This window comes from Chlamydotis macqueenii, chromosome 1 (genome assembly GCF_036417535.1).
Source record: "Chlamydotis macqueenii isolate bChlMac1 chromosome 1, bChlMac1.mat, whole genome shotgun sequence".
NCBI classification, from domain to species: domain Eukaryota; kingdom Metazoa; phylum Chordata; class Aves; order Otidiformes; family Otididae; genus Chlamydotis; species Chlamydotis macqueenii.
In genome coordinates this window covers 21932460-21993224 of record NC_141556.1, presented here as the reverse complement: position 1 = coordinate 21993224, position 60765 = coordinate 21932460, and the positions used below count along the sequence as shown (strand labels likewise).

Sequence of the window (60765 nt, the reverse complement as noted above, 5' to 3'; positions counted from 1 at the left end):
TGTGCTTATGACATTCACATTTATTTATTACTGCATTTTTGGCTCAAGATACTTTTCATCATGTTCTTTTCCTTTTGCAGGAGGCTTAGCAGCACAGTTGAAACACCATTCTGTCCCTGCAAGTGGATCCAGTAAGGTTTCTCCAGTGCTTCCTGTATATTACACCCTTTTTAAAAAAAAGACAGTACTATTTTTCACTGAGTTTACACTGTACAGTATCTTGTTTGCTTCTAATTTATGATATGAAACATGGATTAATCTTCTTGCCCACAGAGCCCCCTATCATATAAAAAGCATTGCTTGCCTTTAAGCCATTTATTTTTCTGAGTTTGCTCAGTGGTACCATCTAAGCTTTATTAACGGAATTCCCCTGATGCTGCTTCCTGTCCAGCTTTTAATTATGACATTGTAGTACAATCAGCAGACTGCTGGTCAGCTCCTTAGTTGTTACATGTTTGGGAACTGCATTTCCTTTGTTCTTCATCCTGGCTTTTATCGTATTGACTATTTCTGTCTGGTATTTACATGTTTCCAGGGCATACTGTTCTGCTTCAAATGAGGTTAAAAAGCATTTGACACCCTAAATGTCAGGTCAGTTATTTCATGTTTAACTTGATCCAAATTATTGCAATACTGAGTCCTGAAACTCTTTTCTCTTTTCCAGAGCTGGTTGGCACAAATCTGTAAGCCATTGGGAACCTGAAATAAAACTTAATTCCACAAAGGTGAGGTCCTTAGATTATTTTGGTGATGGACACCTATATATGTGAGCATAGAAAGCATGATTGTGCAATTTATGAAGCAGTGTGTGCACACACCGGTATATCATTTGGCCCAGGCCCAGCCATTAGACATGACCAACCTGGAAGAAACAGAGATATCACCTTCCAGGGTTTCATAGAATCATAGAATCATAGAACGGTTAGGGTTGGGAAGGACCTTCAAAGGTCATCTAGTCCAACCCCCCTGCAAGGAGCAGGGACATCCCTGACTAGGTCAGGTTGCTCAGAGCCTCATCCAACCTGGCCTTGAATGTTTCCAGGGATGGGGCCTCCACCACCTCTCTGGGCAACCTGTTCCAGTGTTCTATAACTCGCATTGTAAAAAAATTTTTCCTAATATCTAATCTAAATCTACCCCCCTCTATTTTAAAACCATTACCTCTCGTCCTATTGCAACAGGCCCTACTAAACAGCCTTTCCCCATCTTTCTTGTAGGCCCCCTTGAGGTACTGGAAGACCGCTATCAGGTCTCCCCGGAGCCTCCTCTTCTCCAGGCTGAACAGCCCCACCTCTCTCAGCCTGTCCTTATAAGAGAGGTGCTCCAGCCCTTTTATCATCTTCGTGGCCCTGCTCTGGACCTTCTCCAACTGGTCCATGTCCTTCTTGTGTTGGGGGCTCCAGAACTGGACACAGTACTCCAGGTGTGTCCAACCTGGCCTGCCTTTTTTTTTGCAGTAGGGCCAGGTCAACAGCTAGAAATGAATCAATTTTACCAAGGATGGTGTTAATTCAGATTAAAACACAAGGAATCAGCTGCTGTTTGCTCTGTGTTTTCTTTGAGGGCATTCATCCTCCCAGAGCCTGGAAGGGTCATGTGGACCAGCCCAATGCAGTGAAGGGTGCATGGTCCAGGCAGCTGGCACTAACACATCAGATATCAGCCCCCAGAAAGTTTGCAGTGAGCCCTGTTATCAGTGGCTTGTGCACTGCTGATGGCAGAAGGGTCAGGCACTGCTTAATGAAACCACGAAGCCCATGTGAATCTGTAAACTTGGGTATGGGAATGGAGAAGATGTCATGGCTGCTGATACATGTGCCTACATAGCGTGCTATGGAAATCTCTCTGTGAGCTCTGTGCTCTCCTTGCTCGGACAGAAGCCTCATTATGGGAAGCAGCGTCTTTCTGTGGCATTTGCTGCCTGGCTCCATTAAGGTGCCTGCTTCTGGTCCGAGCGTAGACTGTGGCTGAAAGGAGGTTGTAGCGAGGTGGATGTTGGTCTCTTTTCCCAAGTAACAAGTGATAGGATGAGAGGAAACAGCCTTAAGTTGCACCAGGGGAGGCTTAGATTGAATATTAGGAACAATTTATTCACTGAAGGGGTTGTCAAGCTTTGGAAGAGGCTGTCCAGGGAAGTGGTGGAATCACCATCCCTGCAGGTATTTAAAAAACTTGTAGATGTGGTTTTTAGGGACATGGTTTAGTGGTGGACTTGGCAATGCTAGGTTTACAACTGAACTCAATGGTGTTAAAGGTCTTTTCCAACCTAAACAATTCTATGATTCTGTCATTACAGTCCAGGTGTTTATCAGAGGGTGGTTTCATTCAGTGCTTGAGTTCTCAGTAACTAACATAGCTTAGCACAAACTCCTCTGCAACGTATGCATCTGAAACAAATTCTTTTTGTGTTCTGTCCCAAAAGGAAAAAAAAACCTTATTGTTTAATACAGAATTTCAAATATTTATATCCAATCTGTTAGTAGCACTAGTTCCTGCAGTTTATGAGATGCATAGCAAGTCTTGTCCTTAGCTGTAGCACATCTCTCATCTGAGATAAGACAAGTTTGAATTTTTTTTTCAGTTTTGTTTCAGATTGAACTATCTATATAAAATATAGGTCTAAGGTTTACTCTGCCTTTGTTGCTCTTGTGGCAAAGGTGGTCAACCACATTCTGGGCTGTATTAACAAAACTGTAGCCAGCAGGACCAGAGGAAAGCTTAGTTTTCTATCTCTGGCACTCGTGAGGTTGTGTCTGGAGTACTGTGCCCGGTTTTGGGCAAGGAAGAGTTTACCATCTCACCGGACTGAAGGCCACCATCCCTATTTGGAAGCTGGATACATGAGGAGAGGCTGAGGGAGCTGGGTTTGTTCAGCCTGAAAAAAAAAAAAAACACGCTTGGTAGGGCATCAAATTGCTGTCTTCACCTGTCTCGTGGCATGATTTTAGGATGCCCAATATGCAGTTCTCTGGATATCAGAGCTGTCTACGTTTGCAGATCCTGCTGTCCTGTGTTCAGTCACACAGTGGTCACTCATAGGAACTGAGACATGAGAGTCACACTTTAGGTTTGAGGAAAAACTGAGGGGGAAATAACAACCGTTACATGAGCAAACGCAGAGTGTAGGAGATTGCCACCGAGCAGTCACTGTGTCGCACCTCCAGATCGATCCTGGCAATTTATCTTTGCTTGCAAAGAAGATGAATGCTTAATTTCAGTCCCACTATGTCAGAGGCAAGAAGCAGTGATTTTTTTTCACTACCATCCAGCCATTTCAGGACAACTCAGTTAATATTTACATCTGGAGATTTTGTACATCATTCATCATCTCCTATTCCTATTCTCAGGCTGAGCTGACTGATTTGAAGCTGTGCTGAGTGGAGGCACTTGGGATGAAGTGCTATGAGCTCCTATTGTGCAGTTGTCCTTCCCTCACCCACTCTTGTGGAGGTTTTCCACTTAGAAGGGACTGAAGAACCATGGCATAGCCAGGAGCAGAAACCCAGAGGAACCCAGGAGAGACATCCTAGCTGGTGAGTCCCTGTAGCTCAGCGGAGCACCATGTAAATCTGCCAGCCCCGGGTGGCCAAGCTTCCTGGCAGGTCTGTCCAGCTGGGGCAGAGCACGCGCTGGCGTAGCCAACCCTGCTTCTGGGGGCGGCAATGGCTCCCGCAGAGCTGACGGAAGCATCCCTGCATGCCGCTTCTGGGGTTTACTCACTGCGGTTACCGGCTTAGATGAGGCCGTACTCATTGTGTACACCAGTCAAACTGCTGGTTTGTAGAAAGATTGAATGAAACCTCTTGAAAAATGTGGCCAGATGTTGAACAATAGTCACTGAGTAGTAACAGATGTGACTAGACCAGTCAAGCGTTCTTGAGGCCTTGCCTTGGCGTGCAGCAACTTTCAGACTAGAATACGGCTAAACACAGTCCAGCATTTTTATTTTCTGTATCATGGGGATCTGTTACACACTCTGAAGAGGACAGGATAAATGCTGATTACAAGTGTGTTATAAATAGTAACCTGATCAGAGGAATTTGATCTTGAAAATATGCTACAATACTTTTTTTGGCACATTTCAGCTACATTTTGTTTACAATAATCTTCAGTAGAGTGGCTTCGCATCGTGGTACTACACTTACTAAACAGTATGCCTTGAGGTTACAGTTGGGTACTTTTATTCATGTGGGCGCCCTTTAGAAAGCAGGAGACCAAAGGTATCATCTCAGGAGGTACCCTTAGGAACTCTGCTGAAGTACCCTGCCTTCTGGGACAATGCTTTTTTGGAAATAGGAATTTTACAGGCACAGTGGGAAGGTTTCCTTTCAGTTAAGTCCTTTATGCAGCAGTAGGCTGCAAGCAAATTCAGGGGATAACGTTATGATTGAACACTGGCATTAAGCTTGCCTCTGTGAGGGTAAGTGTTGCTCTGAAGTGATTCCTACCTTTCATGTACATATTTGCATACACATGCAAAATAGGAGGCAATGATACAGTCACCTTTTCTCACATGCTCAGTGCTAGTCACTGTAGATGACTGTCAAATGCTCAGTAAAGATTACTGCCTTTACAGGAGAAGAAAATAAAAAAAAATCACTGATAGCCAGAATTGATTAGTAATTTATAAACCTGTTTTTGTCTGACAAAACAAAGTGCAATGTGAGAATGGCAGCCTGCACACTCTTAATCTTGCTGTTTGTCTGGTGAGGCAAGTGGCAGAGCTGTATCTCCAAGACAAATAAAATGAGATTAATATTTGAGGGCTTTGTAAATTGACAAATACTTGGAAAGACAGTAAGTATTAAGTTATCAGAACATTGTTGGCTAGCAATGTCTTAAATCCCTGTTGGGAAAAGGGATTGGTAATACGGACTCTTTTTACCCCACTCCCAGATCTGAGGCATAAAGTAGAATTAGAGGACACAGTGAGAGCAGTAAGAGACATTTTCTACATCAGAAATAGCAGAAGACTAGACACATGCTTGTGTCTCATGTAGACGCAATTGTGGACTGTCAGCTATTGTGGACTACAAAGAAGATGCTGAGAATGCAAGTGAGAACGGTTTGGCTGTTCTGGGCCACAGATCTTCTCCCTGGGAGCAATGAAGAGGTTACTGGAAATCAGTTGTTCTGATAGCCTTATTCTCAATGACAGCATGTCATCTGACACAGTGCTTGAAAACCCGAGATGCTAAAAAATCAAACCAGCTCAAAGTACAAGGCACCATATACCTAATTTCTTTACTGCCTGGCAGAGCCCTGTTTTGTTCACTGGGGGTGAGTAAAGCCAGATAATGAAATACAGTTAGCACTTTTTTTGGTAAGAAATAAGAAGTAGGAAAAGGCAAAATACTTTAGCTCACTATTTAAAGTTTGGAACAAATAGAGTAATTAAATGGGTTAGTGGAACAGCTCTCTGAAAACATGGTTATGGAACACTAGAGAAAACATCGGTATTGTGTCACTTAAGTTTATCTTATTAATGCCAAATCTTTTTCATAATGCCCTTATGTAATGATTTCCTGGTTTATTGCTTGTATTTTAAACAAACCTCTGCATTTAAAACATGCAATTACCAGCTTCAAAATCCATATTTTTAAAAATAGATACGGCACATAAAGCCCCTTATGTAAAGAACAGACAAGAACTCAGTTGTTCACCTTACTCCCAGGCTTCTCATTGCTGGGCAGATTATCTTATGCCTTTTATAAAGCTGACTGTAAGAAAATCTTTGCACTTTGACAGGGCAGGTATGTCACTACTATTAATGCCATTGCTGGCAACAAGAACTGTACTATGCAGTTTCATGCTGAGCTGTTTTAAGCCGTTTTTTCCCTTCTGCAAATCTCCAGCTTGTACCCCCTGGTGATACCGTGGATGTAACTGAAGGCTCCAAACTGCGATGCCTGGCAACGCTGCTTGTCATTCAGATTAAAATAGTGCATAGGCATGTTTTCAAAAGAGCCCTTTTCATGCAAAAAAAAAAAAAGTCAGTGCTTGACACAATTGTATGAGATGTTAGAAAGCTGACATGAATATTTTGCTTGGTGCAGACATCAGTCGTCTCCTCTAGATTTTTGTGTTTGAAAAGTAATTCTTGTCTCCCTTTTTAGAGACCAGCAGGCTGAGCAATTTTTAGTCACCAAGTAACTGCACAAATTTTGATATTTATTTAATAGGCAAGATTGGACTGTTGCAGCTTCATGCTGTTATATTGATTTTATGAAAATGTATTTATTAATGTTATTAAAAAGACAGAAGTGCCTATATTGCTGAAGACACTCTAGGAAGTTTTTAACAATGCAATGCACATAGTGAAATCCAAAAGGTAGTGGATATCTAGATAGGAAGTTGGTTTTCAAGGGTCAAATCAGGCAGCTGGATAGCATGATGTATCCTTTGGGAGTTTGGGGAAGCCCCTCCAAAGCCCTGTAGAACAGAGGCAGACCCTAGCTGTCTTATGTAGACCCTTGCTCAGTGCACCACCAAACCTAGATGGTTTCAGATTGAGGGGGCAGCAGAGTTGTGTGTCTCCAAGACCTCACAGGGAACAGTCTTGGACCCTGGAATGAAGGGAAGTATTGGAGAAGCTCCTCTGTGACTGCAGCTGTGGAACCAGGTGATTCCTCACAGGCTGGTCCCTCCCCACCGAGACTCGGATGACTGACATTCTTGCCAGAGCCTCGGCAGCAGCCAGATCCTTGCAGATACCCCAGTGCTGTTGTCTGACGCTTCCTATAAGCTGCCTTAATCACTGATGTTATAAGGTATCAGTTCCTTAAAGATTTTAGGATAGAGCACATCTATAGAATTATTTTTCTGTCCTTGTTCTGTATTTGTTCTCAGATGTGAAAAAACCCCTCAAACCACCACCACTTTTCTGTTTCATTGAGCTCAAGTTAGGCCCTTCCTGTTTGTGTATTTTTACTTCAGGTATTTCTTCCACCTGGAGATGAATATCTTTTCTTTCTTGCTAGGATTTTCCAGGCTGATCTGCCTTCGGGAAACTTGAGCTGTCCTGAGCAAATGCCAGAAAATGTCCTTTAATTTCATGGGTCACTTACACTTGTGTTCAGGCGTGACATGATCCAATATCCATCATTGCAGAGACTGACCTTGCCCATCAGAAAATATACAAGTAAAAAAAGTTTAATCCTTCTTGCAGCCAGAGACACAGGGATCTGAGGGAAGGACTGGCTCCAGCAGTAATGCGTTCGCTACGCACTGCGGGTACATCCTGTGCATGGGCTGAGCTGCCAGCTGCGCTCAGGTACCTGACCTGGAGCCATGTATGCCGGTTGTGAAACTGCTCTCATAGCACATTGGTTTGTACAAAATCAATATGTTCCAAAAAGGAGTTTAATTTTAGACTGATTCAGCAAAGACTGCCTAGAAAAAGCTGTTTAATTTCCCTGGGAACTGTTGAGAGCTGGGGCTGTTCAGCCTGGAGAAGAGAAGGCTCCAGGGAGACCTTATAGTGGCCTTCCAGTACCTAAAGGGGGCCTTAAAGGAAAGACGGGGAGAAACTTTTTAGCAAGGCCTGTTGCAAGGACAAGGAGTAATGGTTTTAAAACAGAAGGAAGGAGATTCAGTCTGGATATAAGGAAAAATTTTTTTACAATGAGGGTGGTGAAGCACTGGCACAGGTTGCCCAGAGAGGTGGTTGATGTCCCAGCCCTGGAAACATTCAAGGCTAGGTTGGATGGGGCTCTGAGCAACCTGATCTGGTTGGAGATGTCCCTGTTCCTTGTAGGGGGGTTGGACTAGATGACCTTTAAATGTCCCTTCCAACCCTAACTATCCTATGATTCTATATCAATAAGTGTACTTATTCAGATACTTTAGAGCACAAGACTGACAAACTGGACAGAGATGCTGAAACTCCTGAGGAAGCATGAGCTTGGGCTGATGAGTGCAAGCAGGGACCTGAGGGCCCACACAGAAATGGGCCTGGGCCCCAGAGTAGCCCAACCCACAGCTGCAGTATGGTGCCTCAGCAAGCAGTTACCCTGCTCGGCATTTTGGAGGTGGCTCACAGAGAGCCAGGCTCAGCCTCTGCGTTGTGGCTGCCCAAATCCCTTACACCATCTCTGCTCCTTCAGCAGATCTGCTCTTGTCTGCCTGTTCCACCTCATCTGCTTCTCTCCCCTGGTGGGAATTCTTTGCTGTCTTCAGTCCCTTAAGCATTCCTGTGGGACTTAAAAAGAGATGCTCTATTAGCCTTCAATCCTGGGTAATTTTCACGAGGTGTAATTACAGCCTGACTTCTCTCCATTCCCTCTGAAATTTTGCTTTGACATTGTCTGTCACTGCTTCCTATTAGAAAAGCCATTTCACTTCACTCGTGGTGATTGCACTTCAGACGTGAGTGAAGTGATTTCTAAATGCGGCTTGAAAATGCTTTCAGCTGAGGGTTACCCTGGCTTTTTTTTTTTTTTTTTTTTCAGGCAGACTGCAGTAAAATTGTTAGTTAACAAAAGAGATGGAAATGGAAGCTTTATGTGTACACATCAGAGAGGAGCCTGACTGATGAAGGGAAAGGTAAAGTAATTCCTTCTTCTTTGAAAGCTGACCTTTCCTCCGGCAAGGTAAATCCAATTACAAGAACTGCACTGATTTCATTGCAGTACCACTGGGAGCACTCTAAACTCATAAAATAAATTAGCATAAACACAAAGCACACATTGTACGTATATGCAAAACTGTTCCAAGTTCTTTCTGTGCAATATTAATGTGTTATTTATCAAAGCTGTGAGCGAAGGCTCACAAGTGAGGGATGAGTGTTTTCAGCTACATATGACTTGTGACAGCAAAAGAATAAACATTGCTGCTTGCTGCACTGAGGCTGTCTCTTTGCAGAAGGCTTGGTAAAAGAATTTCTGCTCCTTGTCCATCATTGAGATGAATTCAGATCCTATTACACAAGCTTTGTGGAAACATGTTTTCTCTATTTCTGTCATCTGCAGTTGCGATAGTGTTGCATTTGATGTTGCAAAAATTAATTTCTTAATTTGTTAAAAAAATTAATTTCTTCCTGACAAACTGATTATAAATCTCTTGATAGACAAGACGGTACAACATGTGCAAAGATGTGTAAGTACATTGGGTGGTAACAAATGGGTAATAACAAAAAATGCATATGTATGTATAAAATTCTGATGAATTACTGTGTCTGCAAGGTACTTTCAAGTCTGATGTTATGATTATCTCTTAATAAGACCTTACATGAAAGGTGATTTTAGCTTTAAGGTGTTAAAAATGTATGGGTTGATTCCTAAGTCTACCTTTAGGCAAGGATTGAATTTTAATTGCTGTCACTGTGTGAATGTATAATTAATGCAATGTGTAGTTATGGTACTGTCTGATCAATTGATCTTCTAGTTTATTTAGGAAGCCTGTTATTGATACTAGTTGCCTGAATAAGAGCTGAAATTGTTACAAGTACTTGTTACTAAATGTTAAAATCACTCATAATCAAGTTAGCAGATATTTTATTTCCTCTGATGATATTAATAATGTATTCTGTGGGAATATTAACAAAGAAAACTGGACATTTAGTGAGGCTATTCAGGACTGTTTAAATCACATACAAAACACCAGCTGCTGGATTAATTTGTCAGATGGAACAAAAAGTTGCTCCTTCCTGAACCTTCCATTTCCACCTCAGCCCATGATTGTGATCAACAGCAATTTTGACATTAATGGAGACATTTCCATGTGTGCACTGAAGGTAGTTCCTGTGGACACTATTAAAAGTCTCCTGGAGAGAGAGGGAGCAGGAGGAGCTGGTGTCAGCTAATTTGAAATGCTTGTTGTGTACTGTGTGTAGAGCTGGAGCACCTGTCCTATGAGGACAGGCTGAGAGAGTTGGGGTTGTTCAGCCTGAAGAAGAGAAGGCTCCAGGGAGACCTTATAGTGGTCTTTGAGTACCCAAAGGGGGCCTACAGGAAAGACAGGGAGAAACTTTTCAGCAGGGCCTGTTGTGACAGGACGAGGGGTAATGGTTTTAAACTAGAAGAAGGCAGATTCAGACTAGATAGAAGGAAGAAATTTTTTACAATGACGGTGGTGGAACACTGGAACAGGTTGCCCAGAGAGGTGGTGGATACCCCATCCCTGGAAACGTTCAAGGCCAGGCTGGATGAGGCTCTGAGCAACCTGATCTGTTTAGAGATGTCCCTGCTCCTTGCAGGGGGTTGGACTAGATGACCTTTAAAGGTCCCTTCCAACCCTAACTATTCTATGATTCTATGCTATTTTACCTGTACTTACCATATACACAGAACATCGGCCAGTCAGCCTTTGGCTGGGCAGATCTGTCAGACTCTCGTCAAGCAGCAAGTGAATACTGAACAGCACCTTTCACCTCAACACAAGTCATTCTGCAGATCCTTAACTTGCTCTCTTGCTTAGTAAAGAACTGGACTTACTGTCTAGAAAATCTTCCTTAATGCAAGTTTTTTAACCATCAGGACAAATTTAACAGTAAAGCAGAGCTGGTGATGAAAGAAAGAATCTCTCCACTACTTCAAAAAACTAGACTCTAAGACAAGGGGAGAAAATCCCTCTACTTCAATATTTTTATCCACTGATCCAAAATTGCCAAGTACATTTTAATTGTATATATTATTGTGTATATTTTTTTTTATAAAACGTAAGAACTGAGCTGAATTCCTCGCTTCATATCAACAGACGTGATTATAATAAAACCAGGCAGGTGACAATAATAAAATCCCAACAAAACCCATTGAGGCCTCCACCCCCCAAACTTCTTTCCCAAAAGCAGCATCAGTTGTCCACACTGTTCAGCACTGTGTTGAAACGGGGAAAGAAAAGAGGGGTGATGCAGGAAGGTCAAGAATAAGTTATTTCATAGAGGAGTGTTTCAGCTTGGCGTTTGATTTTGACATTTAGTTTAGGCACAGCATATAGCATTTCTTTATTTTACCTGCGCAGTCTAGCAGAACAGGTAACCATACAATTTTGCACAGGCTGCTTTTGTGACATGAAAATGCAAGCTGCTTTTGTTATGTTATCACGGAGTTTTCATTTAGTAATTTCATGTACCTGCTGTCCTCTCTCTTTCAATCTCGTACATCCCTTTTTCTGTATACGTGTCAGATGTTTTCATCCCAAAATTTTTGCAGGAGGGAGACAGAGAAAGCACTACTTGGGGAAAGATTTCACAACAGTTTTTAAATTTATTTTCTTTTTCTATGACAGTTAGTAAAGTAATGACCTCTCAGATCTCCCTGGCTAACCTTAATAAATAAATTATGAAAATATTTTATATTACGAAAAATGTCTTGTACCAGTTTTGTCTGAATAAAGCAGTTTCTGTTAAATTCCATCTGAATTTCTGTGGTCTGGGATTAGTGGTTCAGTTATGCCACTAAAGCACAGACTTCCAAGCTTCACCACAGTTGACCAAGTTTGCTGTAGTGAAGGGCACTAAACAGGTGGGTGGCCTTGCTGCCTCTGTATTGCTGAAGACGAGCGAGCCCATCCTGACTACCCAGCACAACTCAACACTTGGCAAGACAGTGGGAACAGCTCCTGGTCCAACTCGAGTGATTGCAAAATAAATGTTCCAGGCTAACGTAGAGGAGAGTTGACTCCGTTTTACTTGTAAAGCTTTTGTCTTTGAACTCTCTAATTAAAACAAAAGGATTTAATATAGCAATGCAAGAGCAGATACACGTTAACATTTCAGAAGGCAATTAAGGGAGCTATCAAGAGGAAGATACTTTAGCAGAAACATTTGGAGGTAATCTATCATTGCAATAATGGTTCTGCTAAATATTAGGAATTATTTCTCCAGAAGTAAGAGATAATTGGACCAGCACATACACATTACCCAGTGCACAGAGAAAGTCAATTAGCTGATTGCCAGACTGCTAACAGAATCAATGTTATCTTATTCGTACATTTGCTGCTTTATTAACATTCAGGGGGAAGAAAATGGAAATGATACCATAAAATCCTCCATTTGCATTCAGGTATAGCAACTTCTGTGCCATAGAATTTGTATGTATCAGCCATCCAAGCTAAACAAGTCTTGTGAGTGCTCCTCAGTAGCCAAATGCTTTGAGGTTTTATTTCTGCTATAAATCTGCAGAGGAAACATCATTAAAGCTAGCTGTTTGTGTAGTCATTTATTACTCTGAACCTGATAGATCGCTCAGCACAATCATAGCTTATTGGAACACATTTGGTATCACTTATCACATGGTCTTTGGCTTCCGAAGCAAAACCAACAAATGAACATTTAAAATGTCAAAATTGCAATGGAGACATTAGTGTTCCTGTCTCTAAGGAGTTTCCTAATGGAGTCAACTCCACAGAATACAAGAAGCTGGTGGAGAAGGCCAGGACATGGAGTTGCTAGGAGTCTTGTATATGTGTTCATCCTGTGGTAAAGCGAAGCTTGCTCTTCAGTGAGAACAGATTTATTTAACGTTTAGCATGGGACAAGAGTACACACACACATAGTTGCCACACAGAGGGAGTTAATACACTATAAATCTATGGTCTAATTTTACTTCATAGTAGCTGAATGTTACGACATTCAATAGGCAAAGCTGAACATCACAATTGTGATGAGGTTGTAGTAAGGTGACAAGATGAGAGGAAATGGCCTCAAATTGCATCAGGGAGGCTTAGATTGGGTATTAGAAAAATTTCTTCACCAAAATGATTGTCAAACATTGGAACGGGCCACCCAGAGAAGTGGTTGAGTCATCATCCCTGGAGATATTTAAAAGACCTGTAGATGTGGTGTTTAGGGACGTGGTTTAATGGTGCACTTGGCAGTGCTAGATTAACAGTTGGACCTGATGATCTTAAAGGTATTTTCCAACCTAAACGATTCTATAATTCTAAATGTTGCCTAAATTTAAACTCCCAGACCACATATACTGGAGCAGAGAGGAAATCAGCACTGACTGCTTCATTTTGCTGATCTGCTCCTGTGGTATTGCATTGCTGGCTAATGAAGAAGTAGCCAGTGAAACCTAGGCACAGTATCTGTAAGAACTGGCTGTAGAAGAACAGTTTTTATGTGCAAAGAGATACGTGGTAGAGAAAGAAGGCAGAATTTCAGAGTAGGGCTCAGCAGGCAGGGATGTCACAGATTATGGACTTTGGGTGCAGGGGAACAGAAATAAGTTACTGACCTGCCCAATAAAGGACAAGCACTGGCTGCATGGCCTTTTACTGTGTCTGACTTCCCAGAGAATGGCGGTTGCCTTTGGTAGCTCTGGGGCCTGGCTCACCCACATTTTGCTCATCACCTGCTCTCTTGCAAAAGCCTGCAGCTTGAGCGCTCTCCCCCATGCATTGTAGAGCCCAGGAGCAGATCCAGGGGCTTTTATTTCTCCATGGGTAATGTTTCAGCCTGCAGAAACAAAGAAGGAGGCAGCCCTTCACATCAGAGTGTGCGTTTTAACGACTGAAAAGTTGAGGCTGCTTGGTGGTTGCCCAGGAACCCTCCCGGTAGGGGCAGCTCTAAGCCAGGCCAGCAGGCCCAGCTGCCGGTGCAGGAGCAGGAGAATGGCTGTAGCTTGCTGGCTTCTTGGCCAGAGCTGCCATTCCATTACTGGTCTCCAACAGCAGCCCCCAAGCGTGACTGCTGCTCAAGCACTAGGTAGTAATAGACAATAAATTAGCAAGTTATCTCATCAGAAGTCTCCTGCTTTGATTTTGCATATGAAACCTGTCATCAAGTATCTTGCAATTTATTGTTAGCCCAAACAAGAAACATTTTAAAAAACCTAGTGATTTACACATCTTAATTCACCACATAACTTACAAAACTTAATTATTCAACTTTAAACTTGAAGAAATTAGATAATCTTTTATGGATTTTGGTTTCAACGCTTAGGGTAAAAATCAAAAACCAAATTCCCATTTGCAGTGAAAATGACATTTCTATTTTAATATGTATTTAATATATATTTGAGGAAGCCAGTACAATATAAAACCATAAAATTTTAATTATAACTGCATAAAGCCCAGGGCCAGAACCTCCAGAGGAGACACTTAGTCTGCTGGGAAAGAGAGGCGTTTGCCTGCAGAGGAGATGTCATTTGCCAGCCCACATTTCCTCTGGCGTTTCCCAGAGATTCAGTGTAACATAAACCTGCATTTAGATGGTAAAAGGGAAAATAAGGAAACCAAATAGCTCTTGCTTTATGTCCAAGTGTCTCTTTCCAAGACTTTGCTCTTAGATCTGCCCTCGGTTCCTATCCTGTGGTTACTTTAATACGAAACTTTGTTTAAACAAAAGAACTTACAGCAGGAGACCGGGCCTCCCAGCACTTGAGTAGAAACTGATGATTTAGAGCAAATTAGGTAGTAGCAGGCCAAGCCAGCAACTCTTATAAGTAAAGACAGGCTTGCAGAGAAATGCTTTGCCTGCTGCTGTGGGACATTCTGACAAATCTGTGGGAAAAAGAGTTAACCAGACTTTTGCAAAGATCCTGGGATATAGAGGGAAAAATACATATCTGCATATGTATTTTATTGATGCCTTTTCCCAGATTGATGCTCTCTTCCCACAACAGAGTCCCTTCATTTTTACATGGTCGGAGAGGAGTTTCCAGGAGAGCAGCCAGGCTGCTAGGGAGCCCAGAGTCAGGAGCCTGCGTGATGGCAGAGACCTTAGGGGTGTTGAATGCCGTCCTTTCTACAGCCACCACCTGCCTAGCTCAAAGGTTATATACATTGTCCCAGCTCTCTTAACTTTTCTTAACAGGACAGATGCCTCCATCATCTTTGTGGCCCTTCACTTAATGTCTTTTCCCGGAGCATTACAAATATTCCCTGCCACTGCCTTTGAGTCATTCCCATGATACTTAAAGGTGCTTCTTCTTCTGCCTCTTGTTGTCATCTCAAGCATCTCTTTGCTCTGTTGGGATACCTGGTTCCTCAGGCTCTCAGCTCTGTTCTTCTGGACTATTTCTTCCTTATATCTAGTCTGAATCTACTCTCTTTTCACTTAAAACCATTACCCCTTGTCCTATAACTACAGGCCCTATTAAAGTCTGTCTCTGTCTTTCTTACAAGTTCTCTTTGAGTACTAAAGGGCCACAATAAGGTCTCCCTGGAGCCTCCTCTTCTCTTCTATACCTCGAGTCACTCTTTTACATTGTTAAGGCCTTTCCAATAACAGGATAAATCTGTCAATATGAAGTCTGCGGGACTGTGCAGAGAGGACAAATACTTAGCCTTCATTCTGGCACATCCCTTTTTCCAAGTTTGCATGAATGAACACATCCATCATTTCACAAAAGAGGTTCCCAAACTGCTCATAGCAGCTCTGTCCCTCAGCAACAAAATGTACCCATCTGTCTCCTCCACTGTGCGCCCCAGGGTCTGGGCACAGCTTGTTATCCCGGAGTGGTAACTGCAGTAAACTGCCTTTATTGACATAATATAAAAGCTCTAAGAGCAAAAACTCTAAGAGCATAATCTTTTAAGTATATAATTTTTCTTTACAGGCAGGCATCTGCAGTGGAGGATATGAGTGCCTTTCTGTCTTACTTCATGCAAGACACCAGATTTTGCTCGTGAATCACGTATTCTTCTTCCAGGGATTTATTGTATTCTGTGCACTCCCTGCATGTGTTTTTGGAAAGCTAGACTGGTGAATGCTATGAGTCCTGAGATTATAAAGGAAAATTATTTCTAGTTAACCAAAACAGTCAGTAAACTTCTTTGCTCTCCAGTCCAGCAGGAGGCCCAACAACTTCTTCTTTCAGCTAAAGCTGGCTCTGACTCCAGGCAAATTCATTCTGTGAACAAATAGCAAGTCAGTAAAGCATTAAGTCAGAAACATCAACAACCACTGAAGACAACAGGATTGGTGGGCCAGCATTTCCTTGACTCTGACCTGCAGAGCCCTGAGAACCTCATTGGTGTGGCAGAGTCATTCATAAATTTTTCTGTTTGTACAATGTTGCAAAACAGCAAAGAAACACTTTAAAACTGTCCAGAGAATAGCAAAAGCTGAAAATTTGTTGCTTGTAAATAATGTACATAGAATGTTTTCCCATTAGTTACAGACTGTTTACAGATACAGTGGAATATTCCCCATTACAAGCCAGAAAATATTGGAAGGTGTCTGAAAAATAACTGTCCTGTTTAAAACTCCCAATGTGCTCTGTGGCTTGCATTTTAGCAGAAGGATTTTAATGAGAAAACCCATTGTTTCTTTAAAGCAAAACATTCCTTGATCAATATTCCACAAGGTTTCTGGCAGAATTTAAAAAAAAAAAAAAGTGTTTTCTGCTAGGAGAAGAATTCAGAGAGCTTTCCTGCAGCACCCAAAACCAACCTCACTGCTTATGTTGGCAGGTAGGGCAGTGCCCTACCTTTGGCATATTCTCAGCTCTAGTTTAGATAGTTTAGACACAGCCTAAGTAGCTTTGGGACAAATTGTTTCACTTTCCTGTGCTTCTGTGTCTGCATCCATAAGCTGGGGACAACGATGATGAGCACTTCTAGAACTTCTTGAACCCCCTGGCTGAAAGGTTAAAGCTGTGTTTTTGCTGTTCCTATTAATACTCTTCTATGACTGTGATATGAAGGGAAGAATATTCCCCTATGCAGCAGTAGGTCGAGTGTGTTTAAGATTGTCTTCAGTTTTCACCAAGTCAGTGGCTTTAGGAGCCTGGGCTCATGCTGTTAGACTCAGCTTTTCATTAGTGCTCCTTTTGATGCAAGCCTGAAAGGGCAGTGACAAGCTTTCTTAAAGCCAGAGATGAAATACCCTTTGTGCAGCATCTCTCACAGACAAAGAGCCTGTGAGCTCTATCCCTCCTGTACTTTTAACTGGCAGACAACGTGGTGGCTGGTAACCAGGGACAAGCAAGAGGAACTTCAACTCTGCTTTGCTTGCCTCAGGATCCAGTGCTGGCTTTGGGAGCCAGCTCTGGAGACATAAAGGATGTGCAAACTAGCTGTCAGCTATCCTAACGGCATCCCCAGCACAGAGATAAATTCTGTCCTGTGTTTTGGTGCCAAGGAGTCATAGGAAGCACCATGCAGAAAAGGTCTCCCAAGACTAGGGCCTGACTCACTGCCAAAATATAAACTCACTATCAAAATATAAACCACCCAGCACACCTAGCTCTGCAGGGTACAGAGCATCCTCACCAGCATGCCCAGCATCAGAATATCCCAGTGGAGTCAGAAAGATGCAGAACATGTTGCTGGGTTGGACCCAATGCATGATAATGGGAAATGAAGAGAAAATAAATGACTAAGTGTAGCTTATTTACAAAGCAAAGATGAACATTTCTATGCAACAGATACATATTTACATGTGTATATAGAATTTGTAGGTATACAGTTGATATGTATAAATCTCTGTGTGTGTATGTGTGCATTTACTCAGTACAGCTAAATGTTAGTAACATCAATACTAAAAAGCATTATAGCGCTAAAAAAAAAAAATCCCAACAGAAGCACTTCTTTAGATGTCTGTGAGACAAAAATCGTTGATCTCCTGCTGGGTTTGGACAGCCTAAATATAGCTCAAAAGATGCTTCTGACACACTTGTCTCTCCTGTGTGATTGTCAAACATACTCTGAATAAGAGTACCCTGAAGAAGGGGTTTCTGTGCTCTCAATATGTGGGCCTTTTCCTGGTGAAGTAGATGGGAAAGCAGCCTTGGAGGATGTGAATCATCTGATCTGTCAAGCTGAAGCCGTTAGGCAGAGACTAGGCAGATGGAGATGCTAATGCGAGTTAAGACTAAAGAGACATTTAAAAATAAAGCTGTGTCTCATCTTTGGTAATTTAGTGTCCTGGTTCTGGCCAGGATAGAGTTAATATTTACCTGAGCTGGGTGGAGAACTGAAGCTGGTAGCCCCTATGGCTGGGATAGTTAACTAATTAGCTAACAGCTGGGGTTAATTTACCCAAATTAGCCAAAGGGCTATTCCATCCCATCTGACATCATGCTCAGTATATAAGTGAGGAGGGTGCTGAAGGGAGGCCCTCCTAGTTGGAAGAGACTGGATGTAGAGATCTGTTGTGAGCTATTACACTGTATTTGTGTTCCATCACTCTATTGTTTTCTTCTGTCATTACTGTTAAATTTACTTTTTGTTCAATCTCAACCCGCGTGTTTGGTTTTTTTTTTTTCCTGGTTTTTTTTTTGTTTGTCAAATCTCCTCCTATTCTCTCGGAGAGTGGGGGGAGTGAGAGAGAGACTGCGTAGTCTGGTCCCCGTTGGGGCTGAACTACGACAGTTATTTTGGCGCCCAACGTGGGGCTCGAAGGGTTGAGATAATAACAGATCTGACTTTTTTTTCTTTTTTTTTTGCTTGAAACAAATTTGTTTATACGTGCTTGTTGTATTGGTTGTCAGTTATTGGTCATGATGTTGCAGTGGCTGGTTATGTTGTTGTATTGTCTACGCTCCTATATGTACTATGTGTTCCCAGTGGTGGTGTTTATCACCTCAGGGAAAATGATGAGAATTATCCTTCTGTTATACTGTGCCATATACATCTATGACATGGTGACATCAATGGCCTTAGAGATAAATTGGTATTCCTATGTGGACAGCTTCCCGAATTCTTTCACTTCCAGGGTAGTTAAGCCACTTTTTGAGAACTTTAAAGATCTGGGGGATATTCAAGCCACTATGATGTTGTTGTTATGTATCTTGAATGTGTGCCAAGTCTTGTCTAGAGCTGCAAACCCACTTTTTGGGAATCTCCTCCCGAGATTTACCCTAAGGCAAGATACTAATACGTGGCATGGTGTGAGGGAGAACAAACTGACCTGCAATGTAGGTACTCAAACCCCAGCAACAGGCATTGCAGCTGAATCAGAGGGTGAACCTGTGCTAGTTTCAGTTGCCCCTGTATCCAAGAAGACTTGGAAGCGGAAGTCAGCTCGTTTAGTGAGGGAAGAAGAAGCCCCTTTTAGGACGGAGCAGGAGGGAGAAGAGGAAGGTTTATTTGCTACATGCCTAGGAAGAACTCGGCAGGCAGGCTCTTCCTCAGGGGAAGAACTCCTAAAGGAGACAGTGAGCACCAGATTTCTATCCCTGAGCGAGCTGCGAGACATGCGAAAAGATTTTAGCCGTCATCCTGGGGAGCACATTATCAGCTGGCTGCTGCGGTGCTGGGATAATGGGGCCAATAGCTTGGAATTAGAAGGCAGAGAAGCTAGGCAACTGGGATCCATTTCTAGAGAAGCAAGCATTGACAAAGCAGTTGGAAAAGGGACACAAGCCCTCAGCCTCTGGAGGCGACTCCTGTCAGGTGTGAAGGAGAGGTATCCTTTCAAGGAGGATATAATGTGTCATCCAGGCAAGTGGGCTACCATGGAGAAGGGTATCCAGTACCTGAGGGAATTAGCTGTGCTGGAGATTATTTATGATGACCTGGACAATGATCAGTTACCTAAGGATCCAGATGAAGTCAGGTGCACACGACAAATGTGGCGGAAGTTTGTTCGAAGTGCACCATCATCATATGCCAACTCATTGGCAGTTATGACCTGGAAAGATGGAGAGGAAGAAACAGTGGATGAACTGGCTGGCCGACTCCGGCAGTACGAGGAAAGCCTGTCTTCCTCCCTGAGGGCCTGTGTCTCGGCTGTGGAGAAACTATCCCAGGAGTTCCAGCAATTCAAAGCAGATATGTCCCATTCCCCACCGGTACGGGCCAATATTTCAGCTATTAGGAGTAAACGTTTCCCTGCTCAAGAGAGATGGTTTACGCGGTGAGGTACCCTGTGGTTTACCTTGCGTGACCAAGGAGAGGACATGAGGGAGTGGGATGGGAAGCCTACCTCTGCCCTAGAGGCGCGGGTACGTGAGTTGCGTGGAAAAACCATTGCAAATAGAAGATCTCCCCGGAAAATTATTGCACCAGTCTCCAATAGGGAGCGTAGAAGGAATAGCTTTAGTTCTGACCCTCTTGAAGGGACCTCTCATGCATATTTAAAAGAAATGAATAATGAATACTGTGGCCAGGATTAGAGAGGCCCTGCCTCCAGCCAGGTGGAGGAGAGGGATAACAGAGTTTATTGGACTGTGTGGATCCGATGGCCTGGCACGTCAGACCCACAAGAGTACAAAGCTCTAGTGGATACTGGTGCACAATGTACCTTGATGCCATCAAGATATAATGGGGCAGAACCCATTTGTATTTCTGGAGTGACAGGAGGATCCCAACAGCTATCTGTATTGGAGGCTGAAGTGAGCCTGACAGGGAATGAGTGGCAAAAGCACCCCATAGTGACTGGCCCAGATGCTCCATGCATTCTTGGTATAGATTACCTCAGAAGGGGATATTTCAAGGACCCAAAAGGGTATCGGTGGGCTTTTGGTGTAGGTGCTTTAGAGATGGAGGAAATTATACAGTTGTCCACCTTGCCTGGTCTGTCAGAGGATCCTTCTGTTGTGGGGTTGCTGAAGGTTGAAGAACAACAGGTGCCAATTGCTACCACAACTGTGCACCGGCGGCAGTATCGCACCAACCGAGACTCCCTGATCCCCATCCATAAGCTGATTCATCAGCTGGAGAGCCAGGGAGTGATCAGCAAGTCCCACTCACCTTTTAACAGTCCCATATGGCCAGTGAGAAAATCAAGTGGAGAGTGGAGGTTAACAGTGGACTATCGTGGCCTGAATGAGGTAACACCACCACTCAGTGCTGCTGTGCCAGACATGTTAGAACTTCAGTATGAACTGGAATCCAAGGCAGCCAAGTGGTATGCCACCATTGATATTGCCAACGCGTTCTTTTCAATCCCATTGGCACCAGAATGCAGGCCACAGTTTGCTTTCACTTGGAGGGGCGTCCAGTACACTTGGAATCGACTGCCCCAGGGGTGGAAACACAGCCCCACCATCTGCCATGGGCTGATCCAGACTGCACTGGAAAAGGGTGGCGCTCCAGAGCACCTGCAGTACATTGATGACATCATCGTATGGGGCAACACAGCAGCAGAAGCTTTTCAAAAAGGGGAGAAAATAATTAAAATCCTCCTGAAAGCTGGGCTTGCCATAAAACGATGTAAGGTGAAAGGACCTGCAAGAGAGATACAGTTTTTGGGGATAAAATGGCAAGATGGGCGTCGTCAGATTCCAATAGATATAGTCAACAAAATAACAGCTATGGCTGCACCGACTGACAAAAAGGAAACGCAAGCTTTCCTGGGCGTTGTGGGTTTCTGGAGGATGCATATTCCAAATTATAGTATGATTGTAAGCCCTCTGTATAAAGTCACCCGAAAGAAGAATGATTTTAAATGGGGCCCTGAACAACAGCAGGCTTTTGAACAAATTGAACAAGAAATTGTTCACGCGGTGGCTCTCGGGCCAGTCCGGACAGGGCAAGAGGTAAGAAATGTGCTCTACACCGCAGCTGGGGAGAATGGCCCTACCTGGAGTCTCTGGCAGAAAGCACCAGGGGAAACTCGTGGTCGACCCCTTGGGTTTTGGAGCCGGGGATATAAAGGATCTGAGGCCTGCTATACTCCAACTGAAAAAGAAATCCTGTCGGCATACGAAGGAGTTCGAGCTGCTTCAGAAGTGATTGGTACTGAAGCACAGCTCATCCTGGCACCCCGACTGCCAGTGCTGGGCTGGATGTTCAAAGGAAGGGTCCCCTCTGCGCATCATGCAACGGATGCTACATGGAGCAAGTGGGTTGCACTACTTACACAGCGGGCCCGAATAGGAAACCCCAATCGCCCAGGCATATTAGAAGTAATTACAGACTGGCCAGAAGGCAAAGATTTTGGAAAGCCACCAGAGGAAGAGGTAACGCGTGCTGAAGAGGCCCCACCATATAACAACCTCCCAGAAAATGAGAAGCAGTATGCCCTATTTACTGATGGGTCCTGTCGTATTGTAGGAAAACATCGGAAGTGGAAAGCTGCTGTATGGAGTCCTACACGACGAGTTGCAGAAGCTGCTGAAGGCCAAGGTGAATCGAGTCAGTTTGCGGAGGTGAAGGCCATCCAGCTGGCTTTAAACATTGCTGAACGGGAAAAATGGCCTGTGCTCTATCTCTACACTGACTCATGGATGGTGGCAAACGCTCTGTGGGGATGGTTAAAGCAATGGAAGCAGAGCAACTGGCAGCGTCGGGGCAAACCTATCTGGGCTGCCACTCTGTGGCAAGATATTGCTGCCCGGTTAGAGCATCTGGTTGTAAAAGTACGTCACGTAGATGCCCACGTACCCAAGAGTCGGGCCACTGAAGAACATCAAAACAACCAGCAAGTGGATCAAGCTGCTAAAATTGAAGTGGCTCGGGTGGATCTGGACTGGCAGCATAAGGGTGAACTATTTTTAGCTCGGTGGGCCCATGATACCTCAGGCCATCAGGGGAGAGATGCAACATACAAATGGGCTCGTGATCGACGGGTGGATTTAACCATGGACACTATTGCACAGGTTATCCTTGAATGTGAAATATGTGCTGCAATCAAACAAGCCAAGCGGTTAAAGCCTCTGTGGTATGGAGGACGATGGCTGAAGTATAAATATGGAGAGGCCTGGCAAATTGATTACATTACACTCCCACAAACTCGCCAAGGCAAGCGTTATGTACTTACAATGGTGGAAGCAACCACTGGATGGCTGGAAACATATCCTGTACCCCATGCCACTGCCCGAAACACCATCCTGGGCCTTGAGAAACAAGTCTTATGGCGACATGGCACTCCAGAAAGAATTGAATCAGACAATGGTACCCACTTCCGAAACAATCTCATAGATACCTGGGCCAGAGAGCATGGCATCGAGTGGGTATACCACATCCCCTATCACGCACCAGCCTCTGGAAAAATTGAAAGGTATAATGGGCTGCTGAAAACAACTCTGAAAGCAATGGGTGGTGGAACCTTCAGAAATTGGGATAAACATTTAGCAAAAGCCACTTGGCTAGTCAACACTCGGGGGTCCACCAATCGAGCTGGCCCTGCCCAATCTGAACTTCTACATACTGTAGAAGGGGATAAAGTCCCTGTGGTGCATGTAAGGAATATACTGGGGAAGACAGTCTGGGTCATTTCTCCCTTGGGCAAAGGCAAACCCATGCATGGGATTGCTTTTGCTCAAGGACCTGGGTGTACTTGGTGGGTAATGCAGGAGGATGGGAAAGTCCGATGTGTACCTCAAGGAGATCTAATTTTAGGTGAAAAGAGCCAATAATTTGAAGTGCTTGATGTCGGTTACTATACAGTACTGTATGTCATTATCTAGCTATTATGTGTCCCTCCTTGCTTCTTCCTGCTCCAGGCCCTGAGATACTTATGTTGTGTCAAAAGTATTATAGTAAAATCGTTTATACCAACAAAGAATGAACTTTAATAAAATAGGAAAAATTGCAGCAGTGATGCAACCAGAACTGGCTCTTGCTACTAGCACCTGCCAACAGATCTTCAGTCTCCGGACTATGAACTTGCTAAGTCACTTGCACCAGACAGACTACCTGAGGAAACACTGTGTCATCTGTCCTATGCTGAGAGCCTGTTATGACAGATGGAGCCCAAAGTTATGGACTGGATAAACTCAACAGACCTTTTGAAAGGATGGACCATGGACTAAGAGAGTTACATCTGTGTGTCTGCATACAAGTAGATAAAAGGAAGAAAAATTTGATGATTAATTGGAAAGTGTAGGATCTGGGCATGATGTAGATGGTATGGAATAAGGGGTGGATAATGTCCTGGTTCTGGCCAGGATAGAGTTAATATTTACCTGAGCTGGGTGGAGAACTGAAGCTGGTAGCCCCTATGGCTGGGATAGTTAACTAATTAGCTAACAGCTGGGGTTAATTTACCCAAATTAGCCAAAGGGCTATTCCATCCCATCTGACATCATGCTCAGTATATAAGTGAGGAGGGTGCTGAAGGGAGGCCCTCCTAGTTGGAAGAGACTGGATGTAGAGATCTGTTGTGAGCTATTACACTGTATTTGTGTTCCATCACTCTATTGTTTTCTTCTGTCATTACTGTTAAATTTACTTTTTGTTCAATCTCAACCCGCGTGTTTGGTTTTTTTTTTTTTCCTGGTTTTTTTTTTTTGTTTGTCAAATCTCCTCCTATTCTCTCGGAGAGTGGGGGGAGTGAGAGAGAGACTGCGTAGTCTGGTCCCCATTGGGGCTGAACTACGACATTTAGTCTAGGTAAGTTTCTCTCAGTGAGTAGGGCACTAACATTTATTTTCCTTTCAATTCAGTAAGGCAGTGTTTGCTATGTGCCTGCACCAGTGTTATCTATCCACTCCACATCAGCGAAGACGAAGCTGCAGTCGCTCTCTATGTGCTTGGTCAGTGAAATACCGTGTCTGGGCCACCATCTCGCCCTGAGCAAGTAGTCACCGTGTTAACACTCAGAGCTGGGCGTTCGACAGTTGCAGCCTCCGGCTTCTGAAAGAGGCTGCTACAATGCTCCTGTAACACAGCAGGTAAAGATGAGCACAGTGGGTGTTCTCTGAGTTTAGCTTGTCCCAGGGATAAGGAAAACTACGTGCTTTCCTTTTTTTCTTTAAGTTGGTCCAATCGGGCCTGATACTGATTTCTACAAGGGCACCAACAGATCCATATCAGGAGAAACCAATAGTATCACAGAGAATGACAGCGTGTCCACACAGACTTGAGTCCTGCTCTTGAATAAATAGGGGACGTGTGCACCTTAGTGGGCAACCCTTTCCAGGAAACACCACCCCCATTAGATCGGTACATGTACCTGCCCGAGAACCCAGCCCTGCATTTTCTGCATAATGAAAATCTCTCTAATTATTGACTGTTGCTATTTTCAATGTACTACACAATGTTCAGATCCTTAGTTTTCAGACAGTCTGCTTTGCCTGACACTGGTTTATCACTTTAGCTACAGACTCATACGGTTGACATATTACTCAGTGTGTGATACCAAGTGGAGAGCGAACAGGGAACCCCAAGGATTTCCCCATGCATTTGTAACATTGTCAGCTGAGCTGCTGCAACCGGGAACAAAATCACCATGCTGCCTTCCAGCAATTGAGTGGCATAAGGGAGTTTCATCTCTTTAAATCTGGTGTCAGGATCCTATTCTTTCACTCTGCTTTTATTAAAAGGTTCCTGATTTTCTTAAGGCAATTTTCCATATTTTTTCTAATTATTTATTGGTGTTTAACTTGTACTGAATGATAATGGTTTTAATTTGCCCCCCCCCCTACAGTACTCATCTAAGCGAATAGGATGTAGTGGGGCGTTTGGCTCACCTCCAAGGTCTCGATGCGCCATTGCTCTCAGGCGACTCTGAACGGATGGCAGCTACTTATCAGGCCAGGCAGAGACCTTGCTGTCACGGGTGATGCTGTACTCCACGGCTGGCTCACTGCAGAAAGCTTTCTCCTGTACCTGGGGTAGAACAAGGCCCTGACTACACAGGTGCAGATTTGTTGTTTAAAAAATCACACCAGTTTATCAGTCATGCAGGCAGCGGTGTCAAACATCCTGCAGCTTGTGTTCAAGCAGGTTAGAAGAAAAGTGATCAGCCTACAGCCCTGGAGCCAAAAGCAGTGTATAAACTGCTCAAATCCCTGCTGATCCTGCGGCTGCCTCACGCAGCTGGCTCTGCTGGCCTGTGGGCTGTGGGGAACGTTTACATCCCCAGGGCTGGAAGGAGACAAGTCAGCAGGAGCCATTGTAGTCAGCATCTCCCAGCTGCCCTGGACTGAGCTCCATGTCCTCCATCAGCTCCACACTGCCTGCGCCGCGCTGAGACCTTGGGAAGTTACAGCCAGGTCCTTCAGCTGTCCCCAGTGCTCCCTCCCCTGCCTGTGGCACGTGTCCTGTGGCTTACTGCCTTTTTGGTGTTTGGCTGTTCAAGCCAAAAATGTTTGGTATAGCTGAAGTAATGCAGGAGGGAATGCTAGTTTTACATGTCCCTCCTACTGCTTATAATGAAATCCCACTCAAACATAACTAAACTAGGAAGTAGTACACATTAAACTATTCAGAATAATAGGTATTTATTTTCAGTGCTATTTTCATTAAATATTGGTATCATATATCCATGTCTGAGGTAATAAATTAAAAATAAATTCAAGATTTCAGTCCCATATTTATGCTGCATATTTTTTCTACCATTACACATCGTAATTTTGAAGCAAACACACATAGTCCATTATTCTGAATGCAGCTAGGAATATTATTTTAACACAGTCACTTTTTGTTTCACTATAATTTTGCTGAGAATGGTTATTGCATGATACACTTTTAATAGATGTTTTAGTTATACTAGAGTTTTCTATTAAATCACACATACCGTATTTATAGGAAGATGGGCATGAAGATGTGCTTTGAGCCAAGGAAGGCAAATATTGAATCGGAGTGATAGCACATTCTGCAGGATTATTGTCTGCCTGCACTGGAGCCCAGATCCAGCAAAGCCATTTCAGTGTGTGCTTAGCTTCAGACGTAACAGTCATTTCAGTGCCATCCATGGCCTTAATGGTTTGCTGAATCAAGGACTAGCCAAGTCTGCAGACCTAAATTCATAGACTCTTTAACTGTGTGTTATCTCAAAATAGTTTTGCTGGTTTCATATTTTGTAAGATATTTTGTAACAACCTTTGTAAGATTTTTCATATCAGTGAAGCACCCATGAAAGTTTCTAACCTGGTTCATAAATACACTATGAAAAAATAAGCAGCTACAATGACTCTCTTCTACACATTTTGTTAAAAGCAACACCTGGTTTGAAAAGTTATTAAAGTAATTTTTCCCATGGTAAAATATATTTAAAAAAATAAACTCTTCATTTCATCATCTACCATCAAACATATAAGCTTGTTAAAGGACAGGGCATACCTCAGGTATTTTCATTTATAAATGCAAGAGACTGAGTGCATCAATCTTTTCGCACTTAAATGCTGGTGGTAGTAAGGCCCTTTCAGCTAAGTCTCCATCAAGCCCAACATTAGTGAGCTAAAGAAACAAACAAACAAAAATTTTGTTTGCATATAACTTTTTCGTAATCCTGAATTGAAAAAAAAATCCTCTCTGCTTAGAAAAAAACTCTTATTTAACTGCTGCCATTAAAAGAGTATACCTCACCTCCATGTTGTTTCAACTTTAATCAGTGATTCTGAATGCAAAGGATTTAAACACTCACTAAAATTACTGTGGCATGCCATCAGACTCTTAATGTTCATAAATTGTGCTAATCCTCCTTTTAAATCAGGAAGCTAGAGTTTAGAGCTAGAGCTAATGGTTGTCTTGGTGTTAAAGGTCTACTTCCACCAGATTTTAAAAATTCTATTTTGCAAATGACTGACAGTGCTCATGATGTGATCCTGAAAAACCATTTGGTGTTATTACCAAAAGCTACAGTCTGTGTGAAAAGTCTCCATGCTCATGCAGTGAATTGCATTGTTGGAGGGACCATGGTCCGCACTGCAGTGGTCTTGGGCCTGGACACGAAGGTGCAGCTGTGCAGCCCAGGCTCTTCAGTACTCCACCGAGCTCACTATTGCCATCGGCTCATCAAATGTTGCCAGCCTTATCTGCTTTGGGGTAGGGATGGAGAGAATTTCCCCGGTGTCAGTTGGTGAGTGAATACCATTGTCTATTATGTTTGACACCTCCTCCTCGTGATCCTCATACAGCGTGTTGATGTGCAGCAAAGGGTGGGCTGGGTTGCAGTTCAGGGCAGGTGTTGGCTCTGGCTTGACTTGGTTCAAAGTCATACTCGTCGCAGCAGCAGCCGTGGCTATATGGTTGTGGTTACATGTGACAAAAGCCCCGGCAGCAGGCACAGTTCTGCATGTCTCAGAGGAGTATAGGATCTCTTTTGCAGGATGAGGGGCATCTAGAAGAAAACAAAACAGCCAGTTAAGAAAAAGGTAGGCTTTCACCCTTCCAGTCCATCAGAGAGGAGTGTCCTGAACCAATAAAAGTCATTGTCAGTCCTGCCACTGATTTCAGTGGGAGCAGGAGAGGGCCCAGAAACGAATTTTCTTGGGACCCTTTGAGAAATCCAACATGACTGTTTCAAAACAACAGGATTGTAAGCTTTCGGAAACAGGGCAAACAACAAATGGGTTTTGTAAATCTCACTCTTTTTTACGCATGCTCATGCTTCCTTACGGGAATGATATTTTTGTAAAATGAACAAAAAACAACTGAAAAGTTTCTTTTATTCTCTTCTACAGTCTGGCAAGTGTTTTATAAATGTTATGATTTAATGTTTTGACAAACATTATGAATGTTGAAATCCACAGGATGGAACACAAAAAGCACTGATAATAGTGGTTACACATTGTAAGCCACTTGTCTTTAGAAAGAACTCAGCAATTTGACATTAACTGAAGTCTCTTTCCAGAAATTTTGTCTACCTTACCTGATGGACTGCAATGTAGGTCTAACTTAAAAGCAAAGCTGAACATTTTTAATGGGAATGGGGAGTAACAGAGCCCCAAAACTACAGTAATTATTTTTTTGCCCTTAAAATATTCAAGCACTAATTTAGATGAAAGTAATTGAGACCAGAAAACCCCAGTAGTTTTGAGGAGTTGAAATCAGAGCAGGTGACTGGATACGGAATGCTGTAAAATAGCTCACATGCACATTGGGGAGTTGGAGGGCTCTAAGGAGCATAGGGATTTGGAAGTGATAGAAACTTTTATACCTCAAATCACTTCTTTGCTGGGCAGTGGGGTGACGGTAGATGTCAGTCTGTCGAAGCCCAGAGGGAGGTCTTAGCTTGTAATGAGATGAGAGCCATTGCTTTAAGCATGTACAAGTCTTTCTGTAACTTCAACTGCATAGTGCTTCTTTCTTATATCAGTAGCTTACAAAAATAAACAAGATATCTATCTGTCTATCAGTTTATCTACTGCTCTATCACTCTTCTTAGTGCTCACATGGCTTTCCCCATCACTCTAGCACCTAACAATTATTGATATATTTGAAACACTCCTTTGATGTAAGAAAGGGACAGGATTTCCAAGACACACACAGGGAATGGAAGCACAGAGAGAGCATCTTCTGCAATACCACACAGGAAGGGAATGGCAGAATTCCTGAACCAGCATCCACGCTTCAGACCAACCTCTGGTCCACATTAGCAATTTAAAATGTCTCTGCGTGAAGAACAATATAAATGATCTGAGTTGTGATTTTCTAAGTGACAAACACGTGCCAACCCCTAAGAACTGGTAGTTAAAGGCATTTTTTTCTACAAGCAGCTTTAACTGTCATTAGCATAGTTTTTCACACAGTCCTGAGTGGCTATTACTGGTCAGAATACTGGTCATCTACCATGGTAGTTTCCATATGACTTGAAAATAAGGCAGGTCTGAAATGTGCCAGGTGCTGGTGGAGCAGGAAGGGGTATCATGGATGCCAAACCCTCCCCATTTCCTTGGCAAGGCATGATCACATTTGTAATTGTGAAAATCTGCTTACATTTGAAAAATTACCTGCACCAACAGCCTGCAAGCTGTCTCGTACAGCTCTACCTGTAATAATCCTTATCTTCCATATAGCTGTTAAAGAGGGAGAACCCCTATTTCTGAGGCCTGCAAGCCCTAAGATTATTAGCTATCTGAAAATCTAGCAGGGTAGATCAAACAGTTCAGATAAGCTTCGAGTTCCTGAAGACTGCTATGCAAATTATGGTCTGTGGAGGTGGTATGGGCATTATGGAATACTGTACCTTTGAGAGAGGAGGTAACGTGTACTACGACATTCTCTTCCTGGTTTAAAAATCCACCCTCTTGGCTTTTAGATGTAGGCATCGAGGGGATGGCTTGAATCTCTGGCTTGGGTTTTTTGCTACTAAGTATATACGGATGAACATCCAAGGAAAAGTGTCGTGTGTGTTTTTTTTCACTGCCTGCATTTGGGATGGCATTTGGCTCGGTTTTATGAGCAGATGATTGCTGTGAGGTTTTTGCAGCGGACTCTAACAAAGGAGCTATAAGGCTGTCCGTTGCTGTTTTTCTCCGCACAGGCTTCGGTTTTTCAGGTTTATGGTTTTCAACCTTCATAATGGCTAACTGTTCCTTAAATGGTTGAGGAAGGGGATTGGTAGTTGGGATCCATTTCATCTTCTTCCTTGGTCTCTTAATGATGAGCTGCTCATTAGCATCAATGTCTGCTGGATCAACGCTTGGGTCTATCGTCTGGATCCCAGAATCACGCATGGTTGGAGTGGCATCATGATTGGACTGGGCCAACGCTGCAAGCAGCTGGCGTACCACATTGTCATACATCAGATCACTTTCATTTGTAATAAAATCCAGGCGGTTCAATGATTTTATGTGGTCCCGATTTTCATTACAAAACATGGCCAAAATATTGATGTCACAAAACTGGGACTTCTGCCACTGTTTCTTCGTCTTTATTCCCACTTTGTTCAGTTTATCAAATATGAAGTTGGACTTGCGAAATATGAAGAGATGAATTAAGTTGATGAGGATTATCAAGTTCATAAAACAGAGGAGAACGATATCTACACCAGCAATAATCCGCTGGAGCTGAACAGATGGCAGTTTACAGTTCACTCTGATGTGCAATTTGGAGCTGCTCGTTTTGTCTGGAGGCTCTCCTAATGCACATGTAAATTCATTTTGCTTCTGTGTAGCATAGTAGGTGGATAAGTATGTAATTGGTATGATGCTTAAAAAGATGATGAACAAATGTCTCGCAAGATAAAGCTTAGCTAAAAAGTTACTTCGTCCTCTTCTTTCCAGGTATTTCTCAAACAAGTTCTGCTCAGGGCTTTTTTCCTTCTCCGCATTCTCAATGATTTCTCTCTTCTCTCTCTCGGTGATCCCCGGGCCTTTGGACTGAATCTGTTTTTCTATTTTTGGTGCCCGCCCTTCAGCCGCACGGTGGTAGCAGTTATCGATCTCCTGAAGCAAAAAATTAAGCTCTGAAGTCAGTCGGGTGGAGGCCAGAAATTCCCAGCCCAGAGCTGGAATGTACATTATCCCAGCAAAAGCCAGCAGTGCATAAGGTAGGAACTTATGCTCAAACAAGGAGGGCCAGTGGCTGGCATCAACTCCTGGCAAGGCATCTTTTAATTCTGTCCAACAATATCCTCTGGCATACAAGGCTTGATCGCGGGTGAAGTTGTGTGGTGTGTAACAGTATATTGGCTCCTCTGTATAACAGAGAGAAAAGTCACTGCTGTGCATTTAACCTACAAAAGGAGCTCTGGAAAATAAACATTTCAAATGACATCAATTTTATTTTACTGCATCTTTACATGACCGTTAAGCCCTCTATGACTATTAAACAGCTCAGCCTGAACACATCTTCACAAGCCTCCAGGCAAAACTATTTACCTGGAAGATTTAGGACGAACCTGAGCTAGAAATGTCAGCAAGAAATACGTATTTGGGTTTAGTTACCTCTCTGAGAACAATATCCTAAGCAACCATGGCCTAAGCTCTGTAAAGCTAGAAGACCTGGTATCCACTACACAGTAGCTGAGGATGTTATGTGCAAATGCTGAAAGGCTCATTTAGGTGACGTTTATGGTTCATCCCAGCTAAATATTCTTCTAAATAGAAAAAAGTTAGATATAGCTGAAGGCAATGTTTTTAATCCTTATTAACAAAGTCAACTCATTGGATATGGTATAAAAAATTGAAACTTAAAGACAGACAAGCATTTAGTCAAGTGTATCCCTCCCAGCTAACACTCTCAAATTAAAGTGTGACTGACCAAGACACAATCTGGTGTGTTAACTGTACTTATCACTGTGAAAAATTAATTCCACATTTGAAACCATAATATTGTTTTCTTGCACAGCATGTAATTAAATGGTGGAACTCGCTGTTATAAAATAATATGGAAGAAACAAATACTGTGGATAACAAAAACAATCGGACAAAGTAATAGAAGAAAAAGTATAGCAAAGATTATTAAATACACAGTGATGCAATTTTTCTCTCAGAACCTGTTTAAGTCACAGGCTGCTGGAGAGTGTAAGGTTTTATCAGAGGAAGTAACACCAAATGCTTGTCTATTTTAACAGTCCTTCTAAGCATTTACTTTCTACCAGCACCAGAGACTTTTGTCTTGATCCAGTAGATAAGTTATGCTCTTATAAAATTAGATTTTTCTAGCAAACATGAAAGGAAGACAGAAAACCTTGTGAAAGCTAGAATAATATTAATTGCTCAAAGAACAATGACCATTATCAAAACTGTCTTTGCGAAGAGGAAGACTGTATTTTCATGTTTTGGCAGGCAGGAAAAAAGAATATATTTTACAGTGTTCTGGTATACTTAAAAAAAAACTTCCTAAAATGCGACCCATGGGAAGATGGTGTGTTCTCTTGAATTGAGAATTGCTCAAGAATACCAAGCTTGCTCCTGTTCTGAACACAGTCTACAATTCAGATCAAGAACAGTTCACTGGAAGAGAGTGGTGGTACTGTTCTCTTAATAATACAAATCACAAAGATAAATAATAAAATGCCATTTAACAGCAATAAATAAAATATTAAAAATTAATAGGAAGGCAAAAAACTCTAATCCTTTTAGCTTAAAAGAAGACTCCCTACTCGACCAACTACTTCTCATATGCAACTAGACCAAAAGCATTTAGGAGTTCTTTGGTAAAATGTTGAGGTGTAAACCTCTCCTGTGATCTACAGAGATCTACATGCTGAAGACTGCACAAAAATTACGTTGTTTTAAAAAGTGATTCAGTGAAGGTTCTTTTCTAAAAATACAACCAATTTAAATAGAGTTGCTAGAATACATGATGCTACCCAAGACAGCATGTAAAGTGAGTAAGCCCTGCAAATTCTTTAAAATCACTTTTAAAGACTATTTTAAAATTATCTAACTTCAACCTCCGATGAGAGCATAAAGCACTCTAATGTTACACAGCTTCCCATTTAGACTATTTTTTGTGTATTTTCAGTCACGTGTTACACGAAAAATGCTGAGTGATTCTCTTGTTTTCAGTAATTACATGCCCTCCCAACCCCACCCATGAAGGTATACATATAAAAACTGACAAATCCTACTATCAAAGATTTACTTTATGATTTCCCAGGAGACAAAGTAGATTTCTATGTGAAAATGTTCCCATGGGGGAAAAAAAAAAGGCAAAGCAGCATGGTGCATATCTCATAAGCAGAAATATTTTGAATTGAGTGTCCTTAAGCTCAGTAGAACCTGCCAATATGAAACCGAGTTTCCTGTGACATACATCGGTTCATTTCTCCTAGGTATCAGCACCATGAATATTTGGGAAGACAACAAGTATTCATACAAATCATCCAGAAGGATTATTTTTGGATTTATGTATCAGTTGCTACTACCAAGTAACCTGCGAACAGTTCTCTTCAGTTCTCTTCACTGACACCCGCAAGCTAAGGTGACTTCTGCCAAAATTGTGTATATACAACAACAATCATATATATATTTATTTTATAAATTAAAAAAGGAAACAAATCAAAATGTCTTAACATTTACATTGCTGTTGGACAGATCACTCTGTCCATCACCACTACTTCAGTGAAAAAAGTCTGAAGCGCTTCACAACTCTGATTTGGACAGAACAGTTTCATTAGAGGCTACTTCAAAAATGGGTCTGCTCAGCCCACTAAAGAAAGCAAATGTCATCTTACAGGAATTTGTTTGCTTTTCCTCTGTTACACATTTTTGAAGCTGCTCCCATTGCCTGGTAAGCTGTGATTTCTTATACCTGATTTAAGTGGGGGCAGTGGGTTTACAGTGCAATTTTATTCAAACGGTATCTTCTAATATGTTTGAGTCATACTCAACCATCAGTGAATGTCACTGATTTTGGTAAAGTTAATCCACAGGGGAATTTAGCTTAGCACAGGACTTCACTCACAAAGCATAGCATCAGCTCATTCATCTAGAAAACGGTAGACAACGGAGAGGAGAGGAAGACCCTTCCAGACAATTATTCAAAGCAAAAGACTAATTTAGCCTGGAGGAACCTGTCCGTCTTCATTCACAAGAGGCTGCCAAGCAAGATTGCCACTAGGTTTTAGTTAGCTTTTGTGAATGCTCCTTCTTAGGTGATGCTAGCATTTTACCTTGCATTTAACCTGGCATTTAACATCATGAAGGTGTTTGATCCCATCATATTTAGAGTATGGACCTGTTTCTCCTCTACTGCTATCTGTGTCAATCAGGAATAAACGAAAAAGAAAAGCATCATGTCAATAACTGATCTTGTTTGTTATGAAACATGGCAGTAACATATAGCTGGACCTCAACATGCAGCTCTGATGAGGTTGGGGGAGTAACAAGATATTATACATACAGCTTCCTCTATCTGCGAGGGCCTTACTGAAGGCACAGTTTCAAGAAAGCATAGCAGATGTATTTTTTTCATTTTACAATGTTCTCCTGATAGGTAAGCAGCACTAAAAAAAGGCTGTAACAGTGTTAAAATAATAGCTTTGACATTGGATCATGCAATATAAAAAAAAATGTATTTGCTTTTAACTCTATATTCATAAATATACAGAGTTTCTACTGATATTTCACCCTGAAAATCCTCAAGCAGTTCAGGAAGTTTCTTTTTCATATAATCACTCCAGCCACCAAGAAATGAAGCTTTTTCCCAAGACTCCACAGTTTAATTCCACATGGCATAACTCTTCAATTTTGTAGGAAAAGACAATAGAGTAAGATGCTGTAAGGATAATTTTTTTTAAAAAAGCTTAAGGGACATTATTACAGCTGAGCAGATTGGTCATCTTCTCATGTAGTTTAGGCTTAAGCCCATAAATATAATCTATCCCTCCACTCTCCCTGATAGCTACATTCTTCTGAGCCCAGGAGACAGAAACTCCTACCAAAAAAAAAAAAACTGAGAGCAAGGTCATAATCTCCAAAATAATCTTTTGCCAGTTTCAAATAATAATGAAAAGGTGGCTCAGGGTGGACATGCATCTATGATTTGCACACGTGTGCGTTCCTATCAAAGGGAAAAAATTAGTAAGATAACTAACCTGCCATTTTTATTTATGGCTGGAATACTAAACTCAGCTTCTCTGCATAAAATGTAATGGGCTTACTGCAAGGCTTTTAGTTCTGATCCTCACAGTAAAACCTCAGTAAGTTTGAAGACTGAAGGTCTACTCCACCCACAGAAATGTGTTAACTGCATGTCAGAATATGAAGTTCAACACAGTTTTAGAAAAAAATCACTAGGAACACCTAAGAACAAAGCCTGTCTTCAGTAATACTTACCTATGTTCCCAGGAAATGTTCTTTCTGAATAATTTTTAAGAGACTAAGTAACCCTGAGCTAATGCTGTGCAGGAATCATTACTACATCAGGAAAAAAGTCCTTGATATTAATATATTAGAGAGTGCATTATACTTTATCTTATTCCAACTTGAGTGTGAAGATGCATAATAGGAAGCGTAGCTTCCTTTTTTTTTTATATACTATTAGATAATCGCAAGAGCCCTACATCAGATGATTTCAACAGCTGTACATAAATACATTTTATCCTGCTCACTATGCATGTAAGTAGCTTCTAGAAGTCCACAAAACAAGTCTCATGGATAAAGTATGAGAGACATCTCACTGTAATTTTTGGACATGCAAAGAAGATGAAATAACCAACACAGAAATATTTTGTTGTGTGATATAACTGATTGATTCTACTTGAAAAATTAAAATCCCTCGGCAACTAAGTTTTTTCACGTGCTCCATTCTGTACCATCTCATCCCATCAGTTTAAGTACTACTTAAATGGAGAAAAATTACTTGCAGGAAGTACTGTGTTACAAAGGGCATACTTCAGGGGAATGAAAGAGAGTTGTGAGAAGATAGCCAAGGTAGGGAGAGGGATAAAAGAAGTGCCTGTGCTCAAAAAACTCTTTACAAAGAATCTAAAGAGTACAAAAAGAAGGAGTGAAGGCAAAGTATGGAAGCCAGAAGCTGCTGAGTCTGCTGCCTGTTAGTAAAGCCTCAAGAAACGCTTGTGGGCTCCCTGCAGGCAGGGGCTCCTACTCCTACTTGCTGCCAATCCAAGGTCAGTCCCCTCCTCTCAGTGGTCCCCCAACCTCCACATACTTCAGCATACATCCAGTTGCCCTCTTCAAGAGGCACTGATTTAAACACTGTCAGGCTGCAAGTGTGAGGCATGAAAATGTTAGATAAATAAATCATGCTTAATTTCATGCAGGAGACATAATACTGTAAGTTCTGAAATTCTTCAAGCAAGGGGCTGGAAATGGTCTTACAAATGGAAACATCTCATAACTGCTATTCTAGACCATTCCCTAAAGTTATACCCCAATGCAAAATCATGGAAATGTTGGAAGGAACCCTAGAAGTTAAGAGTCCTACGTCCCATTCAAAGCAGGGTCAAGACTCAGTTCAGACCAGCTTCTTGGGCCTTTGTCAGTCTGAAAATCTCAATGATAGAGACGACATAACCCACCTGTTTGATTGTCCAGTCTTTGATTGTCCTCAAGGTGAACTTGTTTTGGGTTTTTAGGTCATGTGCAGCAAGAGTGGCTGATTAATGCAGAAGCATTTTTTTTTTTCACTTTTGAGAAATGACCATTTCCAAGAATGAGTAAAATGGCCAGTTGCACTAGGAACACATCAGGTAAAATATGGCTAAAAGGCTGTTATTGCAATACAAGTGCCTAGGGCTCATGCCCCAGTATAGCATCTCAGTTGAAGGAAGAGATATCAACAGCACAGACCACCAAGGACGCTGTGTGTGTACTTGCCTATCTAACAAAAAAAAAAACAAAAAAAACACAAAAAACATTTCACAAAAAAATGTGAGCCAGTGTCGTTTATGCATAGCATACACTGTCAAGAAGACATAGTGAAGCTGGTAGATATGTATCACTCTCCACTACCTTTGCAAAATTAAAATCTTATAAGTCTTCCTGTGAAAGTGAGTGAATTGCATCTAACACAAACATTCACTTGCCCCTTCAAAATAAAGATAATGATGCCAATCTCTTAGTATTCAACACTGTAAAAAAATTAGACCTGCTCCTAAAAGGATTTAAGCTACTTCATGCATTGGGCAGTTCCTTTGAGGCCAACAGGTTTACTCAGAATGCATCAAATTTGGCATGTACATCTCTCTTTGAGGAACTGATGCTGTAGGGGAGTTAATTTCAAGCTTCTAAAACATTATTATGAGCAAAAGTTATTTAAATAAATATAGAAAACACATTTACAATGTTTTTGGTAGACATTAAAAAGTAAGAAAGGAAAATATTCGTAATAAACAGTATATGCCCCTATACAAAAGGGCAAATGACTTTTTACACCTACCGTATTCCCAGTGAAATAAAGTATGTTCACCCAAAGCAAAATATAAACCATAATAATAAATTGTGTATGTCTCCTGTGACCTCCAGTTTTTAGAATTTACTCTGGGAAAAGAAATCACACCTCATTAATCTTCCAACCTAACTGCATGATTTCAGATTTCTAGTGCAATAATTCAGTAATGCAGAAGGAATAGCACAATTTTCCAACAATAGACAGAAAAAAAAGGAATACAGTTTTCAAAACCTATAATTAAAAAAAAAAAATTCTTGTGCTTACTACACCGAAACAGGTAAGTATGCCTCTCGTGCAAAAAATTATTTGATGACTTAAAAGTAAACATTCAGCCTGACCATCATGGCCCTACATTGGGTACAGGCAGGAGAAGTGGTGCTTAGGTGCTGCTGAACAGCCCAGATCTCCCAGCTCCCAAACAAGTGCCTAAACCCTCATGCTGGAGACCAGAGTTAAGTATGAGGTAAGTATACTTATCAGTATACTTACTGAGTTAAATACACTACAGACTCACCCTCGGCCTAGTGCTTCCTCGCAATCGGCTTTCTGCCCTCTTGAAGAGGGCTGCTAAATCATCCTCATGCTGCTGCCCAACCTGTCTATGAAGAAAAGCTGGCATTCCAGTCAAGTTCTTTGAAGTGCTCCTTGTACAGTCCTCTCCACTTGAGTCTAAGGAGAAATTCAGTGTTCAGGTAGAATCTCTGAATCTCCCTGCCCATCAAATGCCAGAACAGAAGTTTCTAACAGCCAAGATAAATTAGAAACTCCCTGAATCCAGCAATAAATGCCAGTATTTGACAAATGTAGTCCTTATCATACTGCTCTCCTTACATTGTGTCACATGTGTAAGCCACCAGACATACACGTCTTATTCATCTTGGGTACTAAAAGGATTGCACAAGAAAGCAGGTAGCAAACTGTTTATTTTGAGAAACATAAAAATTATTTATTTAGTAGTTTTTCAGCAGTTTTTAAATGGAAAAGTAGAAATGTCCTGGATCCTCTTCTCTCTGGAAAAAAAAAAGAACAAAAAACATTCATGTTCCTGAGCTCGAAAAAGTAGTCTAAAGAAGTGAAACATTATCTAAACAGTATACAGATTTTCCATCTCAGTAACACAGTCCACAAGGAATATGTAACTCTCTGCTTTGAATGTGACTTTAACAAATGCTGGCTAATACCCAAATTAATTAATTTAAGGAAAAACTCCCTTAATTTAACTTGTTTATTTCAACTACTTTATGTGAAGGGTATTTAAAGGTTAGAAATTAGTATAGCATGAGGATAGATTCCCAAAATTACTTTTGTGCATCAACTGTAGTCATACAGTCCTATTTAATACACTGAGTTTACTCATATCAGTAAGAAAAGAAAATATTCATCAAACTAAGCCTTAACTTAGCAAGCTAATTATTAAGAATTATTACTTTTATCAAAACAAAAAGACAATACCTTTACCTTTCATAGGGAATATTCTTTCCAAATCTGAATATAGGTTCCATGCCCATGAAGTCTTCCTAAGGTACAAATTTCTCCATGATCAACAAGGTAAGGTATAGCCTTTTTTGCCCACTCTCTGAAACCACTTGTCCTGTTTAAGAAAAAAATCTTGAAAAGAAAGTCCCTAAAGAAATGAGACAGGAAACCACTGCTGCTAGTAAGTTTTACTGGCCTATACTCTGCAAGGATTAGTTATAATGGGTGAGATGTAGATAAGCAGTTTCAAAGACTGATAGGTGATGGGTTACCCACAGGGGTAACTGTAACATAAGGGCAGCAGCAGGTGTCCCTGTATTTCCAATCTGGGTCTTTTTTCCTCGCAAGACTGCTGCTTGGATTGCCTATATTTTGGATCTGCAGAATCAATAAATTAGTAATGCGCTTTCCTGGTGTATATATAAGTTTACAGAACTATATTCCCTGTATGTAACAAACATTGGCACTCCTAAAATTAGCTGGTATGCTGAAGTTCACTTAACAGCAATCTGAGGCTTAAAGACTTGTAACACCTGCCCAGGTTACTCAGGAGAGAAAGATACCTACTCCTACTTGGTTGATATGTTGAAGTCTATTGGAGAAAGTTATTCCAGAAATGGCAACTGTTATGCAGAAGCTGCAGAAATACCTAAATGAAATCCCTTAGGCTGCTCCTGTAGAGGAACATTTCCGCCATAATGAGCTACCACCCACCCTGCGACGGCCGTGCAGTACAGTGGCAACACCATTGGAAAGAGAGCTTATCTGTAGTGACTGTACTGTTGAACATCACTAGGAGCACTTCTTTCTGTGCTCAGGAGAGCTCTGTGAGAACACAGAAAACACCTGGAAGGAAATTAAATGCTTGTATTTATAGACAGAGGTATGTTTCTGTATTATAATGTTGCTTTGTATTATGTTAAGATTTGAGGGAAGGTTAGATCCAAACTTAAAAGAGTGTATTAATCAAAATATAATTAATGAAATTCATCCATGCAGTCCTACAGAAGAGAGCTGAATAACATTTACTTCTAAATTTAGTGCTTACATGAGGAGGTGAGTGGAATTTTGGTGATCTTCTGCATAGGAGAAGTAGTAATGTGTGAAAATAAGGGTTTAAATGTTTTCCAAAGATCAAAAAAAGTATTTTTTTGGTAATTAAAAAATTCCCCTGTAAAGATGGAACCCTAAAGCAACTACACAAGCACCCACACACTATGATAATGGGGACTAGAGTAACACCTAAAGTAAACTGTAAGAACATGTAAATACCAAAGTGAACTGAATTATGAAAATACAGTTAAACTGATGATACATAGACAAGGTGGCTCCTTAAGTTGAGAGTCAAGCACAAAATACAAACACAGGAAGCAACAGGAAACAGCAGGTTTGTTCCATTGCATTGCTGTTATTTAATTACTAGAAATGAAAAAGATGGCTTGTATTAAGTACCTCTTGGCATAAATGCAGCACCCAGAAAACTTCATATTGAAAGAGAAGAAAAATGCCAATAGTTATCTCACAAGGTAATAATGTTATTTTAATAACATAGTATTTAGGAGGCACAGATGGCTGGTCTGCTGCTCTTTGGAAAACTGGTTCCTCCATGTGCAGAGAAATTTGGCTTTGTAAAGTATCAGAACTATTCTGATCTAGCACAGCAGAGCCAGAAGAATCAGCCTCCCAGGGCTCCCAGGGGCTCTGCCATTTCCAGTGTGGAGCTCTCCTGCCCTCCTGAACAAGTCATGGATCCCACAGAAGACAAGGTGCCTCAACCTCAGAATGCTGAACTAATTACTTTAGCCTATAACTAAAATGCTCCAGAAATAGTCACTGAACTCTAAGCTGCAAAAAACACACCATGTATCTCAGCATCTGGCTGCATCACTGCTCTGGTAACTCAGAATCTGCACAACAGGCACGGTGCCAGTAAAGCAAAGCAAACAAATCCCCAAACCTTGCTATTATAACGAACTGCTGCATTTCCCAGTTCAAATGCAAGAGTATAATACAGGCCTGGGACAAAACCCCTGATGATGGAAATATCTGCAGTGATTTCAGGTTTGTTTTTTTTTTTTTTAAAAAAAATCCTGTACCATGGGAAACCTCTACAAGAATCATGCCAGTTTACTGCAAAATTATTCCACTTTTGTAATTAAGTGTGTATACCTACTAAATGTGCCCACTGCAGTTATTTTTAATGCTGACAAAAGCGAAGGAACTCATTGATGATGTGGATTCTTCTTGAAGAGTTTTACAGTTCTAAGAAATAACACAAGCTTAGATTTCTTCTAGATCATGGACACATAATTTCTATTGAGTTTAGAAAGAAAAAAGCTTAAAAATACTTCAGAGTAGCTTTGAAAAACAGTCTTGACCTTACACTTGTTTATTCACAAGGTTTTCTCTTGACTAAGATGAATTAAGTAGCTCTTAAACGAAAGTATTTTTGACCATCTGTTCAAAGTATTGAAGTTACCTGAAAGCATCTACCAAGCCAAATCTCATCCATATGTTGGACCTCTTCACATATGTGACACTTTGGAAGATGAAGGGCTTAATAGTGTCAACAAGGTCATGAAATTTCTTATGAAAAGAGATGATGTATACGTGTCAGAGAAATGGAATTCATGAAAGAAAAATATTTGTAGCTGCTAGGAACTGCAGTGGAATGATTACATGAGGCTCATGCATTTCCTCAAGATTACCTTTCTGTTTAACATTAAACTGTGTAATTGCAAATCTGTAAATGACCGAAACTCACAGAAAGCCAGTTTGTGTACCTTGTGCACATCTCATGTTTGTGTGTGTATGAAAATCCCCAGCCACCCTAGGGCTGCTTGTACTATTTCAGTTCTTTTTAAAAATACATTATTAGGCAGCACTTAAACACAAGCAGTACTGAGGCACTCCTTAAATTCTCTTAGCACAGCTAGTACTACCTCAGAACCAATTTCTGGACTGCCGTCGTCATTTACGTAAAACAATCTGGCCCTGTACTCTTAGCACTAACAATAATCACTTGGAAACATGTAATCTTCACTTTCTTAATGTACGAGGCTTTAAGTGAAGCTAAAGAGAAAAAAAAGGAAAAGAAGCTCAAAAGCCATCTAACAGATAAATAACATAAGTGAGCATGTGTAAATATGCTGCCCACACCATGAAACAGAAATACAAATTACAAAAGTTGACCAGAAATACAAAATAAAACTCAATCTTATAATACAGAAATCTTCAACATACACTATTTCAAACATACTGTAGGTGAAATGCAGAAAAATACATTGAACTCATGCATATACTGTACTACTACTACACAGTGAAGTAAGCATTGCTTATGCAAAACGATTCCAAATCAGAAAAGAAAACAAAAACTTGGATTGACCCTTCAGTCATTTAACTTACTGTCTCCTTCCACTACTTCCTCATGAGAATTTTCTAGCAGAAGGGTGGTAGAGGGCTGAGCTACGTAACTGCTAAGAGACATAGAAACACAGTACTTATGAGCAACTTTTTGGTATTTTGTAGGCACCGTTTTATAAATCTAGCAAGAAAATCAATGCCAAACTTGGCTTTAGACTAAAGGACAAAAATCAGCTGGGTGACTGTTTTGTTTTTTTTTTAAAACAAAGTATTGGTATTTAACAGCTTCTGAGGGAAAAGCAAACATGACTGCAACAGAGAAAGAATAAATCACTGTGAATAGAAAGTATGAGGCACTATACAAGAGGGATATGACTTAGCAATCCCTGTAATCGACCACATCAGTCCTAAATCTTTTGAAGGTCTGGAAACCAAAATAGTTCAATATTGTGAAGATACTGCATAACAGAAACAGCCATGTATTCTCCTTTGGGGCCATCACTCTCTAGTACCTTACACAGAGAACCTCTGAGAGACATTACTGATAGTGTTGTTTCTGAACACAGCACAACGCTGAACCAGAATATTTAAACCACTTAGTAAAAACATTAAACAATACAAACTAAGCAGCACATCATGATAGCCAATTATCTATTCGCCTACTGGACTGCAGAACAGTGTCTTGGAAGTTCAGCAAATGCCATGAGATGTTTCACTACAAAAGGCTGCCACTCACTCCCAGGAGCATTGTTGCCATTCACAGAGGACAGAATACAGCACTTGCTGGTGAGGACCAGTACTAAGTACCCAACAGCATCCTACTCATGGCTGTGGTTTGTGTGTCCTCATTCCATGGTAAAAACAGGGAGGGCAGAGGAAAAAACAAAAACCACACAGAACACCAAACAGACCCACTTCAAACTGACAGTGAATGTTGCAGTCTGGTAATACTCTGCATTCTGCGCATTTTAGAAAGGAAGTGAAAATGGAAACAAGGTGTATTAAAGGACCAATCCCTTTTTATCTAGATTTACACCTCCCGAGTCTGACCATGCCTTGATAGGAGATACTGAAACACCATCACTAAAGACAACTGCTGAACATTGACACAGGCTGTAGCTGGGTTAGAACTATGTATTCTAGAGCCTTACCTACTAACATTGAATTAAAGTTTGGTATTTTACCATTTTTTTTCCACTAAATATTAAAGTAAAGCTAGTGTGCTTCAACACAAAAAACACTTTAAATACTTACTTTAAAAATAATCAGATAAATAAATAAATAAATAGGACCCCAAATCCTTTATTGTGGGAAAGGGAACAATCCAGCAGGCTCCAACACAGATAAAATGGAAGGAAAAAAGTGACAACCTATACTTACAGGCTTACAGTTTTCTTCTCCACCAGCCAGTAATGGGTAAAGACACCTATTCCTGCACTGGGAAAGCACAGTACTACCAAATCTGAACTCTCTTGGTTCAGATTGGTTGTATTTTACTTCTAGTTTGCATAGGAATAACTAACCGCTCAAGCGGCTACGGAATTAAAAGTCAGGCTTCTGGATCTTCAAGTAAGAGAAATGAAACTTCTAATGAGTCAAATATAAGCATCGACCTTTGCAAAGCACTGCACGTACATTTGCATGAGTGTTCCAGCAGGTTATATCCTAAGAATATATAGGATATAATAAGGTCACGTCACTGTTTGAATTTCTGTCAGAACAAATTCATATTTAAATAAAAAAAATAATTGCTATCTTTCATGCAGCAATTTCTAAATGAAAACAGAGCAAACTGAAGTAAGTTCCCTTGGGAGTACCAACTGTGCACATTGTTGCTCTCAACAAGAATGTGGCTATGGAAGAGTTTTCCTTTAGCCTATGCTGTCTTCTGTAGACACTATCACCAGGGCTGAGAGCCCTGTGGCTCCTGAAAACCAATTCCACCTTAATACAGATCCATCCACTGGGTCAGAGAAATACACCTCCAAAACTTTCTTTATTATCTTCAAGGTCCCTAAATATAGGATGTCCTGTTTTTTATACAAAGTCTGTCCATGACCCCACTTGGAGTACTGCATCCAGTTCTGGGGTCCCCAGTACAAGAAAGATCTGCTACAGCGAGTCCAGAGGAGGGCCACAAAGTTGATCAGAGGGCTGGAGCAGCTTTCCTACACAGACAGGCTGAGGGAGTTGGGGTTGTTCAGCCTGGAGAAGAGAAGGCTCTGGGGAGACCTTATAGCAGCCTTTCAGTACCTAAAGGTACTACAAGAAAATTGGAGAGGGACTTTTGACAAGGGCATGTAGTGATAGGACAAGAGGCAACAGTTTTAAACTGAAAGAGGGTAGATTTAGATTGGACATAAGGAAGGAATTCTTTATGACAAGGGTGGTGAGGAACTGGAACAGGCTGCCCAGAGAAGCTGTGGATGCGCCCTCCCTGGAACTGTTCAAGGCCAGGTTGGATGGGGCTTTGAGCAACCTGATCTAGTGGAAGATGTCCCTGCTCATGGTAAAACTAGATGATCGTCAAAGGTCACTTTCAACCAAAACCATTCTATGATACACACAATATAAGAAAAGCCCAATACTTAAAGCCTTTCGTAACATGTTAAGTTCAGCTGATTGTAATTTATTCAGAAAATCAGCATAGTATCTGCTAATTACATCTTACCTTTTATGCTACTAAAATAAAAATTTGTTATTTAATTTCTCAAAAGTGATGTAAAGATCAGAACACTCCAATCTGAGGACAAACAAATCACTCACACGAACAGCAAATGCACTAACCTAGGACTTTGCCTATGGCCTTAAATCAACCTAACTAACTAACTTTATCTTTACTCACAGGCAAGCTACAGTATACAATATATTATACTACATACATTTTGTTTTTTAAGGTTATGCATTATCACCTTTTAAATAAACAATACACTCTTTCTTTGTCTTGTGTTGTGGGGCTGAACTCTACTTTTGCACATACTTCACCACAGCCTCTGGCCCCAGAAGGCAGAGCACTGCCCTGGGACACCCAGGCTTTCTGGGACGGGGTGCCTTTGGCACACTCCCAGGGCAGGCTACCCATGCTGCGTGGCCAAGCAGCTCTCACTACACTTGCTGCACTGGACCGTACAGTCGCTTTTGACTACATTTTAAGCTACGCTTGATCCCCCACACACAGACTCAAAGGTAGACCAGAGAAGTACATAGGCTTTTATCTCCTCTATGCATTAATCATGCAGACTCTTCCAATTCAGAGCAAGAAGTTTTGGAAGAAATCGCTGCTTTTTGATCACCCTTTTATTGTCTTATTTGACTACTCTTTTATTGTCTCAAGTGTACACAGCACTGTTTCAACAGCTTTACCAACACTGATTAAATAAGATGGAATAGATCCCAGAAAAGAGGGGTGCTGTCAGTTTAGTGGCACGATGGTAGCTTTCCATGGCTTGTACTGGGTAGCATTAACAGAAGACGGAATAATGATATGCATCAATTTTTATTTCCTATTCTGAAGCGGTAACTGATGCACATAAGGGCCCAAAGTAAAGTTTGGGAAGCTACGATGATATTCACACCCAAAGGGGCAGCAGGAACCCTACTCAATTTTGTCAGTAAAGTTTGCACTTTTCATATGTATTTAAACTGCACACAGGGAGCAGTATCCAAAGTAAGCAAATTAATTATAGATTTTTTTAAAAGATCAATGGCAGCATATGGGTGAAACATAACACACACTGCAGAATTGGGAACAAGCATGTATCCAGCTGGACCATTGTTATCACTGCTGTCAGTGTCTCTGGACAAGCTTGACTTAGTAAAGAAGTCTCAGCAAATAAAGTTTTGGTAACAGAGTAAGACCTGATTCAGGTCACATTAAAATTAAATAGAAGTTTTGGTCTTGAACTCTGTGGAAGCAGAATTGAATTCACTAATCCTGAGCTCATCAACTCCGCTTCAAAACCAAATCTATTCAGTTTCATCAGGGTCTTACAATGTTTCTATTACATTCCTTTGTATCTTTAATTTTTTTCCTTCTTCTTATACTATTTTTTTAACTGTAGACCATCTGAACATGACATTATATCACAGAAAAGCACTGTCTTGCATTTTTCCAAGGACATAAGGGTCCTTTCTGTGTTGCCTTGTAAGGTTTGCCCTGGCAGGACACAAGAGGTTACTGCCCTGTACCTTACTGGGTAAAGTGAGTATACATGATCCCTAAGTAGACAAAAATGATACTGCTTTTGGTACTTCTGAAAAATAAATTTGGAACACAATCATCTGCCTGGAAAATAGCCTTCCACAGAAAAAAAATAAATTCAAATGTAGAAATTCAGTAGACACTCTCTCTTCCACATACTTGCACGGACCACAGTTAAGACTTGCAGAGAAACATCCACTGTATTAATCAGAGTCCCTTAAACTTGACGCTTCCTCCACAATCTGCAGTCTCGAAGGATTTGTTCATATAGAACAAGTTACCGCTGTCTGCACAAGCAGTGAATCATCAAAGGACTTCTGCTGGGAAACTTGCACAATGTAAAGCAACACATGTGAAGGGGCATGACCTCTCCTGCACCCAAGGTTATCTTTAGGCCTACTGACATTTAAACCTGTACATCTCAAACAGTACGCAGGTACAGATATAAGCCTGCAGTCTCACGAGCTTCTGTAGGATCGCCTTTTTATTAGTTTACTTCTCTACAAACCAAATAGAGGAAGGGATCCTCAAACTTTTGCATTCTACAGAGGATCACCAAAGGTGACCTTGAATCCTGCCTTTCAGTTGCTAGGAAGAGACAGTTTTCAGATGTTTAGCAAGCTCAGCATGCCGTGAAAATATGGTTTCTTTCAGATACCTCCAGATGACAATCCAAAAAATGAAGCTCTTATTATTAACTATGGCTGAAGATCTTGAGCTATGTAAAAAAACTTGAGCTATGCTTAAAAAACTGAGGTAGACTGTAAAGGTTTTAACGATAATGAAGAGAAACCTCAAGAATCCATTTGCAAGTAGTTATTCTTCTAGGTAATTTAACTTTATCTCACAATGAAAACAAGCATTAAGGATACATAAGTGCTGGAAGTCAATCCCAAAGCAGCGTGCAAAGCAAGAGCCTGATTCTGGTATGTTTAGACTGATTGAATACAGCCAGCTCCCACTAACCTCACAAGCTGCCAATCAGTCCTGTATATTAAAGTGCTAATAATTTCACATGGATCTTCAGCATGGTGGTTCAGGGGACCTTAAGAGCAGTCATATGCTGGCAGCTACAGTCATCAAGCCTGTACTTCAGAAAGTAAAACAATGTTTACCTACGTGCTAATGGCCTGAAAGAGGTCATAAGTTTACTGAGTCAGTAATTTTCAAGGCTCATCAAAACTTCAGACCTGCCTAGACTAGGATGACTCTGCACTGGTGGTGATGGGCAATCAGACCAGGCTTTTTAAATCGTTACCAGCTGTATGCAAGATGTAGGCCCTCAACAGAAACAGACATCAGCAAATTCCACTATCACAATGTGGCAAAGGACAGCGTGCATTTGTCTCCATGTATTCTATCAGTCTCCATGAGAGCACCTGCCTCTCCCTAGCAGGACAGTTACACACTCATGTCATAGACGCCTGAATCAAAGTCAGAACAAACGCTTTTAGTCAGCCAGGGTCCAGCTCAGGACCTGTCCAGGACCCACTTCAGGGCGCATAAGGCCGCACCCCGTGGTGCCCACACCAGCTCTCGGTGGCTGCAGGGCAGCGGACATCTCCCACCTGCAGGCCAGCGCCCCAGGGCCACTTGCAAATGGGGGGTGGCCAGGGTTCCCTCCCCACTCCCAGGGAAACGCCCTTCCCCTCCGCCAAGGCAACGGGCAGCAGTAGCCCCTTTAGCACTGGTGGCCGTTAGGGTGTGGCCACTGCCTCGATGCCACCGCGGTGCCCGCCAAGGTGCAAAGGCGAGGGGTGGCGGCCGCCCCCTCAGCGTTGCCCGCCCCGGTGCCCCGCTGCCCTTACCGGCGAAGTTCTTGGTGAAGACGAGAGTGACGAGGAGGATGGGGATGAGGACGGTGCCGATGGTGACCACGCGGTCGAAGGGCAGCTCCAGCTTCAGCTGGAGGAGCAGAGCCGCCAGCGCGCCCGCCTTGTCATCCTGCTGCCCCGGCAGGATGAGCTCCTTCAGCTTCTCGCCCGCCAGCAGCGCGGTGGCCATGTCGGGGTGGTTATCGATGATGTGTTGCATAAGCGGCGGCAGCGGGCGGCCTCACGCCGCCAGGCCTCCCCGGGGCGGGCGGCGCGCTGCGGTGGGCTGGCTGCGGGCGGCGCCCGCCCGGCCTGCGGGGACAACACCGACACCGGTCACGGCGGGGCCGCGGCCGCGCTTCCCCCTCCTCCCTTGCCGCAGTGGCACCTGCTCGGCGGGGCCTGCCGCTTACCCCCCCGCCGGGCCCTGCCCGCAGCTCCCCGGCCGGCAGCCCAGAGGGGGCATCCCCCCGACCCGCCCCCCGCAAGCCCCGGGGAGAGCGGGGCGAACGGGCCGCAGTAAGGAGGCAGCCGGGCAACCGCAACCCCAGCAGCAGTGCGGCGGCAGCCGTGCAGCAGCAGGCAGCCTCCCCCTCCCCAGAGCCGTGCAGAGAAATGTCACGGGGGGCGGGCAACGAGCAGAGCTGCCCGGTGACAGCTGTGCAATTAAACGCAGCCCCCGCTTTGCAATTCGTGCGGTGCACACAGCGGCGAAGCAGTCGTGCAACGAGACGAGGTCGGAGCTGCTGCTCTCGCGGTGGTGCGCGGAAGGAAGAGGGCATTTACCTGGCAACTTCGGTTCCCTCGGCTCCCGGGGGGCGGTGAGCAAAACCGATGGCTTGTAAATACAGCGGAAGCCGCAAATAAACTTACGCTGGACCTTCCTGCCGGAAAAGAGGTCCCTGCAGCCCCCACGAGTAACACAATCACTCTGAATTCGGAGCGGGAGGCGAATGAGGTGCGGATGGTTGTAACTGCAGCGGGTGCCCAGCGCTTGCATGGAAATACCCGCTCGCACCGAGCAGCGGTAACGCGCAGAGCGATTCAAGAAGGGGGCTTGCAGCCGCGGGGAGGGGAAGGAGGAGGAGGCGGCGGCGAGAGCAGCAGCGGAATGAACCGCGGGCACGCAGAGGTCCTTTAAGGTTTCGAGGCGAGCAGCTGGAGCCAGCCGAGCGGGCGCGGGCACAGCGCACGCCAGCCGGCACCGCGCAACACGTTGCGGCGGCTGCGCCCGCGTCCCTGCAAGGGCTGCCGCGCGGCAGCACCGCGCATGCGCCGGGGTGGCGCGGGGGGCGCGCGGGGCCGGGCGGGCGCGCGCGCGCGCGGGGGCTGTTGGCGCACGCGGAGGGGCGCGGGGGCGGGGAGCAGTGGGAGGGGAGGGCCTTGCGGGAACCGGGGGGCAGAGGGGACGGGGGGGCCGGGATCCGGGACCCCGGCAGGAGGAGGCCGAGGGTCTCCTCCCCTCTCTTCTTCTTCCCGCAGGCCGCCCCGCCGCGCACGCTGCGGAGCTCGGGCCCGGGGTACGGGTACGCGGTGGCTTGTGAGAGGAGCGGGTAGCGGTGAGGAAAGGGCGCCCCTCACCCAAGCGGGCTGTGCCCTGAAGGTCTTGAACCTGCGGGCACGTCAGGATTTAGGTGCTCGCGTTAGAAACCCTTCCAGATGTTGGCTTTTTAAAGCCCATGTGGGGTTAGTCACGCCTGATTGAACAGCCTACGGGGTAGAGAGCTTGCCAGAAATGCAGAGGACAGCTTTCAGCTTGCCTCAGCCTAACGGGGTTCAGGCCTGTATCTTCACAGAGGTGACCAGACCTTGCTGTCCATCTCTGGAACAGGCTGGGAGTGGGGCACATGCTGTCACTCTCTGGGCAAAAGCTGGACCACACAGCATCAAAGGAGGACATATGTGCTGCATCATAGCCAACAGCTATGGCATTCAGACAAAAGCTCCAGGTCACAGTTCCTCCTTCTCAAGTTGTTTATGGCTTTTATAGTTAGCAGTACTTAGATGAAAACCAGAGATACGCTTAGATATTGCTGACATTTCTCTCAAAGATTTGCAGTTGTCATCTGCAACGCAGCATGAGTAAGGCAGAGATTTTAATCTTTGTCTTGAAATTTCCCTTTCCCCAGTCACTATGAACAATATGATGGTCCTGCTTGTTATTCAAGCTTAAATACCGGGTGCAAGCTTTAGATAGTACTTCTTGGCAGGGGTCCTTCCATCCAGGCAGGGATGTAATGAGCAAGGCAAGACTGATGTCCTGACGGTGACAGCCCTGGTGAAGGATCCCAGGCAGCAGACACAAAGCTGTAAGTGCCTGAAGAGCACTAGGAAGGCAAGAGAGCATAAGCCTGAAGCTGTCACCAACATTTGGGTTTTTTTGCTGCCTCTCACCCTCTGTTGGCTCTGTGGTCCTCTAAGGGCCTACATGCAGTGTCAGAAGACAGGCAGGAGAGGTACAATCTTCTCACCCCCTTGTCCAGGTGCAGTGGGTGCTTGCGATGTAGTGCAGCAGGGACTTCTTGGTCACCAGCTGTATCCCAGGCAGGAGAGGAGGCAGGGCAAGGTAGGAGGCAGAGCAGTGAGGAGCCTGGTGCGGTGAACTTGGGGATGGAGTACAGCTTGTGTCATTCCCGCAGGTGAGGAGAGGGGGAGACAGCTGCTGGCTCAGGCCTCAAGCCTCAACAATCCTTCCTACCTGCGGTGAGGGATGGATGCACCAGGTTCTCTTGCCACAGCTGTATTTGGGCTATGCATGTATTTTATCAGCCCCTAACATACAGGCTTTCCGTTCTAACAACAAACAACTGAAACTCCTTATGCACCTGTTATTGCTGCTGCCAGAGGGATGATATTGAAGTGAGGTGGACTGATAGCCTGAGGCAGTACAGCTAATCTGCAAAACTTTTGCTTAAACTTTCAACATCGTAATCATTTCCCCATGCTTTTCTCTACTGTTTACCATCTTGTTCTGCTTGTTGAGAATGTTGCTGGAAGACCGTTTTTCTAATCCTCACTTCATCCTCTTTTTGAATAGTCTTTTTTTTTTTTTTTTTTTTTCTCATTTAGTTACTTAATTCAAAATGACCGGTTTGTTTTTTGTTTTCAGAGGCTTCCTGTGGTATTTCTCCTATCTTCCCCTGCCTAAGCCCTTACCACTTGTCTGCTAGCTAGGTGCTGACTCTAGGTGCTTCCTAGAGGAAATTATGAGGAAATAATGCCAGCCTCTAGTAACCCTTTCTGAGGAAGCTTGTTGTAAACATCTACAAACTTTAAGAACATAGGAGCAGCCATCATTTGTCTATCTACTCTCATATTATATCTGCAAGTGTGGCTGTAACGGGACAATTAAAGAGCGTAAAAATGAAGCAACCTGTATTGATGCCTTTTCCCTAACACTGTCCCAGCTTGCAACTATGTTTGGGGAATTTCCTGAGCGTGTGATGGTGTAATAAACTCCAAAAGGTCTCTTCTCTGAGTGTTTTTTTTCTGGTCTCCCCTTGGGTTTGTGCAAATTTCTGGCATCCACAGCATCTTTTGTTAAGGGATTCCACAGCTTACAACCTGCTGTATCAAAACCACCTTGTTCTATTTGTTTCAAACATAGTTTAATTTGATGGGCCCTAGTTTTGGGAAGGTCTTTGGATCAAGCCCTATCCATCTTTTCCATGACACATATGCTTTTGTAGACATCTATCGTATTTTCCCCTAAATTGTGTCTCGTTCCACATTTAACATGCAGGGAGTCCTACTGGCATAGAAAAGTAACCATAAATGAGACAGTCTGTTTTTAAAAGAAATATGACACCCACTAAGAATTTAAATTTATCTTTTGAAGGTTACTTCATTATAATACCATTATTCGATTTAATCATATTGATTTTGTAATCTTGCTTGGCAAGATTATGTCTGTGTAGCAAGCCAAAGAGACAGTCAAGATGGAACAGTGCTGTCAGACCAAAACGTGGGTAAACAGAAACCTGTAGTAGGGCAGAGACTGAGACACAGAAAATTGCTGTTATAATTTACAGACAAACACCATCGCCAAGTTTCTCAGCAATAACATGCTGGCATGTATGCTGCTGGATAATCTAGACAATGATCAGACTGTGATAATAATCCTGTGCTAATAAATATTTCACAAGCTGCTGGTAGGGTCAGAAATTGATTTACAGATCAAAGTGGAAAGCTACATGAATGAATTCTAATGAATTCTAACAAAAGATCAAAAAAGGAGTATTATTTTTAGACACTTTGAATAAATCATTTGATGTTATCATATAGAATATATTGATTCTTGAAGGTAAAGTGTGGCTTTTTAAAATCTTGTTTTCTGAAGTTCTGAACATTCAGAAATTTAAAAACAAATGAGTAAAAGTGAGAGACTAATTGCAAATTCTGTCAGGGAGACCTGTAGCTTCCAGAATTTGCCTTCTAAGCAGAGGGTACACTGCCTCTAGATGCAGGGTGAGATTTATCCATTCAAACGTGAAGGCGTCTGAGCTAGATATTGTAGAGTACTATTCCTGAATCATGTAGGAGGAGAAATAACTAAATGTAACAGTGCAGTTCATGTGACCAAGTGCAGATGTCCTCTTCGAAATGAGATGAATCATTTCCACATTGTAGGTGTCCAGAGCTTACACATGAATCCCACTCACTGTCTCTTGTATTACAGCTTGTCCCAGCTTAGCCGTTTCCCCAAGGGTGACTGCCTGCTGACCTTGTCCTTGTCAGTTCCTAGTCACTTGGGAACTGCTGCCTTTTAATCTGGTGGTTTTAACATCAGTCACACTACCATGAATCCTTCACGCAGCTCCCCAGGATGTTTTTATGGAAAGGATGCCTCTTCTCTGATAACATCCTTCCCAGCAGAAGGACTGGGAAACAGCTGCGGGCATTTCTTGCCTTCAGCCAAGGCTCTAATCCACGTAGCCTTTATGCCATCAGTCCACCTTGGGAATCACATCATTCCCTGAGCAGTGGCGTGGAGGCAGTGTGGCCCTCGTGCAGACCAGCTACTCCCACGTTGTCCGAATGCTCTCGCTAGACTGGGTTTGCAGTTTGTGCTGCTACAGCTCTGCAGGTACTGCTGTCTGTCTGCGTGAGCAGCAGTCATGCCTCTGGTGAGAGCAGTCATGCCTTTGCAGATGCACCCAGTGAGATGAGACTGTGTAGGGCTGGCAATGGGAACTGGCAGGTGGCAGCGAGCTGTGACAGTGGGTCTTAGCACTGAGGTGAGGGTTTTGGCAGTGAAGTGAGATGCCAGATGATAGTGAGAAGTGGCAACTGGCAGTGCAGCCTGGCTGTGGCTGCTGGCACTGAGATGAGGTTTTGGCAGTAAGAGGAGGCTCTGTGCTCCCTGTCAAGAAAAAGTAACTCTTAACAGTAAGATATCATACTGTTGCTGAAATTGGTGAAGTATTTTTTGCAGCAATGCACATCTCCTTGCTTGCTATTGGATCTCTTCTGGGATTTTTCATGTCTCTTGTCCTCCCAGTCCTGCAGTTCCCTGGGGAATCCTATTCAACTGCACCTTAAGTTTCACCTCGCTGTCTGTATATTATTTCTCCAGCAGAAGTGAGCAATCGAAAGCAAGTTTTGCTCCTTTCCATTCAGAAGAATTGAGAAGGTATGAGGACATTGTAAGACCAGCCTCATTAAAATGCTTGGGGAAGGAGTATTGATTCCAGTCTCTTTCCCTTGCCTGTCTACATGTTCAAGCAAAAGAGACTCTTGCAGGTGGCAGGAGATGGTGCTGACTCTGCAGGCCTGGCTGGTGACAGCAGGGTGCTGGGCTGGTCGCCTGCAAGCACGCCCTCCTGCTACTTCTACTTCAGCTTCTCTCTGCTGCACAGAGGAAGGAAGAGGTTGCTGAGGGGGACGTGATGTGGCCTGGGCTCTTTCCCACTGCCGTCACCTGCCACTATATCAGCAGTGCAGGCTGGAGGAGGCTGCTTTCTGCCTTCCTCTTCACATCGTCCTTGTGTCCTCTTGTGCTAAGAAAGGCCTCTGGTGAGGCGTTGAAGTAGCAAGACATTCTTTTAGCAACTTCTGCACCGGCTGCTTGCCATGTGCAGAGACACACGTGGGTGCAAGCACTGGCCTCTGCAGGGCCATGCTGTGAGGAAGAGGCCCTGCTCAAACACGGCTTCAAAACCAGCTAACACAGCCATGGGAACCGGGAGGGCGACTGAAACTGTTCAAGGGCAAAGAGGCTGTATGAGCACAAAACGGGTTATTGTGTTGCTCTGGTATGCAAGCTGTCTCTGCATAAACCAAGAAACTACTTGGCTTAATTTGAGTTAGGACGGAAGTCAAGGCTAAATTCAGATAAGATAATTCTGTCCAAAAAGCATGTGGTATAGATGGAATGTAACCATCTTGAATGAAAGGATCTGAAGGGAGTCTTGGGACTATCTAGAGAACAGTATGAGTAATACCATATTGGATCAAAACCACCTAGATAACAGTGTTAGAAACACCAAATTTGGATGTGAATGTAGCAGAATTGGAACCAATGGGGAAAAAATAATTAGGGGCAGGTCCTGTTTGTCTGAGAAGAATCTAGGTAGAGAAAGGGAGGTGTGGGGTTGGTGAAAAGGTGGGTTCAGGAAAATACAGAATAAACACTAAAAATTAAAATAATTCCATAGAAAAAATGAGGAAATAATTAACATAATAGGAATTGGATATAATTCGGTGCAGAACAAAGAAGAATGGGATATTCTGGTCGCAGAAGTGTGAACACTGACAGTGGTAAAGCTGGCCTGTGGCCCCAAGCCCCCCAGGATGCTGGACAACATCCCTGGGACAACCTGCTGGACTCTCACCTGGGCTGTGTCCACAAGACTTGGAGTGCAAGGGTGGGGTGAGAAGGGACAGGCTTGTCCCTTAATACTGAGGGAGAAGGGGAGGCAAAAGAATTATAATGTGATAGAGCTTGCATGCGATGTAAACAATTTCTTCATAGTAATATAATTGTGAATTACTACTGCTAGTAACGGGCGATATAATTGTAATTCAGAATTGTTGTTTGTAGTGATACAGTCGTGAATGAGTACTGCTAATATTAGGCAATTGTCCATTAGCGAATTAAGGTGTTATCAGTCTCTTAGAGATGTGTTGATTAGTCAATAAACATGAGAACTCTCAGTCAGTTACATCTTAGGTCTCAAATTTAAAGAAAAATCTGACACACAGCACACTATGATCATTATTTTAAAAGCTATTTTATATGCAAAAAGCGAAAACCATTTCATCTCCTGAAGACTTCCCAGCTAGTTATCCACAACAATCAAGAAAATGAAACAGGGAGCACTTTTGAGTCCTGTGATGTGGGACTTTGTGCAGCATTGACCTAGTGCTTTTATTCTGATGCCGTTACGGCATTGATCACTGTGAAGTTGAGAGAGCTTACACTGGTGCAAGCCACTGTAGAGCACAAGTGAGAATGTTCTGTGGGGGCTCAATACCACGGACGAAGACAGTGAGACACAGCGCTGAAATGCTTCAGTAGCAGAGACAGCAGCTGCATGCAGATTGCTCGTGGCAGGAAATGCACACAGTATTAGAAAGGTTGGGCATGACAGAGTGTGGACCTGGAGATGAAATTACCAACGTGAGAGCACGGAGACATTTTGACAGAGCACACTGAAGTACAGAAACTAACCCCAAGGGGGAAAAAAAAAAGAGAACAGCATCTTAAAATTTTATTTGAATTTAATTTTGGCAGTTTGTATTACTTCAGAGGAGACTAAAGACATAAATGTATTGTGTATTGAGTTGATGGTGTCTTTATACTTGTATCTTTCTGTTGCTGGAAGACAGCTTGTTTCTTGTTTTATTCTCTTGCTTCAAAATCTCAAATTCTGACAGAAGAAAGCAAAGCACATGCTTAACTGCTTTGCTCAATACAGATTGCAATCATCAGCAACATTCTTTCAAACTCCACTCTGAAGCTTGCAAAGTGAAGGCTTCATCCTGCCAGGCAGTGGTATTAAGTATCACATGGAAGGCCGTCATAATGCCAGTTCAGTGTAGCAGGGAGCATTTAAAGTTGAAGTAAACTCGTAATGCAAACGAACAAGGAAGTACAGATGAGATGATGATGGCTTTTTTTTCATTAAACCCTAAGTGAAGGGGTAAGAGTCATGATTTCTGCTGCTAGTCCTGCTTGTTTGAGCATCACAGGGTAAAATACATAAATATGATTTGGGTCAAGGACTCATAAATTGCTGGGAGTCCTCACCTTGCTGTGCTACACACAGGTGCCCTATTGCTTATCCCCTCTGCCTGGTCCCGTTAACCTTGCACTCTCCGCTGCGCATTGGCTCTGCTTCAGCAGGACGGATGGAGAACAGCACTGTTGCAGCCTGTTTTGTAGCATGATTAAGCACTTTATTGAGAAGCACATATTCAAATTCTTCAGGCTGAAGAGGGCCTACAGCTGAGATTTTTCACTTCACAGGGAAGCGCTGTAACCCCTAGGATATCATGTCTCCTCTGCTGCAGGATGTCAGAATCTTCTTTAATGAAAAGTAAGAAAAATACTAATGTTGTAATTTTACAGTTGCTCAGAGCATTCAGTTATGCTCAGTTGTTGTCTTGCTGTTTCTGTTCATCAGCCTTCAAAAAAGTGGTGTATTAAGAGGAAGGAAGGTTTTAACCCTACATCTTGACATACAGAAGTAGTACTGGAGAGATTCCTTCTTTTGCAAGTTTTTTAAGGAATTCTAGCTGCGTGGGTTCTGCACTGAGCTCTGAGATCTGCCAGAGAAGCTGTGCTGCCAGAAGGCTGAGCATACTGCTGCTACCCTGCAGGGAGTTTCGGAAAAGAGCTGTGGAAGGTACTGCTGCAGAGGCAAAGCAAAGAGGCCATGTTACAGGAGGCAGAGAAATGCAGGAGGATCAGAGCAGAGAACTTCACACAGGTTTGTGGAGTAAGAAGAAGGAGAGAGTCAAGGTGAGGGACAGCAAGACCAGTTCACAACCACCCTAAGCAACTTTCAGCGTGTTTTCTTATGGGTCTGTGATTCTGTACAGGGTTATGAGTACACAGCTCCCCTCCCCCTGCAGGGTCAGACCTCTGTGTCGTGTTCTGGAGAGATGCACGTGCCTTTCACTGCACAGATTCCTTTGCAGATGCTTAACACGGCCTTTCCATTTTTGCTACCACAGAGTGAAGACGATTCCAGGGAGATGGACAGCTCAAGCAAGTGAAGGGGAGAAACAGTTCTCACCCAGGTGTTCTCTAGCCAGCCCTACATCACATGTCCAAGTAAAGATGCAAAAGGGAAAGGAAATGAGAAGAGGCAAGGAGGTAAGTGAAACTCCTGCATTTTTCATCAGTTTTTGTTCATGCAGGTTGCAGTCTTTTTGATGGAGACCGTTAACTGTCATTATCAATCAGCTATTGTAACTACACAACTTTTAACCTCCTTGCATACATTGACAGAGTTAATACAGGTCATTGTTTGTCTTTAACACTTGGTATTGTCCATCTAATTGTAAGGAAATTAGAAGGAGCAGCTGTGCCAACATATTATTATTAATGTATTTGAACATAGTGAGTTATCTACACATTTCAATTATAAAGATCCCCGTGTCACCAAGCCAGCAATTGCAGAGATTTATATTTTAATTGGTATTTTATTCTGTAAAGGAAAATAAAAGCCCTTAGCTACCCAAGTCCTTACAATTAATTAGGCACAAAATGCTCCATAAAGATTAACAGTGCTCTCATCCCAGGAGTGTTCAAAAAAAAAAAAAAAAACAAACCCAAAAGGCAAAAGAAGCACTTTAAAATCTGTAAGCTATCAGTACAACATGTCTAGCAACAGTTCACAATCCTCAAAACAGCACATGCATTTACAGTGAGTAATTACTCATTAGAATTGTCAGGCGTGGCATGAATTTGAGCACATATGGCATCCCTGATTTCCACTGCCTGCTTTAACCTTAAGTCTATAGTTCTTGTGAGGGCATATTGTTTGGTTAAGGGATCCATCAGTATGTAGGCTCTGCTCCACAAAAAAAATATTTGCCTCTAGTTTTCCAGTTACAGACTGTGACAAAAACAAGTCACGGCTGTGTGTACATGCTTTTGCAATCTTGACATCCAGGTGATTTTCAAGCCAGTGCTGCTTTGCTTTTGTGTTCCACATGCACAGGCCAACCCTATCCTGATTCTTCTAAATGTACTGGACTGCAAAGTAAAATTGCTGAGAGTCCATTTCAGTACTGGAATGGATTTCTTCAGTTGTGTACCATGACCCTGAAAGACCGGAGTACTTCCCTTACAGCCATGACATTCTCCAGACATTGTGGAGCCATTACTGGTCATCCCATGTCAGCAAGGCAGTATAATCCCACCTACTATGCTGTGTCTTGTTCTGCTGCTCCTTAAGTGTTGATGGATGAGAACGCAGAATTCATCTTGTTTGCCAGATTTATCATATGCTCTGTGTTCAGTCTCCATACTCAATGCCTTCACATAATGATGAACTGTCTCTCTGATCTAGTGTCCCAAACCACAACTGCCAGTAAACACAGAACCAAACTGTGTGCAGGCCCTGCAAAGCCATATGCCTTGGCAGACTAACACAACTTCTGCCCTTGAGCCTGCTAAGAAAAAGCAAGTCTCACAATGCACCACAGAGAAGCGTTCTCCTGGGAGCAGCTCTGCATTCCCATGGAGAGGGTGCATTTGTCCCCTATCAGCTGCCATAAGACTGTTAGGCACAGCATGAGCACCAACAACCATTGATTGGAGCCTGTTAGGGAAGACAGCATGCGTGGGAGCAAAGGGAGTTTACTTGTCCCAAGTGTGGCATTCACATGTACAGATGTGTGGATACTTCCTAATATGTACCTGCTTTGTAAGGTCAGTTATCTTTTGTATATTGAGTTACGGGGGTCAGGCAGCCTTTGTCACATCTTTTGGCAGTTGCTGCTGCGTATGAATTTGGGCATTGGCCAGTCCTCAAGAGGTATTCCAGTGTAAACTGAACCAGATACTGGAAGCACTTGGTGTCCAGAAGACTTCAGCTGGTGACATTCTTCATTGTTTGAAGAAAATAACACAGAAAAGATAATGCAGAACCAGAATACAATCTTCAGTGGCTTTTGCTGTCTAATATTTGTAAATAGGCACAAAAAAATGGAGATTCCCTGCATTTATTTCCAGACGTGGGCATATTTTCTCATGGATGCCAAAACATATATTTCTGGAACAACAAGATTGGATGAAAACTAATAAAACCAGGGCTTTTCCTAGTTAATAATAAAGCTGTTTTTAATAATAATATAGCAACAAAGAGAATGAGTTAAAAGAGAAAATAATCTGTATTTACTAGTCAAGAACTCGTGATAATATTTTCCCTTTTGAATGAGCTTTGACTATAGCCTATACATGAATATTTCATCTTAGTTTCAGCTCAGAGATTTAGAAGTGACTGAAGTAGAGACCTGAGAAGTGAAAAATTCTTGCAGCATTTCTCAAAAAATTTGGAATCCAAACATATCTGAGAAATAGCATCAGTTCTCAACAGCGATGACCAATATTGGTGCCACAGATATTGCCTTATGTAGCACAGTGAAAACATGGTTTTGCCCCCGTCAGAACCAGCTTGAGTCCAGCAGCAGTAGGGAGCATCTGCATTGCACCCTGCGGTAGGACTGCAGCGTTCCTGTGATTTCCCTGACAGAAGAGCATGAAATATGGCACAGGTGAGACTCCTCACAACTTCTGCACACACACTGTGCCTATTGCCTGCACAGTCTTGTATGTCCTGAATCAGCCAGGTTTGCTAGCAGGCTGGCTGTGCACTACAGCATAGTGTTTGCATCTGCAAACTCGGTGTCCCAGCTACAGATCTGATCTGTACATGTTCACTAGTCTTTTCTTCAGGAAGTTCAGCAGCTGGGTCTGAACCATCGCTCCGAACAAACTGCCCAGTGCTCAGAAGTAAGCAACACTGAAGTCCTTCTAGTCCATCCAGTAGCCTTGTCCCAGTTCTCCACAGGGCTTAGGTGTAGCATGGGACAAACGCAAGAGACGTGCCTGGGCTGAGAAGGAACAGGAACTCATTCCCCAGGAATCTGGAGTGCTGGGCAATGCCATGCAAGGTCGTTAGTGTGCCTCTGTCATTTTAGCTGACTGCATCTGTGTTATCTAGATTTTTTTTTTGCTATCTCTCTGGAGTATCCTAGCCTCTTGTGCCCTTGAACTAAGTAAAAGTAGAGTTCAAAACCTGAATAATAAATAAACTTTCTGTAATTTACATCCTCTTAGTTCTGTTGACTTAATTTTAAAATGGTGTGCAAGCAAATTTGATGTCTAAAATTATCACAAGGCAAACTAAACTGATAAAGGTTTGAAGCAATACTAATTCTGTCTTTTTCCAGAGATAGATAGTAATTATCAGTCCTCCAGTAAAGGACAAAATGGCAAACAGATCCTCCCAGATATGTTGCAAGGAATTTCTGCTTACTACTGGCAGTTTAGACTTTTTTTTTTTTTTTAATTTGGCTTTATTTTATTTCTCTTATTTCAGGAGGAGAAACATTGTTCTCTTCACCTTCCTATGAGAATGAAAGGAC

At 42.7% G+C, this 60765-nt stretch overlaps 1 protein-coding gene across 1 annotated transcript; it reads right to left on the bottom strand.

The window, feature by feature from the left end:
* Positions 1-25981: 25981 nt before the first annotated feature.
* On the bottom strand, positions 25982-49392 carry PANX2 (pannexin 2). The gene is made up of 4 exons (XM_086739975.1): positions 48949-49392; positions 48157-48474; positions 29690-31141; positions 25982-27841 (listed from the first exon to the last, which is right to left on the bottom strand). The coding sequence occupies exons 2-4, from the start codon at positions 48380-48382 to the stop codon at positions 27480-27482; spliced, it is 2040 nt and encodes a 679-aa protein (XP_086596101.1). The 5' UTR covers positions 48383-48474; positions 48949-49392; the 3' UTR covers positions 25982-27479.
* Positions 49393-60765: the final 11373 nt, after the last annotated feature.

What these genes read in the sequence shown, in the direction of transcription:
- PANX2 (XM_086739975.1), bottom strand. Translation starts at nt 48,382, where the DNA reads ATGCAACACATCATCGATAACCACCCCGACATGGCCACCGCGCTGCTG. An exon ending in CTTCACCAAGAACTTCGCCG is followed by an intron (nt 31,142 to 48,156) that starts GTAAGGGCAGCG and finishes TCTGTTATACAG; the next exon opens with AGGAGCCAATATACTGTTAC. An exon ending in CGTTACCTCCTCTCTCAAAG is followed by an intron (nt 27,842 to 29,689) that starts GTACAGTATTCC and finishes GTTTTCTTCTAG; the next exon opens with ATGCCCCTCATCCTGCAAAA.